Source organism: Panicum virgatum, chromosome 8K (genome assembly GCF_016808335.1).
Source record: "Panicum virgatum strain AP13 chromosome 8K, P.virgatum_v5, whole genome shotgun sequence".
Lineage (NCBI taxonomy): Eukaryota > Viridiplantae > Streptophyta > Magnoliopsida > Poales > Poaceae > Panicum > Panicum virgatum.
Genome location: NC_053143.1, coordinates 37,811,787 through 37,883,875, shown reverse-complemented (window position 1 = coordinate 37,883,875; position 72,089 = coordinate 37,811,787). Strand labels below are relative to the sequence as shown.

Sequence of the window (72,089 nt, the reverse complement as noted above, 5' to 3'; positions counted from 1 at the left end):
CTCCACGGGCTCCTGCCCGATGGCTTCTTGGAGAGGACCAGCGGCCGTGGCATCGTCGTCAAGCTCTGTGTTGTCACTTGTAATCCTGTACTTGTTTCATTTTTTTTACCGTTGCTTTCTTAGGTGAATAACAGCTGGCCAGTTTGTTTGGCTGAGCGAGTCAATAGGGAACCTGGTACCTGCGCGTTCATGCAGAGCGTTGTCCAGGTATTCAGGGTAGTGCACGGTATGTTCGCGACCATGGGATGGCGTGGCCGGCAAGGCGTTCGCGCCGTGCATATAGGAAGCGATTAGCGCCATGATTAGTTTGTTGTTTTCCCTTAGGATCGCAGACTTTGAAGATGACGCCTGAGTCGACCCTCTACTAGAGTTTAGGTCAAGTCAGTGGTGAGTGTGGCATCGCCTTGAACAACAGCCTCCGTTAGATAGTTCATAACCCCTGAGTCATGTATATGCATATCTTAGCTGACGCAAAACTATGTTCTAGATATGTATATATGTAAGTGACCCACAGGTCACATGTAGGAAAACCTTGTTTGTATTTGTGCTTGCTATGTAATGAAGTGCTGTGTGTGTATGTTTGCCTTGTGTGCTATGCTTATTTTTCCCTTAGTGAACACCCCCCCCCCCCCCCCAATAGAACCTCTTTTCTTACCCATAACTATCGTCGGGCACAGATGCCGCGTGCTCCTTCTGCCCGCATCCAGGCACGCCGCGAGCGCGCCGCTAGGGCAACGGGAATGTAGCAGGAAGATAGGTGGCACGACCGAATCGTGCCAGGCTGGACAACCAAAGGGACCCGTTACATGCCCCCGCACGCGCAAACCGTCGCCAAGAAGAAGAAGAAGTCCAGCAAGAGTTGGTCGACGACGAAGGAGCCAACTATGACGATGAGGAAATGGATGAAGATTACATGGTTGAAGAAGAAGAGGAAAGTGAGGAAGTTGAGTTGGAACCGGAGGATGAAGAGCAAGAACTGCCTGAGCCTCCGATGAATGATCTGATTGCCGTCATGGCTCAACAGACTTGGTTGCTGGAAGCCATCGTCTAGGACCAACAGGGACGCCGCGAGAACGCCCGCGGACCAGAAGCCAGACATTCGGAGTTCATGAAGTTAAGGCCCCCTACCTTCGACAGCTCCGAAGACCCTCTCGAGGCAGACGATTGGCTTCGAGAGATCATTAAGAAGTTGGATATCATCCATGCCAGAGGAAGGGACCGAGGTCTTCTGGCAGCCCACCAACTCATTGGAACAGCAGGAGAGTGGTGGGATAACTACAGCAATGCCTCAGAGAACCCCAAGAACATCACCTGGGAGGAATTTCAGGAGGCCTTCCGTGAGTACCATATCCCTGAAGGGATAATGGAAATGAAGGAGGAAGAGTTCCGTAACTTGAAGCAGGGAGCCATGACTGTCGTCCAATACATCCGGAAATTCATGAAGTTGTTCCATTATGCCATAGACGATATCGACACGGACAAGAAGAAGCAGGACCGCTTCAGGAAAGGGTTGAATCTAGCACTGAGGACGCAACTGGTCACTCATATCTACCCGAATTTCAACACCCTTTTGAACCGGGCCATCCTCTTGGAAAATGCCCGATCGGAGCTGGAGAATGATCACAAGCGCAAATTCAATGTGCAGAAACAGAAACAGCAGGAGAGGATGTAGAGGCCCCGCTTCGGCTACAATCCGCAGAAGCCAAGATTCCAGCCCACTCTATAGTTTAAGGCTTCCGGATCTCAGCCTTCCCAGCCAGCCCCAACTTTTCGAAGTCAGGGCTCCGTGAATCAGCAGAGGGGCAATAACAGTGGAGCAAGTAGAGTAGTGAGCAATGATCGGACATGCTTCAACTGCCGAGAACTTGGCCACTATGCCGCCAACTGCCCCTACAAGCAGAACCACAACCAGACACCAACCCAAGGGAACTCCAGTGGGAGCGCAAGGACCGCCACATCTGGAGCAGGATGTGGTGGACCACAAGTCTCAGGATCACAGAAGAAACCGGGACAATCTTTTGGACGAGGCCGCGTCAATCACATCGATGCTCAGGAAGTGCAAGAGGCACCGGATGTGGTACTCGGTGAGTTTCTCGTGAACTCCATCCTTGCAACAGTTTTGTTCGACTCCGGAGCTTCCCACTCCTTCATTGCATCAAGATTTGTTGCCCAGCACAAGATTCCAATTGTTTATTTAAAAAACCCTTCTAGTTACCCACTCACCTAGGGCAAGTATCAAATGCTTATTAGGATGTCCCCGGGTTAGAATTATGATAAAGGGGATAGAGTTCCTAGCGAACCTAGTAGTCCTCCAGTCAGAAGGAATCGACGTGATCCTTGGAATGGACTGGTTAGGCAAGCATAAAGGGACCATATCATGTGGTGACCGAACCATAACCCTGGTTAACCACAAAGGGAAACGAGTGACGTGCTAGCCACAGGGACCAAAACCCAAGCCCATGGTATGCAATTTGGAGGCCAAAACCCTAGAAGATGTGCCCGTAGTTTGTGAATACCCCGATATTCCCAGAAGAGCTACCGGGAATGCCACCTGATAGGGACATAGAGTTTATTATCGACCTCTTACCGGGTACCGGACCTATAGCAAAAAGGCCCTATAGGATGGCGACCGATGAGTTGAAGGAATTGAAAGAACAATTGCGGGAACTACAGGAGAAAGGATATATAAGACCAAGTTCAACACCCTGGGGATCACCACTTTGTTCGTACGGAAGAAGGATGGTAGCCTCAGGATGTGTATAGACTACAGATCACTGAATGAATTCACCATCAAGAATAAGTACCCGTTGCCCAGAATAGATGACCTGTTTGACCAGCTGCAAGGAGCAAAATATTTTTCAAAGATTGACCTAAGGTCTGGGTACTATCAGCTGAAAATAAGACCAAGTGATGTGCCAAAAATGGCGTTCGTGACTCGTTATGGTCATTAAAAGTTCACCGTGATGCCGTTTGGGTTAACTAATTGTCGGACCCCGTTTCCGGAATCCACTATGCTTACCATATCGGTCCCTGGATCAGTAGCCGATACGCACAGACAACAGGATATGGTACAGAAAACCGAGTCTCGCTTTCATTACAAACACATAGTCTTATACAAAACATTTAGAAAGGTTCTTACATAACGGCTCACAGGCCGCACACTCAACACACACAACAGAAGCATAGCGCAAAAACCCAATCCACAGGCATGGTTTGGGCGCAGGCGAAACCCTAACTACTCGTAATCTCCTACGCCGTATTCGCCTTCGGCATCTTCTGCTGAAAAAACCACAACGATGTATAGGGGTGAGTACATACATACTCAGCAAGTCCCATCTTTACAAAGTTTGTTTAGGATGCATAGGCTAAGGCAAGGGAAGACTTTGGTTCGTTTTGCAAAAATGCCGAGTTTTAATGCAAGGTGTTATCTGCCATGTTTCTCCTTTTTGAAAAGAGAAGAGAGAGAGAGACCAGAGGATCTTAACGAATAATAATGGGTTGGCCCAAGGGGAGATACTTCAATCCAGCCAGTTCCCGTGCTCACGCACGTGATACAACCTCTGGTATTTCTCCACACAGTACCACACAGTTTTATAATCAATTGTTTTTCCACACTTCACTACCCACGACTGGGTCACCGAAAATCTTTTCCAAAAACACTCACACCAAAGAACTCACACCAAAACCTAATCACTGTGACTCCACCATAGCTTGCCTGAGACCGCAGGCATGGCAATCTGGATAGATTCAATCTCTGCAGAGTTTGTACACTTTACCCACACGATATACTTGAGTTGCGTCAAGTACAACTCAATCCCGTACTCATAGTACTTATGGCCAGCAACCACCACAGAACCACCCAGGGGCCCAATAGCACACGGCTAGTCAGGGATACTGTATTTCTCAGAATTCACGACATGGTACATCACACAGTTCCCATGCCGGGGCCAGACCTCGGTACCTCACATAGTTTCCGGGTCCGCTTCTGGTGTCCGTTGCACCCTGCCTCCAGGTGAATTGCGGCTCTAAGCCTATGGGTATGAGATTAAGTCCGTCTTAAGATAGACGTGTGGTTGCACTTAAAGTATGATAGGGGAGACTCACAACGAACCGGTCCTTATACGGCTAGGGCAAACTCTCCTTAGCACGTGTACAAAGTAGGCACACGGCCATGTCCACCCCGGCTCAAAAACAGTTTTTAACTTACTCACCCGGAGTTCCACACTTTATGAACCACACAGAAAATCCTTTGCCTTTGCATAGCTTCTAGCCTAAGTAGTTGTAATGCATGAAATCATCATTTTTAATATTGATGATTTGGTCCTAGGGTTATCAAGGGATTATGGCCTTCAAAGGTCAAGGATAGGCTCTAATATCAAATTAAGTATTCACTAACCTAGAGAAAAACATTTATTTTATTTTCAAAATAATACACCATGCATATAATAAAAGTCAGATTTAATTGTTGGTCAAATTTTAGTTTTTAAAACTGGATTCAATATGATCAAGGAGGAGGCGATGGAACTTGCCTTCAAGCACATCGAGGAGATCTTCTTCGTAGTCTGGATCCTCGGGGTCGTCGTTCGCGTCGTCGTTCAACCCTACCGTACGAACATCGTAAACGTTACTAATGTTGATCACGAAAACAAGCAACCAAACAAACCATACATGGAAATAAAATTCAATTTGGGTAAACTTTGGTATAATTGGATAGGTCTTGATTTTCGATAAATTTAGGAACAAGAATCATTGAATTTGGTTAAGAAATGGAAAAGTTATGGCTTAGGGAAGTTTGTTTTGCTAGAAAACATGATCTAGGGGCTTATTTGTGAGAAAAAGTTCTCTGGAAGGGTCTTTCTGCAAAATCCAAGGACTTGAATGTAATTATCTTAAATTTCCTGAGGGTTGAAGAAGAAAAACACGCATGAGAACGGCGGGTTCGATTTTTCAAAAGTTCAAGGTTTAAAATGTAAAAACAGGAGTCGGTTTGTAATTATTTTTGAACTGGGCTGGACTGCGGGTTGAATTCTAAATAGTCCAAGGGCTCTTTAGCAAGATTACTGGGCGAACTAGTATCTTGGGATCAGATCCGTCGGATCTGGATCGGACGGCTCGGGTTTGATAGGCTCAGGATCTAATTGTGGGCGTCGGCTTCGGATCGGGCGGTCTAGGGAAGTCGCGAGTGCCGGCGCCAGCGGAGCTCATTGGCATGCACGCGCTGGCGCTGCTCTGGGCTCGGGTGCGCGTGCTGTGGGTTCAGTAAACATGTGCGGTGCGAGGGCAAGTCAAAATGGGGCTGGCGCGGGGCCGTGTCGCGCTGCAGGGGGCTCGCCACAGCGAGACTACGACACGATCAGCAACGGGGTGCCGGTCAGGCCGTGTTCCGGCCGATGGGGTGACCTACGGGTCCTAGCATCTAGCGCAGAGGGTAAAAGGGGTCGCGGCGCGGCTCACCGGAGCCTTAATTTGGGCGTGGCGGCGTCTGCGGCGGCCAATTGCTCGGTGGGGCGGCGGTGGCCGGAGTGGGGAGCTCGGGGTGCGCGGTGCTGGGGCAGTATGGGTGCTTGGGCGGTGCAAAAATGGGCACAGGGACGATAGAGCACCTCTTATAGGCAGCCGAGGTCGGTGCGGGGCGCGACCTTGAGCTCGAGAAGCTTCACCGCGGTAATGGCGGTCGGGTAGGGGCCGGCGCGGACGCGGTGCAGGGTGGGGGGCGCGGTGCAGGTTTGAGGCGTAGGGGGTAGGGGCTGGGTAGCAGGGCGCGGGGCCGAGCAAGAGGAAGGGCGAGCTCGGGAGCGGTGCTAGAGAAGAAGGCGGTGAGCGGTGGAGGTGCTCGGGAGCGGGAGCGGGAGCGCGAGTGGGAGAAGGAAGTCGGACGCGCGAGCAGCAGAGGCGAAAAGCGGCCGAGCGGGCCGTGCACGCGCGCCTGCGCGTGAACGGGCCGGGATGCGGGGCGCTGGGCCGGAGGCGGGGGCGGAGAGACGGTCCAGGGAGGGAGGGGCGGAGCGGGCCAGGGCGGGGCGTGAGCTGGGCTACGCGGGAAGAACGAGGAAGGGGCGACCTATTTTGAGTTTAAACCTTTAAACATTTTTCAATTGAGTTTGGGTTTGAATTCGGGTTGAGTTCAAAAGGTTTTAAAGCACAAAAGGGCTCAACCGCTTCATTAAAAACCAAACAACTCAAAGATGCATTCAAAAGTTTTGAAAAATTTTCAAAACCATTTATTTTGAAAAGGGTTTAAATTCTATCTTTCCAAACAAAACGAGTTCGTTTTAAATTTTCAAAAAGTCAAAAAAAATTTGTTTCATGGTTTTTAAAAGGGTTTCGAAAATAGGGTGTTACAAAACCTACCCCCCTTAAAAGAATCTCGTCCTCGAGATTCCGGTTAACTCTCGAATAGATAGGGGAACTCTTTCTTCAGAAAGAATCTCGTCCTCGAGATTCCGGCTAACTCTCGAATAGATAGGGGAACTCTTTCTTCAGATCGTCTTCTCGTTCCCTAGTGGCCTCAGCTTCTGTGTGATTGCTCCATTGCACTCGACAAAACCTTACAGCGGTTCTCCTCGTTTGTCGAGTAGCTACGTCTAAGATTTTTATGCGTCTTTCCTGATACTGCAAGTCAGGTTGTAGGTCCATGACTTCCATCGGGATTTGTTCCTCAGGCACTCTCAGACACTTTTGTCAGTTGAGAGACATGGAAAATGTTGTGTATGTCTGACATTTCCTCCAGTAGCTCCAGACGGTACGCTACAGCTCCTACTTTCTTTAAAATCTCATAGGGTCCACTGTATCTTGGTGCCAGCTTTCCTCGGACTTGAAATCTTTGAGTTCCTCTTATAGGTGACACCTTCAGGTACACGTAGTCACCCTCTTCGAAGCTCAACTCGCGACGAGTGTCAGCATAGCTCTTTTGTCTACTCTGGGCAGCTTTCAAATTCTCCCGAATCTTAGCCACTTGCTCTTCAGCTTCTTGAATGTAGTTGGGTCCAAAATACGATCTTTCTCCTACTTCCGACCACATGAGCGGTGTTCGGCATTTTCTCCCGTAAAGTGCTTCAAAAGGTGACATTTTCAGGCTGGCTTGATAGCTATTGTTGTAGGAAAACTCCGCGAAGGATAAGCTTTTCTCCCAGTTGCTTCCATAGGTGAGTACGCATGCTCTTAGTATGTCTTCCAATATTTGATTTACCCTTTCTGTTTGACCATATGTCTGAGGGTGATAAGCGGAGCTAAAATCCAACTTATTTCCTAAAGCTTCATGCAGTTTCTTTCAAAATCTCGAAGTGAACTTAGCATCACGATCGGATACGATTCTGCTGGGCACTCCATGTAGCTTGACTATCCGATCTATATATAGCTGGGCTAGCTTATCTCCCGTGTAGATAGTGTTCACGGGTATGAAATGTGCCACTTTGGTGAGTCTATCTACGATCACCCATATGGCGTTGTGACCGCTGGGGATCCTGGGTAGCCCAACTATAAAGTCCATTCCTACCTCGTCAAATTTCCATACGGGGATATGCAGAGGTTGCAAGAGTCCCAGCAGGTCTCTAGTGCTCTGCCTTAACTCTTCTGCATATGTCACACTTGGCGACGAACTCTGCGATGTCTCTTTTCATTCCACGCCACCAGTATTTACTCTTTAAATCCATAAACATTTTCGTGGCTCCAGGGTGGATGGAATATGCAGAGTAATGTACCTCGTCCATGATTACTTGGCGTAGATCGCCTTTCTTTGGCACGCAAATACGGTCCTTGTACCATAGGGTCCCTTTTTCATCAACTCGGAATCCTGGGGCTTTTCCACTTCCCGTATTTTTCTTTATAACATTGAGGTATCTTTCCTCCTTTTGAGCTTGAGATATTTGCTCCACAAGGTTGGATTGTATCCTCAATGTATTCACTGTCCCATAACGGACGATTCGTAGATTCAATTGTTTAAGCTCCTTGGCTAGCTCCATTTTCAGTGGCTGCAACTTCATCGTTTTGCAATGAGCCTTACGGCTTAATGCATCCGCTACTACGTTGGCTTTGCCCGGATGGTATTGCGAGTCCAAATTATAATCCTTTATCAACTCCAACCATCTCCTTTGTCGTAGGTTCAGATCCGATTGGGTGAAGATGTATTTCAGGCTCTTATGGTCCGTATATACCTCGCACTTATTTCCGATCAGGTAGTGTCTCCAAATCTTAAGTGCATGTACCACGGCTGCTAATTCCCAAGTCATGCGTGGGGTAATTCTTTTCATGCACCTTCAGTTGCCTCGATGCGTACGCTACTACTTTTCCATTCTGCATCAGTACGCATCCGAGACCTTGCCGAGAGGCATCACAAAATACCGCGAAATCCTTGTGGATGTCCGGCAATGTCAGAACTAGGGCCGATGTTAGCCTTTTCTTTAATATTTGAAAACTCTTCTCACAAGCTTCTATCCATTCAAACTTCTTGTCCTTCTTTGTCAGCTCTATCATGGGTCTTGCTATCTTTGAAAATCCCTCGATGAATCTGCGGTAATATCCCGCTAGACCCAAGAAACTTCGGACTTCTGTGATCGTCGTCGGTTGCTTCCAATTGATGACGGCTTCTACTTTTGCCGGGTCCACGGCTACTCCATCCTCGGATAATATATGGCCGAGGAAGGAAATCTTCGTAAGCCAAAATTCACACTTACTGAATTTGGCATATAGCTCATGGGCTCTTAATTTTTCCAATACTATCCTCAAGTGTTGCTCGTGCTCTTCGGCACTCTTAGAGTAGATAAGTATGTCGTCGATGAATACTACGACAAACTTATCTAGCTCTTCCATGAACACTTTGTTCATTAGGTTCATGAAATATGCCGGGGCATTGGTTAACCGAAACGGCATCACGGTGAACTCGTACTGACCGTGACGAGTGATGAAAGCCATTTTTCGGCACATCGCTTGGTCTTATCTTCAGCTGATAGTATCCCAATCTTAAATCAATCTTGGAGAAGTACTTGGCTCCTTGCAGTTGATGGAACAAATCATCTATTCTGGCAACGGGTACTTGTTTTTGATGGTGACTTCATTCAGCGATCTGTAGTCGATGCACATCCTGAGGCTACCATCCTTCTTCCATACAAATAGAACAGGTGATCCCCATGGCAATGAACTCGGTCTTATATATCCTTTCGCTTGTAGTTCCCGTAACTGTTCCTTCAGTTCCTTCAACTCTTTAGTCGCCATCCTATAGGGCCTTTTTGCTATAGGACCAGTACCGGGTAACAGGTCGATGATAAACTCTATGTCTCGGTCAGGTGGCATTCCCGGTAGTTCTTCTGGGAATACATCGGGGTATTCACATACTACAGGCACTTCCTCTAGGGTTTTGGCCTCCATATTGCATACCATAGGTTTGGGTTTCGGTCCTTGTGGCTGGCATGCCACTTGCTTTCCTTGGTGGTTAACCAATGTTATAATTTGGTCACCACAGGATATGGTGCCTTTATGCTTGCTTAACCAATCCATTCCAAGTATCACATCGATTCCTTCTGACTGGAGGACTACTAGGTCCGCTAGGAACTCTATCCCCTTTATTATAATTCTAACCCAGGGGCATCCCAAAAAGCACTTAATTCTTGCCCCTGGCGAGTGGGTGACTAGGGGAGTTTTTAATAAAACCATTGAAATCTTGTGCTGAGTAACGAATCTTGATGCAACGAAAGAGTGGGAAGCTCCAGAGTCGAACAAAACCGTTGCAAGGGTGGAGTTTACGAGAAACTCATCGTGTACCACGTCTGGTGCTTCTTGTGCTTCCTGCGTGTTGATGTGATTCACGCGGCCTCGTCCAAATGATTGTGTTGGCTTTTTCTACGATCCCGAGGCTTGTGGTCCACCTCGTCCTGCTCCAGAGGCGGCGGTCCTTGCACTCACATTGGAGTTTCCTTGGGTCGGTGCCTGGTTCTGGTTCTGGTTGTAGGGACAGTTGGCGGCAAAATGGCCATGTTCTTGGCAGTTGTAGCAAGTCCGGGCATTGTTCACTACTCTATCTGCTCCAATATTGTTGCCTCTCTACTGATTGACGGAGCTCTGACTCCGAAAAGTCAGAGTTGGCTGGATCTGCTGTGATCCAGAGGGTCTAAATTGCAGGGTGGGCTGGAATCTCGGCGTTTGTGAGTTATAGCCGAAGCGGAGCCTCTGCATCCTTTCTTGCTGCTTTTGCTTCTACGCATTGAATTTGCACTTACGGTCGTTCTCCAATTCCGATCGGGCATTCTCCAAGAGAATGGCTCGATTCATAAGGGTGTTGAAATCTGGATAGATATGTGTGACCAGTTGTGTTCTCAATGCCAGATTCAACCCTTTTCAGAAGCGATCCTGCTTCTTCTTATCTATGTCAATGTCGTCCATGGCGTATCGGGATAGCTTCATGAACTTTCGGATATATTGCACGACTGTCATGGCTCCTTGCTTCAGGTTGCGAAACTCTTCCGCTTTCATCTCCATAATTCCTTCCGGAATGTGGTATTCGCGGAAGGCTTCCTGGAATTCCTGCCAGGTGATATTCTCGGGATTTTCCGAGGCCTAGTTGGTGGGCTGCCAAGAGGACTCGGTCCCTTCCCCTGGCATTGATGATATCCAACTTCTTAGTAATTTCATCGGCCTCGAGAGGGTCCTCGGAGTTGTCAAAGGTAGGGGGCTTGAATTTCATAAACTCCGAGAGTCTGACATCGGGTCCGCGGGCGTTCTCGCGGCGTCCTTGTCGGTCCTGGACAAGGGCTTGCAGTAGCCGAGTTTTTTGTGCCATGACGGCAACCAAATTATTCATCGGAGGTTCGGGTAATTCTTGTTCCTCTTCCTCCGGTTCTAGCTCAACTTCTTCACTTTCTTCTTCTTCGTCAACCTCATATTCTGCATCCATATCCTCATCGTCGTAGTTGGCTCCTTCTTCGTGAACCAACTCTAGCTGAACTTCCTCTTCTTCCTGATGATGATTTGCGCGTGCGGGGGCACGTAGCGGGTTCCTTTAGTTGACTAACCTGGCACGATTTGGTCATGCCACCTGCCTTTTCGCTACGACCTCATTGCCTTGAGCAACTCGCTCGCGGCAGGCTTGAATGTGGGCGGAGGGAGCACGCGGCATCTGTGTTTGATGATAGCAGGTGGTAAGAAGAGAGGTTCTACCGGGGGGTTTCTATCTAAGAGAAATTTTTTTTAAAACAGACAAGGCACACACAAGGCAAGCATTCACACAAACACAAACATTTCATTACAACAAGCACAAACACATACATAGTTTTTCCTACACGTGACCCATGGGTCACTTACACATATATACATAACTAGAACATAGTTTACGTTAACTACGGATACGCATATACATGTGGCTCAGGGGTTATTACTAACTAACGGAGGCATTTGTTCAAGGCAATGCCACACTCACCACTAACTAACCTATCACTAGTAGAGGGCTGACTTAGGCGTCCTCAAGGTCAGTAACTCTAAGGGCTGGGGTGTGCTCTCTGAAGGACTCTGCGGCGGTGTCGCTGTCGTAGGAAATCTGCATCTCCGGGTCCTCCTCCTCCTCCTCAATAGCTGGCTGAGGAGGTGGAACTCTGGCGTCGACTGCTCTAGGGGCGTAGTCGGTTTTCTTCACCTTACCGTCCCATGGATAGGAGTAGACTCTCTTGCGGGCGATGTAGCAACGACGTGGTCCTCCATGAGCTTGGTGGCAACTTTGGTAGACCTGGTCAAGAATCTTGCCGAGGCTCTCCTCAGATTTCTCCCATGCCTTCATGATGGCGTGATAACGGACATCTGCTGCTGCGAGCTGGGCCCTGGTCAGCTCCAACTCGAACCGAAGGGCTCGCTCTCGGTCCTCAGCGTCTGCTGCCCTCTTAACAGCCTCTGACAATAGCGCAGAAAGGTGTCCTAGGCTAGGAAAGGGTGATGTCATCTCGTCCTCGTATCCTGCCATCTGCGAAAATTTTGAAAAGGTGAGTAAGTAGAGAAATAATTTTTATGCAAAAGAAGACAAGGGGAGACTATAGAAATTTTTCGGAAATAGTTTTTAGTAAATTAGATCCTTAATCTAGCGGCCAATTCTAGGGTCTCGTCCTACGGCCAAACCTCGGCTCTGATACCACCTCTGTCGGACCCCATTTCCGGAATCCACTGTGCTTACCGTATCGGTCCCTGGATCAGTAGCCGATACGCACAGACAACAGAATATGGTACAGAAAACCGAGTCTTGCTTTTATTACAAACACAGAGTCTTATACAAAACCTTTAGAAAGGTTCTTACATAATAGCTCGCAGGCCGCACACTCAACACACACAACGAAAGCATAGCGTAGCAACCCAATCCTCAGGCATGGTTTGGGCATAGGTGAAACCCTAACTACTCGTCATCTCCTACGCCGTATTCGCCTTCGGCGCCTTCTGCTGAAAAAAACACAACGATGTATAGGGGTGAGTACATACGTACTCAGCAAGTCCCATCTTTACAAAGTTTGTTTAGGATGCATAGGCTAAGGCAAGGGATGGCTTTGGTTCGTTTTGCGAAAATGCCGAGTTTTAATGCAAGGTGTTATCTGCTATGTTTCTCCTTTTTGAAAAGAGAAGAGAGAGAGAGAGAGAGAGAGAGAGAGAGAGAGAGAGAGAGAGAGAGAGAGAGAGAGAGAGAGACCAGAGGAGCCTAACGAATAATAATGGGTTGGCCCTGGGGGATATACTTCAATCCCGCCAGTTCCCGTGCTCACGCACGTGATACCACCTCTAGTATTTCTCCACACAGTACCACACAGTTTTATAATCAATTGTTTTTCCACACTTCACTACCCAGGACTGGGTCACCAAAATTCTTTTCCAAAAACACGCACACCAAAGAACTCACACCAAAACCTAATCACTGTGACTCCACCATAGCATGCCTGAGACCGCAGGCACGGCTATCCAGATAGATTCAATCTCTGCAGAGTTTGTACACTTTACCCACACGATATACTTGAGTTGCGTCAAGTATAACTCAATCCCGTATTCATAGTACTTATGGCCAGCAACCACCACGGAACCACCCAGGGGCCCAATAGCACACGGCTAGTCAGGGATACTGTATTTCTCAGAGTTCACGACATTGTACATCACATAGTTCCCATGCCGGGGCCAGACCTCGGTACGTCACACAGTTTCCGGGTCCGCTCTTGGTGTCCATTGCACCCTGCCTCTAGGTGAATTGCGACTCTAAGCCTATGGGTATGAGATTAAGTCCGTCTTAAGCCGGACGTGTGGTTGCACTTAAAGTATGCCAGGGGAGACTCACAACGAACCAGTCCTTATACGGCAAGGGCATACTCTCCTTAACACGTGTACAAAGTAGGCACACGGCCATGTCCACCCCGGCTCAAAAATAGTTTTTAACTTACTCACTCGGAGTTCCACACTTTATGAACCACACAGAAAAGCCTTTGCCTTTGCATAGCTTCTAGCCTAAGCAGTTGTAATGCTTGAAATCATCATTTTTAATAATGATAATTTGGTCCTAGGGTTGTCAAGGCATTAGGGCCTTCAAAGGTCAAGGATAGGCTCTAATATCAAATTAGATATTCACTAACCAGAGAAAAACATTTATTTTATTTTCAAAATAACACACCATGCATATAATAAAAGTCAGATTTAATTATTGATCAAATTTTATTTTGGAAAACTGGGTCCAATATGATCAAGGAAGGGGGCGATGGAACTTGCCTTCAAGCTTGTCGAGGAGTTCTTCTTCGTAGTCTAGATCCTTGGAGTCGTCGTTCGCGTCGTCGTTCAACCCTAACGTACGAACATCGAAAACATTACTAACGTCGCTCACGAAAACAAGCAACCAAACAAGCACACATGGAAATAAAATTCAATTTGGGTAAACTTTGGTATAATTGGTTAGGTCTTGATTTTAGATAAATTTAGAACAAGAATCGTCGAATTTTGTTGAGAAATGGAAAAGTTATGGCTTAGGGAAGTTTGTTTTGCTAGAAAAGATGATCTAGGGGCTTATTTGTGAGAAAAAGTTCTCTGGAGAGGTCTTTCTGCAAAAACTAGGGATTTGAACATAATTATCTTAAATTTCCCGAGGGCCAAGGAAGAAAAACGAACCCAAGGATGGCGGGTTCTTTTTTTCAAAACTTCAGGGTCTAAAACATAAAATCAGGGGTCGATTTGTAATTATTTTTGAACTGGGCTAGACTGCGTGTTGAATTCTAAATAGTCCAGGGGCTCTTTAGCAAGATTACTGGGTGAACCGGTATCTTGGGATCAGATCTGTCGGATCTGGATCGGACGGCTCGGGTTTGATCGGCTCAGGATCTAATCGTGGGCGTCGGCTTCGGATTAGGCGGTCCAGGGAAGTCGCGAGCGCCGGCGGCGACGGAGCTCACCGTGGAAACGTTTCCCGCGGCGGCGCGTGGTCAAACCTCACAGGAGTTCGTTGAAAACGATGCTCCGGGGGTCAAATTGACCGGGGCTTGGGTCAAGGATCGACTACGCGATAGGGGTAATCCACTTGGGGCCTTGGCTGGGCTCGAAGTGGCTCGGGGCATCAAGAGCGGCGGCGGGGGCGGGTCTGCGCGGTGGCGTTCGCCGGCATGCACGCGCTGGCGCTGCTCTTGGCTCGGGTGCGCGTGCTGTGGGTTCAGTGAGCATGTGCTGTGCGAGGGCAAGTGAAAATGGGGCTGGCGCGGGGCCGTGTCGCGCTGCAGGGGGCTCGCCACGGCGAGACTGCGGCACGAGCGGCGACGGGGTGCCGGTCAGGCCGTGTTCCGGCCGATGGTGTGACCTATGGGTCCTAGCATCCAGCGCAGAGGGTAAATGGGGTCGCGGCGTGGCTCACCGGAGCCTCAATTTGGGCGTGGCGGCGTCTGCGGCGGCCAATTACTCGGTGGGGCGGCGGTGGCCGGAGTGGGGAGCTCGGGGTGCGCGGTGCTGGGGCGGTGTGGGTGCTTGGGCGGTGCAAAAATGGGCACAGGGACGGCAGAGCTCCTCTTATAGGCAGTCGAGGTCGGTGCGGGGCGCGCCTTGAGCTCGAGAAGCTTCACCACGTTAATGGCGGTCGGGTAGGGGCCGGCGCAGACGCGGAGCAGGGAGGGGGGTTGCGCGGGTTTGAGGAGTAGGGGGTAGGGGCCGGGTAGCAGGGCGCGGGGCCGAGCAAGGGGAAGGGTGAGCTCGGGCGAAGACACATGGCATGGGCGGGTGTAGGGGCCAGCGTCGCAGAAGAAGGTGGTGAGAGGTGGAGGCACTCGGGAGCGGAGGCGCAAGCGGGTGAAGGAAGGCGGACGCGCGAGCGGCGGAGGCGGAAAGCGGCCGAGCGGGCCGTGCGCGCGCACCAGCGCGTGAACGGGCCTGGGTGCGGGGCGCTGGGTCGGAGGCGGGGCGGAGAGGCGGCCCAGGGAGGGAGGGCGCGGAGCGGGCCAGGCCGGGGTGTGAGCTGGGCTACGCGGGAAGAAAGGGGAAGGGGCGGCCTGTTTTGAGTTTAAAGCTTTAAACATTTTTCAATTGATTTTGGATTTGAATTCGGGTTGAGTTCAAAAGGTTTTAAAGCACAAAAGGGCTCAACCCCTTCCTTAAAAACCAAACAACTCAAAGATGCATTCAAAATTTTTGAAAATTTTGGAAAAGCATTTATTTTGAAAAGGGTTTAAATTCTATCTTTCCAAACAAAACGAGTTCGTTTTAAATTTTTCAAAACTCAAAAAAAATTGTTTCATAGTTTTTAAAAGGGTTTCCAAAATAGGGTGTTACACTAATGCCCCTGCATATTTCATGAATCTAATGAACAAAGTGTTCATGGAAGAGTTAGATAAGTTCGTTACAGTATTCATTGACGACATACTTATCTACTCTAAGAGTGTCGAAGAGCACGAACAACATCTGGGGATAGTATTGGAAAAATTGAGAGCCCATGAGCTATATGCCAAATTCAGCAGATGTGAATTTTGGCTTACAGAGATTTCCTTCCTCGGCCATATATTATCCAAGGATGGAGTAGCCGTAGATCCGGCAAAAGTAGAAGCTGTCACCAATTGGAAGCAACCGACGACGGTAACGGAAGTCCGTAGTTTCTTGGGTCTAGCTGGCTATTACCGCAGATTTATCGAAGGATTCTCGAATATAGCAAGACCTATGACAGAGTTGACAAAGAAAGATAAGAAGTTTGTGTGGACGGAAGCATGTGAGAAGAGTTTCCAGGAGTTGAAGAGAAGACTAACTTCAGCCCCAGTGCTGCCAGTGCCGGACATCCACAAGGATTTCGTGGTATTTTGTGATGCCTCTCGGGAAGGTCTCGGATGCGTACTTATGCAAGATGGAAGAGTAGCAGCATACGCATCAAGGCAACTCAAGGTTCATGAGAAAAACTACCCTACACACAACTTGGAGTTAGCAGCAGTAGTACATGCACTTAGGATATGGAGATATTATTTAATTGGAAACAAGTGCGAGATATATATGGACCATAGGAGCCTGAAATATATTTTCACTTAGCCCGACCTAAACCTAAGGCAAAGAAGATGGTTGGAATTCATAAAGGATTATAACTTAGACTTGCAATACCATCCAGAGAAGGCCAATGTAGTGGCAGATGCATTAAGCCGTAAGGCTCATTGCAACACTATGAAGTTGCAGCCACTAAAACCAGAGCTAGCCAAAGAACTTAAACAACTGAATTTGCGAATCGTCTGTCTCGGGACAGTGAATACATTGAGAATACAATCCACCCTAGAGGAACAAATTTCTCGAGCTCAAAAGGAGGATAGGTACCTCAATGTTATGAAGAGAAATACAGGAAGTGGAAAAGCTCCAGGATTCCGAGTTGATGAAAAAGGGACCATATGGTATAAGGATCGCATTTGTGTGCCAAAGAAAGGCGACCTATGCTAAGTTATCATGGATGAGGCACATAACTCTGCATATTCCATCCACCCTTGAGCCACAAAGATGTTTATGGACTTAAGGAGTAAGTACTGGTGGCGCGGAATGAAAAGAGACATCACAGAGTTTGTTGCCAAGTGTGACATATGCAGGATAGTAAAGGCGGAACACCAGAGACCTGCTAGGTTACTACAGCCACTGCATATCCCTGTATGGAAGTTTGACGAAGTAGGGATGGACTTTGTAGTTGGGCTGCCCCGAACCCCCAGTGGTCACAATGCCATATGGGTGATCGTAGATAGACTCACCAAAGTGGCACATTTCATACCCGTGAACACAACCTACACGGGAGATAAATTGGCCCAGCTATACATAGATCGGATTGTCAAGTTACATGGAGTGCCCAGTAGAATCGTATTCAATCGTGACGCCAAGTTCACATCAAGATTTTGGAAGAAGTTGCATGAAGCCTTAGGGACTAAACTAGATTTTAGCTCTGCTTATCACCCTCAAACATATGGACAAACAGAAAGGGTGAATCAGATACTGGAGGATATGTTAAGAGCTTGTGTGCTCACCTATGGAAACAACTGGGAGAAGAGCCTGTCTTTCGCAGAGTTCTCCTACAACAATAACTACCAAGCCAGTTTAAAGATGGCACCTATTGAAGCCCTTTACGGGTGAAAATGCAGAACACCACTCATGTGGTCGAAAGTATGTGAAAGGTCGTACTTTGGACCTGAATGCATTCGAGAAGCTGAAGAGCAAGTGGCTAAGATTCGGGAAAATTTGAAAGCTGCCCAGAGCAGGAAAAAGAGCTATGCTGACACCTGTAGACGCGAGCTGAACTTCGAAGAAGGAGACTACGTGTACCTGAAGGTGTCACCTTGTTGACGCTTCTTAAAGCGCCAATTTACGTACCGCAAGCGCACGGATCATGTAGCTTTTCCCTTAGAGTATTCCCCCAAGGTTTATCAATCCACGGAACAAGTGTATTACGATGCTTAACAAAGCACTAATGATGTTGGTAAAAGATCCATATTGAGTGTATGAGTATGAAATAGATCTAATCTAACCAATCTAATCTAATCTAGACTAGTGAGCAAAGATAGATGTGTGCACAAGATATGAAGAGCATTTGTCCATAGGGTCTAGGATCACTAGAGATGTAATTGCCAAGCAACGAAGAACGGATCTAATCTACCAAAGGTGTGTTCCAAGATCAAAACCTTTCCCTCCCGCATACTGTCACTACACGAGGATAATCGGTAACGAATCAACAAGAACACGATAGTTGATGTAATCTATGTAAACCATGCAAGAGCAAGGCAAACCCAAAGCCAAGTCGTGAACTATTAGGCATCAAAGCATCATCAACAAGAATCGTGATAGATCAATCTCATAAAGGATTCGGCAATTACAACTCAAGATCTCCTTACAACCCCATGAACAAACGAGGACTTTACCCCGTGAAGCTAAGCGAAGCGTAGTCGATCATGGTGGTGAAATCTCCGGCAAGGGATGGATCCCTTGCTGTCATCCAACTTGCAGTGGCGCCGAGGGATGATGAGGCCTCCGGTGTCGCCTTTCTCTTGTGTCCAACTCGAATGGATCTCTGAAACTCGTCTCTGGATGCTCTCCCCCTGCGATCTCTAGATGCCCTCCTCTTTGACGACGGCTTCGGGGTATTTATAGGCAGATATCGTCGGTGGTTTTGGTAAAACATAGATTAGGGTTGACACATACTTCGTGCTGAAAAAAACTGAGACCGATTGGGCTCCGAAATGGGCTAGGCCGGCCGGCCCAAGGGCTCCAGGCCGGCTGGCCTAGGCCCTTTCTGGCCCATTTCGGTCCCATCTTTCGCGTGTGGCCTCTTCCTCTTATTTCTTATCTTTGCCCAGTTGTAACCATGCGTCAAAACATCTCCAAAAATGTCCAATTTCCTGTCAAAATGCAACATGCTCCAAAATCCAGGACAAAATCGAAAACGGTCAAGTTCGGGTGCCAAGTGGCGGGTTAGTACATGAATTATCCCGAAGAAATTACCAACACTTCTCCTAATTGTATAATAAAATGGGTACTTAAGGAGCGCCAACATTCCCCCCATGCTTAGCTTTTGCTCATCCTCGAGCAAATCAAATCATCAAGTCCTTCCATTGGTTGCTCGAGAGTTCTCAAACTGCAAAATTTACTTATGCAAACAAGTCTAACAATATTTCTTCAAATAAAGGTCAGAGGAGCAGCAAGGATAATCATATCATGGGCGTTCCAAAACTCATCCAATATTACTCCACAACTCTTACCTTTAGCCGGCAACTCGAATATCGACAACACTTGCTTTTCTTGCCATCCTTGGAGGGTTTTTTGTTTTTTTTGTTTTTAGAAGCAAAATAACCTGCACCAAAGGTTAGACCAAAAATTCTTGCACAAGTCCTTTCATGTCTCTCAATATAAGTGGCTATCCTATTTTTATTTGCAAGCTCTCATCTCCCGAAATTCTCTCAAGTATAAAGTGGGGCTATAGGTGAGGCTTAGCAAAGTATATACATATATTGTCAAATTAAGAAAACCTTCTAATGGTTGCTTACCTTCCGAGCCAATGATCATGAGAGTTTCTCCATAATGTAAAGGGTTCAAGGGTAAGAAGATTTAGAATGGTGGATATGTGCAAAGGCATACAAAAAGATTGACTTCAAAGCACAAGCATCGTCCTCGTTGTCGGATTGCACATGGTTGGAATTGAGGATATTGTTCAAACAACAAGGTGATATCTCTTTGCACTTCTCTAACCATAGAATCCCTTCATTTATTCTTTTTTTTCTCATTATTATTTTTTTCTTTTCCTTCTTTCTCCCGAATTTTTCTTCTCTTTTCCGAACCTTTTCATAGGACCCTTTCTATAAAACATAGATAGGAAAATCTCCAAAGTGTCTCCCTAAACTTTTAGAGCCCGAACCGAGACCAGAGGGGCCTAGGCCGGCCGGCTCAAGAGGTGTAGGCCGGCCGGCCTGGGGCTTTCCCAGGTCGGATTCGGTCCATCTTTCGAATACTCCTTCCTTTCTTCATCCCAAAATTATGTTTTATACAAATCATGCGCAGAAACAGAACATATCCTCATAATTGGGTTGTGGTCAAGGAAGACGATAACACTACAAAAAATCTGTTGATCCATGACGTTTGGATTTCGTCACAGATCACTGAAAAACCGTCATAAAACAGTATCTATGACGATCTCAAATAACGTCATGTATTGAGCGTCACAGATCACATCTCGTGACGTTCCTTAAATTTTCGTCATAAATTGCTCGATCCATGACGTTTTGAAATCGTCATGGTATGTCTCCGAGCCCCCGGAAACCCAGCCCAAGCCCGTTTTCTATGACGAAAATTAACGTCACGAACAGTATAATTTTCATCACAGATTCAATTGCCATATCACACATTGATGACATGGAGGATGACGTGGCTGCTGACATGGCGATGACGTGGATAGCAATGATGATGTATAATTTGACATGATCGATGACGTAGCAGTGACGTGGAAAGTGGTGATGACATGGCCCCACATAGATGCTGACATAGACAGTGATGTGGCAGTAGGCATGTGAGCCAATTTGGGCCTCATTTACACAGCCCATTTGGGCCTCGTTTACACATTTCGAATAGTACTGGAAAAAATTCAGCTTTCACACAACCCATTTACCAAAACAACAATTCCAGCCCAGAAGTCACAATAATCAATTGCAGCCCAAATTATAACCTCATATCAATAGCATCCCAGCATCACCACACCAGAATAATGGATCACATACAATTTTTTCCATGTATCAGAACTAGCAGTATAACATTGCAGGATCAAAGACAACAAAATGGACCAGAAACAACAAAAGATAGGTTTCATCAAGAGTATGAACCAGCAGCAGCAACTAAGGAAGCAAATAATTCTTTTTCACCACCTCTCAGTTTTGATGAGTGTTGTGGCAGCACATTTGGCTAGCCATGATTATTTCTTCTCTGCGAGGCTTCTCTTCTCTTCTAACTGCCACTTCACCCTTTAAATCACCTGCAGAAATTAATGTCACTGCATAGTTAGATTTTGAGAATTTCAGGGAATCAAAAAGATTGGCTGCTTAAAAGAAAGATGGTAGTTACAGACATACATGTCTCTTCAAAGTAAATTGAAGACAAACATTTTTTATTTCAACATTCATGAATGTCAAGTGTTCTTTGCAAATATTTTTTTCAGGAATAGAAAGGAGCAATAAAAAACAAAACATGCAGGCGAGGAGAGCAATTACCTAACCTAGCCTATAGAAGGCGTTGCTTCCCTTTGTCGGTAACAGCAAACCCAGAACAGCACTTCCCTCCTCCAAAACCATTTGTACATTAGTCCATTCCCTCACTGCAATCCGTGAATAGGAATAAGACATTGTTACCCAAAAATGCAATTATCAGTCAGAGAAAACGTTATTGCTCTAAGATCTGACTTACTAATTTAAATGAAGTAAACCAATATGAAACATTTTAACTGGAATCACAATTTTAGTAGCTCTAAGTATTCTCCAGTTAAACACCAGCAAGCTTAAGGTGAAGTTATATACACAGCAACCTTGTTTCAGTTTACGATCTCAGACTTAAGATTTCATCTCTTTGCTTATTGGTCATCAGTACTAGCAGAGCATTCTACAAATAATTTAGGTAATGATTTTTGCTAAGAAGTAATAATTGTGCTAGTAGTCGCATACAGCATTAGCTAGTATCCTGCTATCAGATGCAAATACACATACTAATCCTTTGGCCAACGAGTAGCTTTCACATGCCCTTACCTTGGCGCTAGAAAAGCTAGCCACACACATCGGCGCTCCCTAGGTCTGAAACCAAATCAATTTGGAGGACATCAGTAAACAAATCGGAGAGAGATATGGAGAGAGAGAGAGCTTTACCCATATGACGAATCAAGAGTTCGACGGCTCCATATGTCCCATTTCTGAATCTTACGGAAGGGAGGCAGATCTCACCTGCGCACAACACTCGACGCAGCGGCCGGCGGCCAGGGCTGCTGTTGTACAGAGGGACCGCCCCATAGGACGCAGATGCCTGGCACGCGTGCCTGTGTCCGGCGCCCGTTGCCCACGCGCGAGCGGCCGGCGCCCACGGGGTATGCGGCTGCGGCGGCGGCCAGGGACCATGCGCCAGCGCCTCACGTGGCCAGTGGCCGTGGCCCCGAGTCGGCGCGTAGAGCAGTCGGGTTGGCGCAGACCATGAGGATGGAGCGCGACGCAAGCTCGTTGCAGCGGCGGACGCGGCCGGGCCTCGAGCCGCGGTGCTGCAGCACATGAAGGGCGGCGGCTCGGACCGAGAGAAGAAAGTGAGTGAAGGGATTAGGTCGCCCCCTCCGATAGCGCTCTTCGGTTTTATATGAAGCCAGGACAATTCGTGGTCATCCGATCTGATCGGACGGCTCACGATGCGCTTGCATTAGGGTTTGCGGGGCAGGTCGGGTTGGGCCGCGCACGCGCTGCAGGGCTATTTGGGCCATGTAGGCTGAAACAGTCCTTGTACACACTTTTTGTACTTAAAATTTTTTTATCATTTTATCGCACCATTATGAAGTAACACATAAAAATAATTATCTAATATGCACTAATATATTTTTTAAATATAATAGACAACATATAAGTTGTCGTGTAAAATTTTTGATAATTTTATAAGTCATTTACTATTTTCAATGGTTTAAATGATTTTTTTGCAAGTTTATTTGAAGTAATACAATTTGAACTACAAGCATCTCAAATAGTATCTATAAAAATACAAAAGTATATTTTAAGGGTCTCTATTCTATTATAGCTCATATTCTGAAAATGGAAGAAAATTTTAAATGTTTGTTAGGAATAATTCAAACTTCTACTTGCAACTTTAATATAAAATAATGATAATAATATCTCAAACTTCTCAAAAAATTCTAGAAATTGCCATAGAATCCTTTTATGGATGTGTTAAGCTTGAGATAAAAGTTTCATTTGATTTTGCAAAAAATAAAATATACATTGTTCACAAAATGGATGTATCTCTTATATTGTTTCACACAACTCAACTTGAACTTTGAAATTTAAACATCCTAAAGTCTTTACTTGTTCATATATACCTCAATTTTGGACAAAATCTTACCTTTACTCTCTTATTAGTATTTGTTGATACACATTGCCACTTGTTGTGCGAAAAAGTTAGTTTTCTATTTTCAAATATCAAATTAAGATAATCTTGTGAAGTGAATTGTAAAACCATCTATCTTATAGATCCCAATACAGTTTTTACATGTAATAAATGACATTTGCGTTGCCATGTAGGAGTTTTAAGAATTTTTGAACAGATTTGGTATTTTCTACCATTTAAATGAATTTCTGCATGTTTATTGAAAGTAATTACTATTTGAACTACAAGTATCTCTAATAATATCTAAAAAATCTAAAAAAAATATTTTAAGCATCTCAGTTCTATTATAGCGCATATTATGAAAATGAAAGAAAATTTTAAATGTTTGATAGGAATAATTCCAACTTCTACTTGCAACCTTAATATAAAATAATGATAATAATATCTAAAAACTTCTAGAAAAATTCTAGAAATTGCTATAGAATCCTGTTACGTATGTTCAATCTTGAAATAAAATTTTGGTACGATTTTCAAAAAGAGAAAGATGAACAATAAATATGTTTATCAAGTAAATCGAGTTTGTTGCAGATGTTTATATATTTTTGTCACCTAGAATCCACAAATACATGTGCAGCCCAGTGGTACATGGAGCCGTTGATGAGCAGATGGTCGCAGGTTCGAACCCCCGTTCCTTCTGTTTTTTTTAGCTCAGCCAGAAATAAAAAACCGGCAAAAATATGATGCCCGAATGTATTTCGAACCCGCACCCAGCATTATCTAAACAAATACTTTTTACAAATTTTAATTCCGAATTAAAAGAAAAAGACAAACTACACATGTTTTCTTCACGTATGTGCCCGCACAAGTAAATAAATGAGAAAGTAAATATATAGGCTAATACCAAACTCCAGCACAAATGGACGCGCAGCATGGTGGAAGGGCGCTTGATTCTTACCTAGAAGACCCTAGTTCGATTCTTCTTCCTTCCTTTCAGCGTGTTTTTTCCCCTCCGCTGGTACTTTCATGTTAAACTATAACGTATTTTCTTTATCACCATTATGGTTTGAGCACCATATCAAATCCGTGACGATTTCTATTTTCATTCTATGACGTTTTCAGAGGTTTGTCATGGAAACTAAGCCCAAATTAGAGCCCATATGGGCTTTTTACAAATCTGTGACGAAAATTCATAAATCATCATAGATCCTACCTGTTTATGACGGTGTTCATAAACGTCACAAAAAATTCGTCATGGATCAATGGATTTCTTGTAGTGTAATAAACAAGAAAATCTCGGGTTCGGGTTTTGGAATCCGGTAGATCTCATGAGTTGTTCCAATGAGGAATTCTCATTACCGAATATTGACGGGGCTAGCAATTCAGAGATGAAAAATACGGACATGATCATTGCTCGAAATTAAAACTCCCAAGAGAAAGAAATCCTAACTCAACTCAATGCACACCCAATGCTTATGGTGGAGCGAATATAGCTTGTGGGTGATGGGATTTTACTCTTGACTTGTCAGGAACTTGATCAACCTTATGTTTGTAGGGGTTTTATTATTTTAAGGAAATTAAAGTCCTCCAAATCATGCCTTACTCGCAAGCATAATCAAAACCAAGCGCTAGATCAAAGCTCAAGTGTGGGTATTATCATGGACGAATAATTTACTAAGCTCCACAAATAAGATTTAAATTTCATGACAACGCTCGTGAACAATTGCTTTAAAGAAAATAAAGTAAAACTGAATGCATAAATAAAATTGCACGATCCAACAAAAACAAAGACTCTTTTTATTTTGTTTTCATGACTCAACACTAATTTAAGACTCACTCTCACACATGCGAAAAATAAAGCACACAACACTAGACTATGACTCTCACACATGCGAAATTAAAGACACGTACATGACGAACTTTCGAGTAAACAAAGACCAAAATTCAATCTACGAGTCGTCACACCTTCCCCCCATGCTTAGATTATGCGGTGTCCTCGTCGCAATGATATAAAAGACGGGTGTGACGCTCGTCGGCGTTCTCAACGGCACCTAGGGCAATTGCATCTAGGGCGCCCTCCTCCTTGCTTTTGTAGATCACCAACCATCCCGAATAACTTCCTTATGTTGCGGACAAGGAAGTTGTAGTCTCTCTCGGCCAAGCTCTCGATGTCGTCCATCCTTCGATCCATTGCCACGATTCGATCGTGGCACCTATCAATGGTGGCGCGGAGATCCGCGATTTCATTGCGGCACTTGACACAGCACCCGAAGTGATGGCTGCCGCGGTTGGGGCTATCGTCTTCGGGTTCGTCGTCGTCCTTCTTCTTCTTGCCGCTATCACCTCCGGAGGGGTCGTCTTCCTCTTTTCTCTCCTCTTCGGCCACCCGGCCAATCATCATCGTAGTCACGACCGGTGGCGCCCCATGAACTAGGGCTCATGATGCTCTCCCAATCGCTGTCCCCCGCATAATCCTTCGGCTCCGGGGTGTGCTCGATGTAGTTCTTTCTTTTGACTCCGAGGAGGCGCAAGGAACGCCTAGGCGCGGGTGGTTTTTTGTCTTGTCGCCTCTCGCCTTCGTCTTCGTCGCTGCTGATGACGACGACCATCCTTTGGGCTTGAGCTAGCTTCTTGTTGCACCATTGAAGGCTCTTCCCTCCGACGCTCATCCGTGCTTGGGTATTGAATTTCTTCGGAGAAGCCTTCGCTTCACATCGCTTTGCTTCAACAAGGAGGGGTGTCACACCGGTTGCCAAGATGGGGCTAGGTGTCTTTGGCGTGGGGGTGTCGGGCGTCAAGCCCCTCTCCTCAATCTCCATTGCTGCAATCATGGCTCTTGCACTCGCTGGACCGGCCATTGTCGAAGTCTCTCACGAGGTGGTGGTGTAGATTGAAAAGTATGAGAGAATAGATCTAACCCGCACCTCTATTTAAGTACCGAAAAGACTTGGACGAGAAGTCCAATATCTCTTCGGTTTTGGCATGCGAAATCTATAAGGCACATGTTTGAAATTTCCTTATCTCGTATCTACCAAAAATCGAGACCGAATCGCACACGAGGAGCCTCAAGCCGGCCGGCCTAGGGGTGTTGGGCCGGCCGGCCCAGGGGGTTTTTCGGCCCCCTGGACTCCAGCTTTTTCCGAGGTGCTCACCAATAAATTAGAAGCCTATGTTTTACTCAAAGTTCCCCCAGAATAAAAATAAAACTACGAAAATAAAATCTAAAAGAGAGTATGTACAAACTTACCTTGCTTAACGTCGTTAGGCTTGACGTTCCGGTTCCTCCTCCATGGCGTATATGTCGATGTAATGAAGGGGCACGATGTCGGGCTCCAAGAATACCTTTAGTCGCTGTCCGTTCACCACATATTGATCACCTTTCACATCCATGATTGTCACCGCTCCCGTGGGTGAAACCGAGTGTACGACGTATGGTCCATCCCATTTGCTTTGTAATTTTCTTTTGCCAAAAAGTTTGAATCTTGAATTGTAGAGTAGGTCCTTGTCTCCTTTGAATTCCTTGTTTCGTAATCGCTTGTCGTACCACCTCTTCATCCTTTCTTTGTAAATTGATGCACTATTTTACGCTTTCAATCTTAAATCATCCAATTCGCTTATTTGGATTCTCCTTTTAATTCCAGCGGCTTCCGTATCAAAGTTCATCTCCTTCATCGCCCAACACGCCTTATGTTCTTGCTCAACCGGCAAGTGGCATATTTTTCCATAAACAAATTGATAAGGAGTCATACCAATCGGGGTTTTGTGTGCCGTACGATATGCCCATAGTGCATCATCTAGTCTCTTGGACCAATCTTTTCCTCCTTTTACTACGGTCTTCTTTAAGATATCCTTCAATTGCTTGTTCGAAGTTTCCGCTTGTCCGTTTGTTTGGGGGTGATAAGCCGTGGACACTCTATGTTCAATTCCCAATTTCTTCAAGCATTTACCAAAGTCTTTGCTCGTGAAGTGTGTTCCTCCGTCGCTTATCAAGATTCTCGGGATGCCATATCGAGGGAAGATTACCGATTTAATCATGTGAGTGGACTCCTCCGTTGATGCCTTCCGACATGGCATAGCTTCAACCCACTTTGAAACATAGTCCATCATCACCAATATATGCTCAAATCCATGTGAGTTCACAAATGGTCACATGAAATTGTTTCCCCAGACATCAAATAGGTCTATTTGCAAGTTGTAGTTCAACGGCATGGCATTCCTTTACGAGATATTCCCCGTCCTTTGGCATTCCGGACAAGTCAAAACAAATCTTTTCGCACCTTCATGCATCTCGGGCCAATAGAATCCACTAGCCCATACCATAGCTTGAGTTCTAAAGTGCCCATAATGTCCTCCATATCCCGACGAGTGACACTTTCTTAGAACTTCTTCACGTTCCTCCCTCGGTATGCATCTTCTTAGGACTCCATCTTCTCCATATCTATATAAGTATGGTGGATCCCAATAGTATTTTCTTCTCTCCGCGATCACTCTTTTCCTTGCATTCTTGTCCAAGTGATCCAAGGGCATCCCTTTTATTGCCCTTATTATTTCGTTCATCCAACTATCTTTGTCGAGAATTCTATATAGGTGATCATCTCTCATTTGATCCTCGATAGGTTCTTTTCCATCATCTCCATGGTTCATCCTTGATAGGTGATCGGCCACAACATTTTCTGCCCCTTTCTTGTCCCTTATCTCCACATCGAATTCTTGTAGGAATAGGATCCATCGAATCAAGCGTGGTTTAGCATCTTTCTTGGACAAGAGATACCTGATTGCCGCATGGTCGGTATAAACTATCACCTTTGAATTTACTATGTATGATCTGAATTTTTCGAAGGCGAATCCCACGGCAAGCAATTCTTTCTCTGTTGTTGCATAATTAAATTGGGCTTCATTGAGAGTCTTTCTTGCGTAGTAGATAGCATTTATCTTCCCCTCTTTCCTTTGTCCAAGAACGGCTCCTACGGCGTAGTCGCTTGCATCACACATGATTTCAAAAGGTACATTCCAATCCGGAGGTTGCATGATAGGAGCACTTATGAGAGATTGCTTGAGTGTTCGAAATGCGTGAAGACAATCACTATCGAAAATGAACTCCACATCTTTTTGGAGAAGTTGTGTCAATGGCTTGGTGATTTTTGAAAAATCCTTTATGAACCTCCTATAGAATCCGGCATGACCGAGGAAGCTCCTCAAAGATTTGATGTCCGTAGGCGGTGGCAATTTCTCCATGGTTTCTATCTTTGCTCTGTCCACTTCTATCCCTCTCTCGGAGATAACATGATCGAGGACAATTCCTTCTTTCACCATGAAACGACACTTCTCCCAATTAAGCACAAGATCAACCTCTCCAAATCTTTTAAGAACTTTCTCCAAATTTGCCAAGCAATTTTCAAAGCTAGTACCATGCACCGAGAAATCATCCATGAATACCTCCATAATCTCTTCTATGAAATCTAAAAATATAGCCATCATGCACGTTTGAAAAGAAGCGGGCGCATTGCACAATCCAAAAGGCATCCTCCGATATGCAAAAGTTCCATACGGGCATGTAAATGTGGTCTTATGTTGATCATCCAGATGAATAGGTATTTGGAAGAATCCCGAGTATCCATCAAGATAACAAAAGTGTGAATGCTTTGCCAACCTTTCTAGCATCTTGTCAATGAATGGTAGTGGAAAATGATCCTTCCTCGTTGCCTTCTTCAATTTTCTATAATCGATGCACATCCTCCATCCCGTGATGGTTCTTTGCGGTATCAATTGCTCCTTCTCATTTTTCACAACCGTGAGTCCTCCTTTCTTTGGAACGCAATGAACGGGGCTTACCCATTCACTATGTGGCACGGGGTATATTATTCCGGCATTCAACAATTTGATAACCTCCTTCACCACACCACGCATAGCATGGCTCAACCTTCTTTGATGCTCTACCACCGGCTTGTATTGCTCCTCGAGTTGTATACGATGTGTGCAAAAAGCGGGGCTAATACCTTTCAAGTCGTTAATCGAGTAGCCGATCACCTTTTTGTGCTTCTTCAATAAATTCAGCAACTTCTCCGTCTCTTCCGGGCTCAATTCGTCACTAATAATCACTGGAAAAGTCTTGCCATCTCCCAAAAATTCATATTTCAATCCCTTGGGGAGTGGCTTCATCTCAACATCGGGCGCACCATCCTCTTCTTAATCTAACTCTCCAATGTCTTCAAATTTTTCTTCCTCCAAATTCCCGTGTTGCGGTTTCAACTCTTCCATTGTTTCGACTAGTTCTCCATCTTGATCATCTTGAGTGTCCCCATTCTCCAAAGCGCGTTGGAGAGGATCCCTGAAAGAATCAATGGAACAAATGCTCTCTACCTCTTCGTTATCAATAGGTAGAGGTGAAGCAAAAGATGGTTTCGAATGAAATTCGAATGTGCGCTTCTCTCCATCTAGATCGAAAGTGACAATCCCTTTTCCAACATCTAGAACAGCATTTACTAATTTGAGAAAGGGTTTTCCAAGGATTATGCCTTCATGCTCATCATCATTAGCATTAATCACAAAAAAGTCGGTAGGAATTTTTTTACCCGCTATAGCAACATTTAGATTTCTAAGCATTCCTAGCAGTTTGATTAATCTACCATCTCGCATGATCAATTTAATGATTGTGGCATTTAGGTTTGATGTTTCGTTAAAAAGCTCAACATAAACCTTGGAACTCATCACACTAACATGGGCGCCAACGTCACATAAAACATTGCAACATTTTGTTCCGTCTATCATGCAATCAACACGAGGTGTGGGTGATGGATTACCTTCGCCTTGATCGCTTCAAATCGCATATACTTGGGCTATGTGCACGTAGGGTGATGATTCCGATTTTACTCCCATGATCTTTTTGACCTCCAGCACTTCGTCCAAGTCGACCTCTTCCTCTTTTTCTTCAAAAAGTTTCCGAATAACATCACCGGCCGATTCCTTGCCAAATGTATATCCTGTGTGATTATCCGGTGGAAAATCTTCCGCTATCACCTTCGCCATTCCACGCTGATTTGGATGCGGTCTTGCTTTGTCGAACAATCTTCCGAAGTCAATTGGTATCCAATCCATTTGCTCGAATTCCCTTAGTGATTTGGCGGTGCCCATGGTTCTTCCTTTCTTTTCCGGGTCATCTTTCGTTGTACTCTGGATCGATGCTTCTTCATCGTGGTTTGTCTCTATGACTTTCCCATGCTTCGGTTGTTCTTCCCTCACTTCCGATGTCTCTTTTCTGAAAATTCCAGCAAGCACCCGCACTTGAGATTCTTCCTCGGAGCTTGCCGAACATCGTTTTTCCCAATCTCTTCGCATGGCCGCACCCTTGCTGATTTTTTGTAGGAGTTGGGCGGCTTCCGTGAGTGTTTTCTCCATGAGATCTCCTCCTACACACATTTGAACAAATTGCAGGCACTCGGGGGTTAGGGAAAAGTAAAAGGTATGCAAGAGTATTTCACCGGAAAACCCGAGTTTCGGTCCTTGTTCAATCAATCCATTGAATCTATCCCATGCTTGATGTAACACCCTGGGTGTCTGCACAGTAATTAAAAAGGAGTCTGCACAGTAATTGTGTATATTTGCTATGCATCATGTGCTTGAATTACTTAAAAAGGATCTTTTTGTAATTATGAAAGGTTATATGTGTAATTATGATTTTATGCAAGGTCCTTTATATAGTTATTCCTGATTATAGCTTTTGTGGAGGGTGTTTTTGTAAAATATCAGTGCATTTAATGCATGGCAGCCAATTTTGTTTTTAAGTCTAATTTTGAAGTGAATTTGCATTGAAAAAAACAAAATTTCTAGAATTTAAAATCCCTCTTGTGTTTTCAAATTTAGCTCTCTATCCTTTGGTCAAAATAAATTTTTGCACAACGTCAAAGTTGTAGCTCTTGAAAAATTGAACAACTTTCATGTTGGGCACTTTTCCATATGAGTTTTAGTTTAAAAGTTATTGCTTGTTTACAGTTTAGTCCCTGGAAGTTTTGGAAATTTCAAATCGACCCTTATCTCCTTCTCCCACCTCCCTGCTCTGTTCCGCGCCGCCGCCCACCGACGGCACCGACGCCGGCGTCGTGGAGAGGCTTCCCGGCCGCCTTTTTCCGTCGCGCTGGCGCCCACGCGTCGCCCCAGAGCCTCCTCCACCGCTCCTTGGCTTCGCGCTGGCCCTCTCCCTCCCGTGCCACGCGCCCCGCCGCTTCCAGAGCCGCCCCGCCGGCTGCCACCTCGCCGCCGCCGTGGAGAGCCCAAACCAGAGGCCTAGCTCTCGATCTTTCGCGCGCCTGAGCACTACAAGAAGCCTCGTGCGCTATTCCTCTCTTCTTTTCGCCAGTTCCCTAACCCCACGCCCCAGAACACCGCAGCCGCTCACCCCGAACCCCGGCGAGCTCCACCCCGCCGCGGAGCCGCCACCCCAGACCCGCTCCACCCCTACAGCCCCCACCATTAGCCGCGCCTCGTCCTAGCGCAGCTCCCAGGCCACTTTCCCTCGCCCAAACCTCACCGGAGCTACCACCGCCGCCGTGCTCCGAGCCCGCAAGCCGCCGCTCGCCGTCGACACTCCATCCCCGACCACCCTAGCCTCGATTCCAAGCACCCAGAGGTGCGCCTTGGACTCCTTTAGCCCCCACTCCTGTTTCCCCTTGCCGCCGGCGACCCCCTCGCCGGGAAGTGGCCGGTCAACCGCCGCCTCCCCTCTCTGACCCGGCCAAGGGTGTCGGTGTTTGAATTTGAAAAACTCCAGGGGGTTATCTGCGTAGACAGTGACTCATAGGAAAAGTGCCCGCAGGGACTTGTTTGTAATAGTTTGCTGTGATCTTTGAAATTCAATAACAATTCGTACAAAATTCGTAAAATAGCAAATCTTGATGTTTTGGAATCCTCTTGAAGATCTCTATGCAGTAGAACCATAATATGTTAGGCTTTAGTTGCAAGTTTTTGCTGTAGAATTTAATTTGTGTTACTAGTGCTTAAATATTAGTTGTTTTCATCTTTTTCTTATCTACTTCATAAAGCCATGTCTTGCAGTTAAACTTTTATGGTAGTTTACTTATGTAACACTAGCTTTGCTGTAAAAATTTCATGATTAGTTCTCTTGTGTAGCTATTTATTTGATTTAATCATTGTTTAGTAGACTTTAATTATGGTAAATAGTTTCTGTTCATAATAAATCATGAATTTATTTCTTCATGCTCTTTCTGAGTAGTTTAGTTTTTCCAGGAAGTTTAAGATTCAGTTCATGGTTAGAACAGGATCTAAAAATGAATCTTGCTAATCCGTTGTTCTGTTTTATTTATTTTATCATAATTATTTCTGTGTAGATAAAACCTTGAAAAATTCACTGTAGTTATATCATTTCTGTGTCAATCTTCTGTTAAATTTTGAGCTTCTTCTTTCCTATATTTTGACCTGTATAATTCAAGATTGATCTATGTGTGGTCTGAGTAAATGAATTGTTGTCATTAAATGGCTACATGTATTGGCATGATTTTTACAGGGTAGCTTAATGTACTCATGTTCTGTTTATTGTAATTTTGGTAGAATTTATTACTATTTGTACTCTGAGTTGTTGATTTATTAGCAATCCATGGCTTGCTTGTTATAAGAAAACCCCACTTGTTAATGAAGTTAGTATAACTTGCTTGTGCTGTTGATCATGATGCCTTGTGTAGTTAAATTTGATATTTAACTACTCTATAAACGATTGCCCATGTGTGTTTATAATACTGTTCTTGCATTACATGTAGACACGACTGCCTTATCGGACGGGACGTACGAGCTGATTCCGGAGTCTGACGGAGGTGATCCAGAAGTCCAGGTGAACGCCGCTGAACTAACTGAAGCCCCGGACCAAAGTTCGGAAGAGCCTAGAGCTGAAATAGTTAGCAACTACCGAGAAGGCAAGCCCCGGACATAACCTATATTTCAAATTATTATCATTTACTGTTATTACTTACTTGTGCATTTACAGTTCTTAGGATTTGAATTGAAACCCTAGATGCATGATCCTAGGAACCTATGTACTGAACACTAGACTTGAGTTCGACTACTTGCTAAGCTTATAGGACTGGTAAAAGTCGAGTGATTGCCTGTCACTCGCGAGCTTTATAGGAATTGCCTGTTTACTTTCTGTTAACAATATAAGGACGACGGACGGGGTTGTGATCGATATCATAACTTCATGTGAGACCCCGTCTGTGTTAATGAACTTGCTAAGGTCGCGGTGTGTGGTAGCGTTGGTTAAGTCTTTGAAAGTACTAGCCACATGCCGTCAATATGGTACGCGGCAAGCCTAGTAGCCGATTGGACCGGGGAGTGGATATACCTGACACTCTCTCTTAGGGATAGGTTTTATTTTTATGTTGCGCAACACTGCGACTTCAAGGGACAAGGGTGGACCTCGTAGAAGGGTGGACCTTGGAGCCCTGTAGTCGGGGAGAGTGTTCCTATCCACAAGCCGGAAAGAAAGGTCAACGGTTGTTTGGGAATGACCCGACGGTGTTCCAGACGTGTGTGTTAGGTTATCCTTGCAAGGTTGAATTTCGATTCAGAATCGTCCGCCTCTCACGATGAAATGAGACTGCTTGATCTCTTTGCCACACAGAGTAAGAAGAGCAACAATACTTTAATCAATCTTGATGTTTGCTTAGATTTCTACCATGATTGGATAGTAGTTGCTTACATAGAATGGTTAATCAATTAGAATCTTGAAAGCTAAAACTTGAAAGTAAGGACATACTCTTTATTGCTTTTCAGCAAAAGGAAAACCAGAGCCTCACAAAACCTTGCATAGTCTAGTTAAAGTGGGCTACTTATACCCGTTGGCGGTTGAGTCTTGCTGAGTATTAGAATACTCAGCCTTGCTGTTGAAACCCTTTTTCAGGTATGAGTTTTGAGGATCAGATCGCTAGCTTGACCTATCCTTGCTCGTTGCCTCCTGGCTGGTCCGTAGAGTGGGATACGTCTTCGACCGGCAATGACTATGTCGAGTGATACCATGCTTGGGCTAGCCTGGTATCCTTTTTGCGACATGTTGTAGCCGTCGTGTTTTATCTTCCGCTGTTTAAACCCTGAAGCTTTACACTTTTGGCTTGAATAACTGTTTTACTTAAGTTGGTTTTGTAATAATCGTTTGAACTGGTTTGTAATCTTTACTATGCATGTGTTCTAAAATTGTGGTTGTAATATCTCTGAACCCGCCTTCGTGCGGGGTATGCTTGTTCGATCCGAGAATCTGTGGTTGTATCGGGACGTTACCCGACAGACCAAAAATTGTTCCGTTTGAAGTGCGTTTAAGCTAATGTTGCCTTTATGGTGATGGCCTGCACACTTGAGCCGGGATAATTTAGGCGGTTCTGCCACACTTGATCTATCCCTTCTTTTTCTCCTTGCGCGAAGTTGATCACTTGCTTCCGAATATGTTGAACCTTGCTTAACGAAAAGAACCGCTCGCAAAATTTCATCATCAAGTCATCCCAATTTCCTTTTACCTCGAAGGATGCAAGTGCAAACCATCTTCTCGCTTCTTCCGCAAGTGAGTATGGGAAAAAATTCCATCTAAACCAAGCTAGCGGAACTCCGTCTTGTTGTACCGTGTTGCATAGCATTGTGAACCACTTGATATGCCTATATGGGTTGTCCGTCTCATCTCCTATAAAGGTGTTTGCCGCCACCATCTTGATGATTTGAGGCATGATCTCGTACTCGGTGGCTCGCAACACCGAATCTGATTTTTGCATGTCGAAGTCCTCCGATCGCGGGCTTGCATAATCCCTTAGTGATTTTTCTCCTTCCTCCACGTGTTGAATGAGATGGGCCATCTAGACAATCAAAACAAAAACAAAAACAAAAATTTTTCTAGAGAAAAGGTTAGGTGTTAGTAACATACAAAATTAATACAAAGTTAAACGTAGCAAAATCGCTTGCTCCCCGGCAACGGCGCCAGAAAAGCTTGTTGACGCTTCTTAAAGCGCCAATTTACGTACCGCAAGCACACGGATCATGTAGCTTTTCCCTTAGAGTATTCCCCCAAGGTTTATCAATCCACGGAACAAGTGTATTACGATGCTTAACAAAGCACTAATGATGTTGGTAAAAGATCCATATTGAGTGTATGAGTATGAAATAGATCTAATCTAACCAATCTAATCTAATCTAGACTAGTGAGCAAAGATAGATGTGTGCACAAGATATGAAGAGCATTTGTCCATAGGGTCTAGGATCACTAGAGATGTAATTGCCAAGCAACGAAGAACGGATCTAATCTACCAAAGGTGTGTTCCAAGATCAAAACCTTTCCCTCCCGCATACTGTCACTACACGAGGATAATCGGTAACGAATCAACAAGAACACGATAGTTGATGTAATCTATGTAAACCATGCAAGAGCAAGGCAAACCCAAAGCCAAGTCGTGAACTATTAGGCATCAAAGCATCATCAACAAGAATCGTGATAGATCAATCTCATAAAGGATTCGGCAATTACAACTCAAGATCTCCTTACAACCCCATGAACAAACGAGGACTTTACCCCGTGAAGCTAAGCGAAGCGTAGTCGATCATGGTGGTGAAATCTCCGGCAAGGGATGGATCCCTTGCTGTCATCCAACTTGCAGTGGCGCCGAGGGATGATGAGGCCTCCGGTGTCGCCTTTCTCTTGTGTCCAACTCGAATGGATCTCTGAAACTCGTCTCTGGATGCTCTCCCCCTGCGATCTCTAGATGCCCTCCTCTTTGACGACGGCTTCTGGGTATTTATAGGCAGATATCGTCGGTGGTTTTGGTAAAACATAGATTAGGGTTGACGCATACTTCGTGCTGAAGAAAACTGAGATCGATTGGGCTCCGAAATGGGCTAGGCCGGCCGGCCCAAGGGCTCCAGGCCGGCCGGCCTAGGCCCTTTCTGGCCCCTTTCGGTCCCATCTTTCGCGTGTGGCCTCTTCCTCTTATTTCTCATCTTAGCCCAGTTGTAACCATGCGTCAAAACATCTCCAAAAATGTCCAATTTCCTGTCAAAATGCAACATGCTCCAAAATCCAGGACAAAATCGAAAACGGTCAAGTTCGGGTGCCAAGTGGCGGGTTAGTACATGAATTATCCCGAAGAAATTACCAACACTTCTCCTAATTGTATTATAAAATGGGTACTTAAGGAGCGCCAACATTCCCCCCATGCTTAGCTTTTGCTCGTCCTCGAGCAAATCAAATCATCAAGTCCTACCATGGGTTGCTCGAGAGTTCTCAAACTGCAAAATTTACTTATGCAAACAAGTCTAACAATATTTCTTCAAACAAAGGTCAGAGGAGCAGAAAGGATAATCATATCATGGGCGTTCCAAAACTCATCCAATATTACTCCACAACTCTTACCTTTAGCCGGCAACTCGAATATCGACAACACTTGCTTTTCTCGCCATCCTTGGAGGGTTTTTTGTTTTTTTTGTTTTTAGAAGCAAAATAACCTGCAACAAAGGTTAGACCAAAAATTCTTGCACAAGTCCTTTCATGTCTCTCAATATAAGTGGTTATCCTATTTTTATTTGCAAGCTCTCATCTCCCGAAATTCTCTCAAGTATAAAGTGGGGCTATAGGTGAGGCTTAGCAAAGTATATACATATATTGTCAAATTAAGAAAACCTTCTAATGGTTGCTTACCTTCCGAGCCAATGATCATGAGAGTTTCTCCATAATGTAAAGGGTTCAAGGGTAAGAAGATTTAGAATGGTGGATATGTGCAAAGGCATACAAAAAGATTGACTTCAAAGCACAAGCATCGTCCTCGTTATCGGATTGCACATGGTTGGAATTGAGGATATTGTTCAACCAACAAGGTGATATCTCTTTGCACTTCTCTAACCATAGAATCCCTTCATTTATTCTTTTTTTTCTCGTTATTATTTTTTTTCTTTTCCTTCTTTCTCCCGAATTTTTCTTCTCTTTTCCGAACCTTTTCATAGGACCCTTTCTATAAAACATAGATAGGAAAATCTCCAAAGTGTCTCCCTAAACTTTTAGAGCCCGAACCGAGACCAGAGGGGCCTAGGCCGGCCGGCTCAAGAGGTGTAGGCCGGCCGGCCTGGGGCTTTCCCAGGTCGGATTCGGTCCATCTTTCGAATACTCCTTCCTTTTTTCATCCCAAAATTATGTTTTATACAAATCATGCGCAGAAACAGAACATTTCCTCATAATTGGGTTGTGGTCAAGGAAGATGATAATAAACAAGAAAATCTCGGGTTCGGGTTTTGGAATCCGGTAGATCTCATGAGTTGTTCCAATGAGGAATTCTCATTACCGAATATTGACGGGGCTAGCAATTCAGAGATGAAAAATACGGACATGATCATTGCTCGAAATTAAAACTCCCAAGAGAAAGAAATCCTAACTCAACTCAATGCACACCCAATGCTTATGGTGGAACGAATATAGCTTGTGGGTGATAGGATTTTACTCTCGACTTGTCAGGAACTTGATCAATATTATGTTTGTAGGGGTTTTATTATTTTTATGAAATTCAAGTCCTCCAAATCATGAGATCAACCGCGCGAACGCGTCCCCGCGGCCGGGCGCCACCGCCGTCGCCGTCTTCCTCCACCCGCCGCCGGCCCCTACCCACGCCCGAGCCACGTGGCCGACGACCGCGAGCTCGCCATTACTCCTCCTTGCCCCGCTCCCCGCTCCCCGCACCCGGCCCCAACCCTACAAAGCCCGCGCAGCACCCCCTTTCCCCCCCTCCCCCGCCATGCGCGCCCGGCCCCTACCGCACTGCCATTAGAGCTTGGGAAGCCTCCCGAGCTGCTCCCCCTCACCGCACCGACCTAGCCGCCTATAAAAGGGACTCCTGCGCCTCGGTGATCGGTTTCACGACACCCAAGCTCCACCTCCGCCACAAATCGAGCCCAAACGCCCAGAACCGCCACTCCCGCACCTCCGGCCATCTCCGCCCTGCCGCAAAATTGCTACCACAGACCGCCACTCCGCCAGAATTGACGCTAGGTGAGCACCACCCCGATCCCCCTCTATCCTCTACGCTGGATTTTAGGACCCATAGGTCACCCCAGCGGCCGGAACACGGCATGACCGATGCTCCGCCGCCGCCCGCACGGCAGCCCCGCCGTGGCAAGCCCCCTGCAGAGCAGCACGAACCCCGCCTAGGTATGCTTTGGCCTTGCGCACGCACGCAGAACCCCCAATGCCCAAACCGGAGCCCAGAACGGCCTGAACACGCGCACGCCGGCGAGCGCCACCATGCAAAACCGCCCCCGCCACCACACACGTCGACCCAGACCTCCCCGAGCCCCGCTAGGGCCACAGGTGGATCACGCATGACACGTAGACCATCCCAGACCCAAGCCCAGGTCGATTTGACGCCTGGAGCACCGTTTACGGTGAACTCCGGCGAGCCCGCGTCGCGCGCCGCCGCGGGAAAGAGTTCCCCAGTGAGCTCCGCCGGCGCTGGCGCCCGCGAACCCCCTGGACCGCCCGATCCGAATCGACGCTCCAGATTAGATCCCGAATCAATCAAACCCGAGCCGTCAGATCCCGATCCGACGGATCAAATCCTAAGATACCAGTTCGCCAGGTAACTTTGTAAAAGAGCCCCTGAGTTTAATAGAAATCAACCCGCGGTCCAGCCTAGTTCAAAAGTAATTACGAAACAGCCCCTGTTTTTACGCTTTAGCCCTTGTAGTTTTGTAATTTGGGGTCCGCCGTCCCTGGGCGTGATTTTCTCATGCAGCCCCTAAAATTTTAAGATAATTACATTTAAGCCCCTAGAATTTGCAAATAAACCTCTCCAAAGATCAGACTTTCACAGTTAGACCCCTGGTTCACCATTTCTAGTGTTTCAAACTTCTACAAGCCATAACTTCTTCATTTTTCATCCAAATCCGATGATTCTTGTTCCTAAATTTTTCTAAATTCAAGATCTATCCAACCATACCAATTTTGCCCAAATTAATTTTATTACGATGTATTGTTTGTTTGTTTGCTTGTGATCGTGCTTGCCATTAGTGACGTATTCGATGTTCGTACGCTAGATTTAAACGACGACGCGTACGACGACAACCCCGAGGACCCGGACTATGAGGGAAAACCCGTCGATGAGCCTGAAGGCAAGTTCTATCGCCCCCTCCTTGATCATGTTGACCCCAGTGTTTTCCAAAAATAAAACCTGACCAACAATTAAACCTGACTTTTAGTAAATGCATAGTGTGATGTTTCGAAAAATAAAACAAATGTTTTCTCCTGGATAGTTAATACCCAAATTTGATATTAAAGCCGATCCTCGAACTTTGAATACCCTGATTCCTTGATAACCCTAGGATAAAATCATCATTTATATAAAATGATGATTCTTGCATTACAAAATGCTTAGGCTAGAAGCTTTGCAAATGCAAAAATTTTATGTGTGTTACTCCGGGTGAATGGGTTAAAAACTATTTTGAGCCGGGGTAGACATGGCTATGCACCTACTTTGTGCATACTCTAAGGAGAGTCTGCCCTAGCATATAAGGACTGTCATTGTGGTTATCACCCAGCATATTTAAGTGCAACCACACGTCCGACCTAGGACGGACTTGGTCGCATACCCATAGGCTTAGAGCCGCAATTCACCTGGAGGCAGGGTGCGACAGACACCAGGAGCGGACCCGGGACCTATGTGGCGTATCGGAGTCTGGCCCCAGCACGGGACCTGTGTGGCGTACCGTGTCATTGAACCCTATGGGATAAAGTATCCTCAACTAGTTGTGTGCTATTCGGGCCCCTGGATGTTCTGTGGTGGTTGTTGGCTGTATGCCCTATGTGTACGAGATCAAGTTGTGCTTGACGCAACTCAAGTACATCATGTGGGTAAAGTGTACAAACTCTGCAGAGGTTGAATCTATCTGGATAGCCGTGCCTGCGGTCTCAGGCATGCTATGGTGGAGTCACAGTGTTTAGTGTTTTGGCGTGAGTTCTTTCGTGTGTGTGTGGATTTGGGAAAAACCGTGTGGAACCTTTGTGTTGTGAAAACATCAAGGGAACCCAATGGTTTGGGAATTTCCCGTGTTTTATTAAGAAGAGAGTCTGTGTGAGTCTGACCTAAGTAACGGGGAACTAGCGGGATTGAAGTGTCTTCCCCAGGGCCAAACAATTATAACTCATTAAACTCCTCTTGCCTCTCTTCTCTTTTCAAAGAGAAACATAACAGATCACACTCTCGCATTAAACTCAGCATTTCCGCAAAAATAAACCCAAAGCCCCTCCTTGCCTTACCCCTATGCATCTAAGTGAACTTGTTTTTAAAGATAGGGCTTGTTGAGTACTTTATGTACTCACCCCTCTGTCATTGTGGTTTTCAGCAGAAGATGTGGAAGACGACATTGATGTAGATGCGGATATGTAGCTAGGGTTTCGCCTGCACCCAAACCATGCCTGTGGACTTGGGTAGCTGCACAATGTATCCGCTGTGTAATAAAGTTTGCGGCCTGTGAGCCGTTGTGTAAGAACCTAATGAAGGTTATGTACAAGACTCTGTGCCTTGTAATGTATGTGACGTTCGGTTTTCTGTACCATTTCTGTTCTCTGTGCGTATCAGCTACTGATCCAAGGACTGATATGGTAAGCACAGTGGATCTCGGAAACAGGGTCCGACAGTGACGCCCTGACACCGGGGCTGGCCACTCGCATCCTGGATGGTGGTGAGCTTATGTTCACCACTGCGGAGGAGCCGGCAACATTCAAGGAGGCAGAGCAGGACCCAAGCTGGAGGTGCACAATGATCACTGAGATGAAGTCAATTGAGGAGAATGGTACATGGCAGCTCACTGATCTCCCTGCTGGGCACAAGGCGATTGGCTTGAAGTGGGTCTTCAAGGTGAAGCGGGACGAGCATGGCAATGTCACCAAACATAAGGCACGCCTGGTGGCAAAGGGGTACGTCCAACACCAAGGTATTGATTTTGATGAAGTGTTTGCTCCTGTGGCGAGGATGGAGTTAGTTCGCTTGCTGCTAGCCTTGGCAGCATGTGAGGGCTGGGAGGTCCATCATATGGACGTGAAGAGCGCGTTCTTGAATGGAGATCTGGTGGAGGAAGTGTATGTGTCTCAGCCAGCAGGTTTTGTTGTCGATGGGGCAGAGCACAAGGTGCTGCGGCTGAAGAAGGCATTGTACGGTCTACGTCAAGCGCCCAGGGCCTGGAATGCCAAGCTCAATGACAATCTGCTGTCACTTGGTTTCCAGAAGAGCACGGGGGAGCACAGTGTGTCCGTGAGAGGGTCAGGAAATGATAGACTCATTGTGGGGGTCTACGTGGATGATCTGGTGATCACTGGGCACAGCGGCATTGTCCAGTTCAAGGCAGAGATGATGAAGCTATTCAAGATGAGCGATCTGGGGCTTCTCTCCTACTACTTCGGTCTGGAGGTGAGACAGACCTCGAGTGGAATCAGTATTGGGCAGGCAGCCTATGCAGCCAAGCTGTTGGCTCGGAGTGGCATGGAGGGATGCAACGCCTGTGCCGTGCCAATGGAAAGGAAGCTCAAACTCTCCAAGGACAGCGAATGCCCCCCGGTAAATGCAACAGAGTATCGGAGTATTGTCGGAGGACTCCGGTACTTGCCAGACCTTGCCTATTCAGTGGGGTTCGTGAGCCATTTCTTGGAGGAGCCGAAGGAAGATCACTATGCAGCAGTGAAGCATCTACTGAGATATGTTGCTGGAACGCTGGATCATGGGGTCTTCTATGGCAGGGGAAGGTGCCGGCGGCTGGTTGGTTTCAGCGATAGTGACCACGCCGGCGACCTCGATGATAGACGGAACGCCAGCGACCGGAGGAGCACGCGGTGAAGCCGACGCAGCGGCGCGATGGCGGCGTTCGATTTCGACAGTATGCGGTGGAAGCGGTGCATGGCAGAGGCGGTGTCCTTCTGAGGGAGCTCGAGGAGGCTACGCTCGACAGCGTGAGCTCGCAACGGAGGCGTCATGTGGCGGATGGATTGCGTGATGGGAGCTTAGATGACGCACGACAGAGGGAATGCGTGCCCGGAGCTCGGGTGGTGGCGAGAGGTTGCGACGGAGGGTGCGCGTGGCGGCACGGAGGCGGCGCCCGACGGCCCAGAGGCGGTGAGTAGCCAAGGGAGCTACGACGGCATGGAGGCCGACTCCCAAGCGGGTGCATCAGCGCCTACGTCGAGGCCACATGGCAGCAGGCGACGTAATGGCTCCCGATGGTGGGAGATCCTCTTACCAATATGGAATTGTATACGAAGCTCGAATGGTCTATATTAAACAATATATCAAATACAACTAAAAAAAGCTACACTAACGATGTCACATTTATGGTAATGACTACAAAACAATCGGCCGTATTCTTGTCCAGTCGAACGGCCGGTTCAATCCAGCGCCCATCGCTGATCCAACAAGACTAGCGCGCGCCAACCATGTGCACTGACAAGCATGCCCCACCTTCTAGAAAGCGGGAGGGTCGCACACAAGTTCATTTCATCTACTCATCCACTCTCTCTAGGGTTCCTCTTTCTTCTCCAGCCGCTCTAGCGCTCTCCTGTCCACCGGCGAAGGAGGTCATCGAGGCAAGCAACTGGAATCCGGAGGGGGAAGGAGTGCTAGAAGAGAAGATCACATAGGAGAGCTCACATCCCATGCATCTAAGTCTCCCTGCAACTTGTATCTGATTTGGGTGCTTTTTTTGTGCGGGGAAGAATAAGCACCTCTCCCTTCCGCGGGGTGCCCCCGCACACTTGAAATCTCTCTCCCCTCATCTTTGATTTGGGGTGCCTTTTACTTTCAGTTTCATTTCCATGGCCCAGCGAAAGCATGGAGGGCACAGGCGGTGGAGATCGAGCTGGCATTGATTCCGGTGATTTTTGTTCCTCTCGTCACCAGATCAAGGGAACTATGAGGTGCGCGGGACATCGAATCGATTCCCCCACTGTGCTCCTCGTCAGCGGCCGCAACACCGTGGATTCAGCATTTCAGAGGTAAATCCCATGCCCATCGAGCCAACTAGATGCGATTTCCCCTAGGTCTTTCTCCTATGTGGGTGTTGTCTAGTCCTCCTGCACGCGTTGAAGCCGATTTGGCTTGTCTTGGTGTTTTTCCGTTTTAGGGTTTCATTTCTATCTTGCTGCATGTATTTTAGCCCCCTCCCACTGGCTGCAATAGCAATTTGGTAGAGATTGGTTGCTGGAAATTTTGGCTATAGGTGAGAGATTGGGGGAAGACAAATTTTGGTGGGAGTGTGTAGTGCTGGTAGAGATTGGTACTTATCTTGTTGTTCTGTAGGGAGTCAAATCAATGCAAGCAATTATTGATTTCTGGCCTTCTACAACAGCTGCTCCAGATCGATACAAATATTACTGTGCCAAGTTCTTGTAATTTTACCTCTATATGTGTCAGATTTAATCAGTTTAGATCAAACCCAGTGGTTCTATAACTTTTTTCTCCTTCGGACAGCAAGTGCTCATGTGCTTTTACTTAATGATGCGAAGCTGTAGCACATCTCCTAGCTTTTGCATTGTTTCTCATGTAGGAAAATTAATTTGAGATAGCTGATTTTTTCCATATTTGTTACCTGGGCCTTTTTCTATATTTTTTTGTGTGGTTAGCAGCAGCACTTCTGTTTTGTCCGTGTGCTTCTGATGGGGAGGGAGGCCAGAGATATCATATTTTTTATGATAGTGCTGATGAAATAAATCACAGATTCCATTGATATTGTATTTGTTTTCTAATATAGTTTATTGGATTTATCGCGACTCACACTGTACATTTTTTTGTTCAGCTGATTAACAAATCATATGTAGTAAGCTACACATTTGCTTTACTAATTTTTTTACGGCTATGTATATCTCCTGTTGATATATAATTGAATAATTATTTTAAGCCTACTCATTTGCTTTAAGTTGCTCCTGAGTTTATTATAATATGCCTACAACTCCTAGCAAGAATGCCTACAACTCCTAGCTACACCTGTAAGTCTCTACCGAGAGGCTGACCAGTAGGGCCCACTGACCTGCGGACCCCACTGACCCGGTTGATTAGTCAACGGTCAACGTTGACTTGGTAAACGCTAATGTCAGCAGGGCCCACCGCTGACGTCAGCAGAGCTGACCCTAGGTGACGTCATGATGACGTCGTGCTGACATCATCATGGTGCTGCCACGTGTCACCTCTGTGTTTTTCCTTTTTCGATAATCATTTATTAATTTTAGAAAATGCTTTAATATTAGAAAAATCACAGTAATTCAATCGGAGCTCCGAAAAATATAAAACTAGTTTCATAATTATTCTAAAATCATGATCTATGTGTTAGAATAGGTTTTCTTGTGAGTTGGATCTATTTTGAGCCTATTTTGTGCACTCTTGCACTTTGGCCCCTGTATTTATACGTAATTACGATTAGGTCCTGATGTGGAGGAGTTGACCGACGTCCCGGACGACCAGAAGATCCAGAAGGACTACCTCGACACCCGGAGGACCCAGAAGGATGTACCGGGAGACTAGAAGACGTCAGAGATCAAGGAAGACTACGAAGACCTATCAGGTTCACGCCCGTCCACGATTGAATACCTATTAGGCACTGCTTGCTAGATACGCTACGCTCCCAAATTGAGTGTGATGAGATGCTTGCATGGCCATTTATTTACCGTATTTCCTTGATTCCCATATTTAGACATGAATTGTGATATGCTATTGCTACTATGAGTGAGATTTGGGGTATGGAAATAAATATATGATAGTCCTTGCTTGCTGGAAGTTGCCTCCACATATATGGGAGTTGGTGATTAGGTTATAGCGGGGGCGAGCGGACCCTTTTCCCTGATCTTCGGATCGGGAGCCGGGGATTGTGTGTTGGGCACGATCCTGTGAGCACCTGTAATGGGTGACGGGCACCTGTGGCGGGTGCTAGACCGTTCTTGTGGGAACATAGTAGAGGTGTAGTTATGGAGGAGATACCTGTAATGGGTATCGATTGCAGACCGTGTTGACGGGATGCTAACTTTGGACGAAGACGCTGGCCTCAGCTGGACGAAGGACTTGACTTTGTGGCCCTAGTGATGGAACTATGTCAAACGTGCACACCACTTATCCTTTATGAGGGGGACCCATCCCGAGTTAGCTATGTGCGGCACCATTACTGTAGGAGGATAGTGTTTTAGTGTCAGGGGGAGAGGGCAGGACCCTATCGCCCCCGATCGCAGGATCCATGGAGATTCCATTCTAGATAGCTTCACAGCCCCGGGCGACCTACTGCGGGAGGACGCACCCCAGACCGGGAGTAGGATGGTGCCGTAGCCGTTAGTTTCGTTGACTGGTGCCTCGGAGAAAGTCGGCTGATCCCTGGCTGGATTCGGGGCGAGTGGGTACAGGTGTACAACCCCTGCAGGGTGAAAACTATACGTATAGTCGCGTACTTGGTCATGTACAACTCTGGATCTGGCACCACACTGTAGGTAGATCCACTTATACTTTTCTACCTCCCTCTAGTCTACTTTTCCTGCTCGGATAGCAGCTGAGGTGCGGGGAGACGGAGTTCCCGCACTGAAACAGGGTTGAGACAGTTGTAGTGGAAGATAGGAGACCGGGAGTCCGGGTTGCCGGAGTTGCCCGTGTTGAAAGGTGTTTTGGATGACTTATACATATATTGCTTGCATAGAAAATCCTAGCCTATCCTTGGCATTACTTTTATACCGTCTGCATCCACATAAAGCTTGCATACGGATGGTGACGTGAACCTATCCCATCCTTGGGGATAGCCTGGTAGATGCAGGATCCAAGAGAAGGAGTCCACAGGACGACAAACGTGGAAGGAGTTAAGGATGGCCCGAGCTACACTCCGAGCTGCCTGTGGAGAAGGATCGAGAAGATTCGTGAAGACGAAGTTTGCCCAGAAGACTAGATATTGTTTCCGCTTTCTGTTTGTTTTCTTTTAGCCCAAGGGGCTTGTACTCTGAGATTCGTATTACAATCCTTTGGATTATGTAATAAATAAATCCATGTGATGTTGTAAACCTGAGTTATGTCTGTGATATTCAATTGAAATGAGTTCTATATGTAATAGCTACTGATCCAGGGATTATGTAATAAATAAATCCGGAGGGGGATGGAGTGCTGGAAGAGAAGATCACATAGGTGAGCTCACATCCCATGCATCTGAGTCTCCCTGCAACTTGTATCTGATTTGTGTGCTTTTTTTGTGCGGGGAAGAATAAGCACCTCTCCCTTCCGCGGGGTGCCCCCACACACTTGAAATCTCTCTCCCCTCATCTTTGATTTGGGGTGCCTTTTACTTTCAGTTTCATTTCCATGGCCCAGCGAAAGCATGGAGGGCACAGGCGGTGGAGATCGAGCTGGCATTGATTCCGGTGATTTTTGTTCCTCTCGTCACCAGATCAAGGGAACTATGAGGTGCGCGGGACATCGAATCGATTCCCCCCCCTGTGCTCCTCGTCAGCGGCCGCAACACCGTGGATTCAGCATTTCAGAGGTAAATCCCATGCCCATCGAGCCAACTAGATGCGATTTCCCCTAGGTCTTTCTCCTATGTGGGTGTTGTCTAGTCCTCCTGCACGCGTTGAAGCCGATTTGGCTTGTCTTGGTGTTTTTTCCGTTTTAGGGTTTCATTTCTATCTTGCTGCATGTATTTTAGCCCCCTCCCACTGGCTGCAATAGCAATTTGGTAGAGATTGGTTGCTGGAAATTTTGGCTATAGGTGAGAGATTGGGGGAAGACAAATTTTGGTGGGAGTGTGTAGTGCTGGTAGAGATTGGTACTTATCTTGTTGTTCTGTAGGGAGTCAAATCAATGCAAGCAATTATTGATTTCTGGCCTTCTACAACAGCTGCTCCAGATCGATACAAATATTACTGTGCCAAGCTCTTGTAATTTTACCTCTATATGTTTCAGATTTAATCAGTTTAGATCAAACCCAGTGGTTCTATAACTTTTTTCTCCTTCGGGCAGCAAGTGCTCATGTGCTTTTACTTAATGATGCGAAGCTGTAGCACATCTCCTAGCTTTTGCATTGTTTCTCATGTAGGAAAATTAATTTGAGATAGCTGATTTTTTCCATATTTGTTACCTGGGCCTTTTTCTATATTTTTTGTGTGGTTAGCAGCAGCACTTCTGTTTTGTCCGTGTGCTTCTGATGGGGAGGGAGGCCAGAGATATCATATTTTTTATGATAGTGCTGATGAAATAAATCACAGATTCCATTGATATTGTATTTGTTGTCTAATATAGTTTATTGGATTTATCGCGACTCACACTGTACATTTTTTTGTTCAGCTGATTAACAAATCATATGTAGTAAGCTACACATTTGCTTTACTAATTTTTTTTACAGCTATGTATATCTCCTATTGATATATAATTGAATAATTATTTTACGCCTACTCATTTGCTTTAAGTTGCTCCTGAGTTTATTATAATATGTCTACAACTCCTAGCAAGAATGCTTATTATTGTATGATTAAAGTATCATCAAAATTTATAGTTGAGCAAAATGTTCCGTTCATTCATCATGGGAGTTATCTATGTAAAGTAGCAAAATGTTCTGTTCATTCATCATGAGAGTGATGCAAAAATGTTCTGTTCAGTTAAACATTAGGTTGAAGTCGCGGTGGGTTTCCTAGAACAAGCTAACTTTTACTAAGTTAAATGTGTTTCACTAGGATCATTCTCGTCCTAATTACCCAAGTTCCTTAAGGGAAGTTCTGATGACTATCCAGGTTGCTCATCAATGAATGAAGAAGTAAGGATTGTACTAATTGCTGCATTGGAGCATCATTTTCCTCACCTTTTGATCTGGCATTGTGCTAATAGTCCATTAAAGTGCTTGTTTGTAGAATAAATATACTGCATTACCAAACTGATCAAATTACTGAGATAATCCAAAGCTAATAGATGCATGCGTTCTCCTTGCAGTAAATCAGTTCATCCACGCATCCTCTGGATGGCACTGGATCCAATGCCAAAAAGACAACCTCTGCATTATGTCTGAAATTCAGATGATTCAGAACTGAAAACTCAAGAACTATGCCTGATAAATCTTATACAGAGCAATGTGGAAAGGTGAGTGGAGAGGTATGCTCGTGAGTAAGTTGAAACCTTATGCTCCTACCTAAATAAAACTGTATGCAGCCCATCTAAGATTTGGTACCCACCAAGGATACCTCTACATCTATTTCTTCCAAAGCTCTCTGCCTCAAGACTGCCTAGCTTCCTTCCTATTCTAGCTTCCAAATTCCACGGCCCACTGTACAGGCATGAATATATGAGCCATTAGCCATAATGCATTTGATGAGTAATGAGTGACCAATCTCTGAATCTTTGATTGCTTATGTCACAGGTCAGTACTGCGGCACCGTGCTAGGATGGAAAGCAACAGTGATACGGTTTCATCACAGAAGGGGAAAAAAGAAATGGTAAGTGAAGTTGATCCATCCAATTATGAATTTGTTTCTCTTTGCTGTTGCCATTCTTTGGATGTTAGTTGCAGACCGAGAATGAACTTTCCATGCCCTCCGTGACAAAGTTAGTGTTCAGTTTTTGAATTAGATTATTAGAATCATCCAATGTTTGATGGAATTATTCAGTGATGTTTATAATCAGTTATTAATGAGAAGTTCATATCTACTAATAAGAACACTATTTTATGATGTGAGATTGTGACATGATCTATGGAATTGGATATCATGTGGTTCTTAATTAGGCAATAATATGGTCTTAAAAAGGCAAAATAGTGTACTTTATTAGGCAATGTTACATAACATCTAATTTTCAGTATGTCGTTGTGAAACAGCAGTATTGCTACTAGACCTCAAACCAGTATTCTGATTGTAGGAATTAGATTGCGTATTTTTTACCAGAGGGAATAGGTGAATGGCTATATTTCTTGAATCCGTGAAGGTGCATATACATTGCATTAGTATGGCATGAATAAGTATGGCGGATCCTTTTTTGCTGGAGGCAATTCAGGTTATGTCCATTCTGGCTGATCATCATGGATGGTGAGTGTTTGTTTTTTTGCAGCCTCAGCTCCCTGGTATTTTTGGAGTTCTTTGTGGACAGGGGTGGGGGATTTCATTTTCTTCTTCCTTTTTTAAATCTGCTTCTAATTGTACAACTGTATCTACTACGCACCTATTAAACAGTTCACATTTTGAAATATATGTTGTATAGTTGAGCCTCTAATTGTTCTTTTCTGACTTAGGTATTTTATCTTTTAAGTTAGGCAAAAATGCTATTTAAGTTAGGAAAAAGTACTATTACTAATTAAGAAAATTACTTCTTTTTCTAGCTTTGAATTAGCCTCACACACCAGCACGAAAAGCACACGAGGTGAGTCAACCTAACCCCCCTGCCCCCTCGGCTCAAAGTTGTTTGTGCTCTGTGGATTTCCCGGATTTTTGTTAGGCTGACATAGCTCGTGGATCATATTTCAGGTTGAACGAATAGGCTGTATTGTTATGTTTGGTATAGCAGTTGAACGAATAGGCTTAAATTATAGCTTGAAATGTACAGCTCTGTAAAATATATCTCCTAATTGATTGTGTCATGTTTTTTATTTGAAGAATTTGATTGGTGAAATGCCCTATCCAAGATGATAATCAAAACTAGTATTATTGTATCTTTTCCAGGTGGGTTCATGGGGTGGAAATGGGTTGGTGTGCCACATAAATGCCAAAGTATTATGAACATGTCTAGTTACTCTGAACATGTCTAGTTATTAGCTTTTCCTTTTTAGATTGGAGTTCCAAAACAGGGGACCAAACAAGCAAAAATTGTGTGTTCATTTTTTAATGCAGTCAGATGGAGTTTTTCCCCCCCTAAACACAGGACATACACTTAATTTTTGGTTGTTTTCCACATGCAGTCAGCCAGTCATGATTGTGGGTTCCACAAGCTGATGCATGCTCAACATTGGGGGCGGGCGTTCAGTGTGCAACATTCAAGAAAAGAGGATATTTGCAACATTCAGATCATCCTGATGCACACGTGGCTTAATTTTGAAGAAAATGACAGTGGGAAAGCATCCTGAATTTGGCATAGGTATGATTCCTTCACCGCACGCCCATCTCTAGCAAATCAATATAGTGCTTTAGGCATCTCAAGTATATTAAAGAAGAATTTTTCTATTTTTCAAGAAGCATTTTTCAGTGACCAGAATAGCATATTGTACCAAAACCTAAATTCAAAAAGCATTTTCTTTGTGAAGCATGCAAATCAACATAGTGCATTAAGCATCTCAACTGAATTTATGAAGCATTTTTTCCATGAGCGGACTAGCATTTTCTGTATTTCCCATGCTCAGCAACGGCGTTTTTTTTTTTGTGAACTTCGCTGTCACAAGATAGAATATGTATACCATCACATGACTAAGTTAAGAATAGTGCCACCCCCCAGACCCCCTCATATCCTTGAGTTTGAAACTCTCTCTCCCGCCTTCTCCGGACTCCTTGGTGCTTTAGATAAGTGGACTTACAAATATTGCACTTGTTCTTCCTCTTCGTCTTGGCATTCATCCCTTTTTCAGTCTTTTTTTTTTCCTTTTTATGCCCTTTTCACCTTTGACCTTGGTGGGTTGCCCACAGGGGTCTGATAATGCACCAGCAGTAGGGTTGTTAGTAGGTCCACCACCACCACCTAAGCAAATGTTTTGAATATATTTATAACATTTTTTCATACTTTTTGACATGTTTGTTTTCATACCTAGTTGGATAGTTGGCAAAACATCTGTAGTTGGAACAACACCTTTGTTAGATGGAGCAGAATGCACATCTGTAGCAGGAGCTAAAACAACCACCGTATCTGCTGCGCTTTCAGTTGTAACACTAGACATATTGATTGTATGCCAACTTATCCTTGTTCGTTTAGTATCACAATCTATCTAACCAAGCATTTTTTTGTACACAAAAGCATTTAAACGTGTTTCATCAGGCAATAATGTACTGCTGAACAGGCAGAACAATTAATTTTTTCAGATATTTCCTGTATGCAAACTTCCCCCTAGTTTGATTAGCATTACAATCAATCTAACACAACATTTTGTATCTACATTTAAACAGGCTTTTACAGCAGTGGACTCAAATCAGGTTTTACATCAGTGGATTCTACATCAGCACATCTGTCCGGATTCTCACGTACACAATTTAGTTTTTGTAATTGAAGATCTGCTATTTATGTATCTGGGGGGATATGTTTTTCCCAAATCTTGTTGCTAGAACCTTGAAATAAAGTTGCGCAGGATTGCTGCATAAAAGATTGAGATCCGATCAGTGTGTCACACCTTTTTCTGGTTGTGTTTTCTACTTTTTTTTCTTCATGGATGCGACTGTCTTTCGTTGATCTGTGTGCCACAGATGTTTGGTCAAACGCTGTCCTGTTTTTCTTTTTTTACTGCACGTAGGGGTGTCGGGGGAACAGGAGACATGGTTGCCAGAATTGGATAGCAACAAAATAGTATATTTCTAAATTGGGATCGGCCGTAGGGGGGAGCTAATTTACGGCCGGCTGTAAATTAGACTGGTCCCACATTTATTGTTATGATTATCTAACGGTCTAAGTTAATTCAAATATTAATATTTATCAAAAGTATGTATGCCACCCCTAAGCTCATACGAGCACCTCCTGCCGCTAAGCTCCTGCCGTTGTGAAGCCTGTCACTACTAAACTCTCTTAATGCTCGCGCGCCTAGATCTGCATGGCCCTTCTGCTATCGATAAGATCCCACACGACCATGTCCTTGAACTCGTCGCCTCTAAGGCACTGACCTAGCATGCCCGCAACAAGGCCCTATCTCCGAGCTCCCCCACGCACTCGATATTATCGAGCCTTCCACCGCTAAACTTTCTCTAACCACCGTGCGTCTAGAGAAGTATGGCCATGTCGCTGCCGTTAAGCTCCCATACGCCCCTGCTATTGAGCCAATCATAGCTAAGCCCTTTGATCCTCAATGTGTGTGCCTGCAATAACTCGACCGGCTGCCTAGCTCCCACCCGCCCGCCGATGCCGAGTCCGCCGGCGATAATGTTCCTGCTGAGTCCACTACAGGTGCACACCCTGTTGGTACCACCAATTTCTCGCAACACGTGACTGCAACGGCTTCGTTTGTTGTCATCCTGCCTCCCAGCCCACCGTTGTCAAGCCTATCACCATAAAAACTAATCACTTACATTGGGTTGTTGTCATCCTGCCTCCCAACCCACCGCTATTAAGCCCATTACCATAAAAACCAATCACTTATGCTAAGAGAGCCTAAAAAATATCACATTAATCAAAACAAAGAAAATATCTCCACCATTGTGGGGGATAAATATCCCCTAGGTCCTCATACCCCGGATTCGTCCTATGGGCCACAGCAGGGCCTGGCTGGGCTGAGCGACCTAATTGCTTGGCTAGGCTGACCGGCCAGTGGCGGAGCCAGGAATGGCTCAAAGGAGGGGCTGGTCTGGGCGAGGGGCGAGGGAGCGAGGCGTTGCTAGTTGTTGGCTTGGCCGTCTGGGGACTGCACATGGAGCCGCCGTGGGGCTGGAGCCAGACCGGGAGAGAAGTTTCGCCTGTGAGATATGAGGAGGGTGTTAAGAAATGTATTGTACTGGTGTAAGTTTGTGCTCGCTTATTCGTTGCATGTGTTCAGGTAGCAGCTAGCTTCTAGTCTAAGTTATTAGTTAGCTATGACCGATCGATTCTGTACGCATGTTTAGGAGCTAGAGTGGTTAGCAACGGATAGGTTAGTTTCTCACGTTCTCCTCACTACTCGGATCTCGACCAAGTGACTGATCGGTGTTGCTTGCAAATCATCTCCATAACACATTTACGGAGGGAGTTGCTGGACCAGGACCGGGGCTGCAGCGCTCCCAGCCCCGGGCGTGGCTCCGCCCCTGCGACCGGCCGACCCAGGCCCAAGGAAGGAGCCTGTAACACCCTATTTTTAATTTCCTTCCAGAAACCGCGAAATTAAATTTTGGAAACTCCAAAATAAAAACTTTTCAAAATTTTCCAAAACCCGTGAGTGCATCTTTAGGTTGCTTGGTTTTAATGAGATATTTTTGCTCCTATTGTGCCCTTGAACTCAAACTCATTTGAAAAATATTTGAAGCTTTAAACCCTAAACGGGCCGCCCTTCCCTTTTTCCTTCCGTGCGCCCCGGCTCAGCCCACTCCTTTCTCGCGCTCTTGGGCCGCTAAGCCCGCACGCCGAAAGCCGCCTCCGCCGCTCGCCTACCCGCCTTCACCTCGCGTCCGCGCCCTGCGCCCAGTCGCCGCCGCCGCGGTCGTCTTCCTCCTCCCGACCGGCCACTACACGCGCCCGTGCCACGTGGCCGATGAGCACGAGCTCGCCCCCTCCCCGCTCGCTCTGCCCCGCTCCCCTCTCCCGGCCCCTACCCTGCAGGGCCCCGAGCGATGCCCTTCCCCTTTCACCGCGCGCCCAGCCCCTACCGCCCCGCCATTAGAGCTCGGAGAAGATTCCCGAGCTTCTCCCCTCCCCGAACAGGCCTAGCTCGCCTATAAAAGGAACCCCCGCTGCCTCGCGCTTCTGTTGCCGCCTCTGCGACACCCGAGCATCTGCTCCATCTCAACCCGAGCACAAATGCCGCTCCGCCCGTTTTCCCTCACCCCAGGCCACCGCCGCCCCACCGCTCGATTAGCCACCACCGACCGCCATTCGCCCAAATTAACACCTCGGTAGGTTGCACCTCAGTCCCCTCTTACTCCTAGGCTAGACCTAGTGGCCTTTAGGCCGTTCCTAGGACCGGAACACCGGCTCCGGCGCCTCGCCGCCGTAGCTCCGCCGTGGCGGATGCCTGCAGCACTTCACAGGCCCTCACAAGCCTAGTTTCCCCTTGAGTTAGCCTCACGCACACACACCGCCTCCTTTTGCGCTCGGATTGGAACCCAGAACAGCACGGAACACCGCACGGCGACCAGCTCCGCCGCGCAGAGCCGCCGCCGCCGTCGCTCTCGCCACCCAGAGCCTCCTCGAGCCCAGCCAAGGCCCTAGGAGGATTATGCATGCCGTGTAGTCGATCCCAGACCCAAGCCCGGGTTGATTTGACCCCCGGAGCACCGATTTCGGCGAACTCCGGCGAGTTCCCGGGCAGCGCCACCGCGGGATTTGGTCGCCGGCGAGTAACGCCGCCGCCCCCGCGCGCCGACGCACCCTGGCCGCCCGATCCAAAGCTGACGCCCGAGATTAGATCAAGATTCAATCAAACCCGAGCCACCCGATCAAGATCCAACGGTCCAGATTAGAAGATACCGGTTCACCGGGCACTTTTGTTAAAGAGCCCCTGGGTTTAGTCGAAATCAACCCGCAGTCCAGCGTAGTTCAAAAGTACTTATGTTTAAGCCCCTGGAATTTTACAAGAAACCCCTCCAAAGAATCAGACTTTCATAGATATACCCTTGGCCCGAGAATATTCCCCAGGATATTCCCTGGTTTCACCATTTCCAGGATTTCAAACTTCTACAAGCCTTAACTTCCTCATTTTTCATCCAAATCAGATGATTCTTGTTCCTAAAATTTTCTAAATTCAAGATCTATCCAACCATACCAAATTTTCCCAATTCAAATTTTATTTTCAAAGTATTGTTTGTTTGTTTGCTTTGCTTAATTACGATCATGCATGCTGTTAGTAACGTATTCAACGTCCGTACGTAGGATTAAATGACGACGCATACGACGAGGACCCCGAGGACCCGGACTACGAGGCAGAACCCGTTGACGAGTTTGGAGGCAAGTCCTATCGCCCCTCCTTGATCATGTTGAACCCAGAGTTTTACAAACATAAAACCTGACCAACAATTAAAACCTGACTTTTTACAAAATGCATGGCGTGATATTTTGATAAATAAAATAAGTATTTTATCTTGAATAGTTAATATCTAATTTTGATATTAAAGCCGATCCTTGAGCTTTGAACACCCTGATTCCTTGATAACCCTAGGATAAAGTCATCATTCGTACATAATGATGATACAATTCTTGCATTACACAATGCTTAGGCTAGAAGCTTTGCAAACGTAAAAGCCTTATTATACAATATTTTTCTTCATGTGTGACTCGTGAGTTAGTCACTTGATGGTTTGTTAAGAGTATAATCTGGTGAATGGTTTAAAAACTATTTTGAGCCGGGGTAGACATGCTATGTACCTACTTTTGTACATACGCTAAGGAGAGTCTGCCCTAGCACATAAGGACTGTCGTTGTGGTTATCACCTAGCATATTTAAGTGCAACCACACGTCCAACATAGGACGGACTTGCTCACGATCTCATAGGCTTAGAGCCGCAATTCACCTGGAGGCAGGGTGCAACGGACACCAAGAGCGGACCCGGGATCTGTGTGGCGTACCAAAGTCTGGCGAGTTGTGCTTGACGCAACTCAAGTACATCATGTGGGGAAAGTGTACAAACTCTACAAAGATAAAATCTATCCGGATCGCCGTGCCTGTGGTCTCAGCCATGCTATGGTGTGGTCACAATGATTAGGTTTTTAGTGTGAGTTCCTTTGGCGTGCGTGTCTTTGGAAAAGATTCTCAAACTCTGTGTGGAGCTATGTGAAGAGATTCAGTGTGCTTAGTCCTCTAAGCACGGGAACTGGCGGGATTGAAGTATCTCCCCTAGGGCCAAACCATTACAACTCAATAAACACTTCTTCGCCTCTTTTCTTCTTTCAAAAAGAAACATAACAGATCACACCCTTGCATTAAGCTCAGCATTTCCTCAAAAATAAACCCAAAGCCCTTCCTTGCTTTACCCCTATGCATCTAAGTAAACTTTGTAATAAAGATAGGGCTTGCTGAGTACTTTATGTACTCACCCCTCCGTCATTGTGGTTTTTCAGCAGAAGATGCGGAAGGCGACTTTGACATAGATGAGGATGCGTAGCTAGGGTTTCGCCTGCACCCAAACCATGCCTGTGGACTTGGGTAGCCGCGTAGTGAATCTGCTGTGTAATAAAGTTTGCGGCCTGTGAGCCATTATGTAAGAACCATATGTAAGTTATGTATAAGACTCTGTTCTATGTAATGTATGCGACGTTCGGCTTTTGTACCATTTCTGTTCTCTGTGCGTATCAGCTACTGATCCAAGGACTGATACGGTAAGCACAGTGGATCTCAAAAATGGGGTCCGATAGAGCCGGTGGCTTGCTTGCCATTGAAAGAGATGATGGCACGAAGGAAGGAACAAGAGCCGAGATAGGCTGCATGATCCTCGCTGGATAGAGTGATCTGCTAGGGTTTGTTTCTATCTGAGCGACCTCCCTAGATAGAAGCAAACCGACTTGTAACCCTAGAGCCTGTCGTCTATATAAGGCATGTTCAGGGAACCCTCCTTTTCAGATCCATTCGCCCACACACTCCCTTGTAGCTCTTGAGCGCTCTGCTCATCATTGTAATCTCATACCCTCAATACAATCAGCAGCACACAAGATGTAGGGTTTTACGCACTCCAGCGGCCCGAACCTGTATAAACCCTCGTCTCTGTGTGGCCATCGAGCCGTGCCCGGACTAGCCCGCTGTCCCAAAAGCACCCCGTGGTATACCCCGTGGTGTACTGCCGGTACCAAACACCGACAGTTGGCGCGCCAGGTAGGGGAGGCTACATCGACATCGTCGGCTCCATGGCAGTCATCCTCATCAGCATCAACAAGTTCGAGATCTACTCAGAAGAAATCTGAATTGAACCCGCCGAGGCACATCGAGATCAATCTCTTACGTCTAGCATACGGATTCAATCTCAAGTCAAGATGAAGCCTCAGGCAGTCGTTGATTTTGCGGCACCGGGATCAAGGCATACAATGACTCCACGAGATGGACAAGATCTAAAGGCAATCAGTTTCCGATATTCCGGTGGTTAATCTGCCAGATACGTGCATCGACGAAGTGAAGCCAGCGTTCTGTCTGTACTCATGGCGACGAGCCTAAGTAGTGGCAGTCTCAAAAGCAGGATCGTCAGCATCCATAGAAAGCTTCCGAGTTAAGTCGTCAAGAATGAGCTCAGGCTTCAGCATCTTTAGCATTATGAAGCTTTCCTCAAGCGACGCTTGTACCTGCGCCTTGATGAAATTCTTCATGTTAGCCACCACGAAGTTGTGCCGAGCCTCCAGATCCCGAGACGATTGGTCGGGCACGATGGCATCCAGAGCCAAGCCTATCAATTGCATCAAAGATTTAGTCGTCTGCTTGTGCTTCATGAACGCCTCCTTGGTCGTGCTCAACTCGGCTCTAGGAGGAGTCTAGTTGTTCCAAGGCAACGCGCTCGCCTTTCACGACGCCGAGCGGTGAGGACATGGTTTTTCTCCGCTAGATCTTTGCTCTTAGCGAGATCACCCTTCAGCTGAGTAACCTGCCGCTCCAAATCAGCACAGAGTCCCATGAGTTGTTGGCATTCAGCTCTGGCTCTCTCTGCCTCGGCGGACTTCTCCTTCAGAGCGCTTGCTGTAAGCCCATGGCTGCTCTCAAGGGCGACAAAGGCAGCGTTCTTCTTTTGAAGCTCGTCATCCAAATCAGCACGGGACTGACGAAGCTGCTGAAACTCTTCCTCTAGCTGAGAGCATCGCTCCTTAACGCGGAGAGCTTCCTCCTATAGACTAACACGCAAGTCACATACCTCGGAAACAAAGGTCACGCAAGACAGACACGACCCCGACTTACCTCGTGACCCTTCTTCTCAGCTTCAAGCTTTCTTATCAGGCCTGTCCTGTCTACCTGCACGTCATCCCGTTTCTGGACTAAGTGCTCCAGGGCCACCCGGCGCCCTTCCAAGTCGGCCTCCAGCTAGGCAATCTTCTCAGCAGCAGCTGGGTGCGAAGACAATCATCAGAACTTGGGCACCCATGAAATCTAAAGCTCCAACCAATCTGAGAATCATAGCACTTACATGTTGCTTCGTCAGTACGGGCCTTCTCAAGCTCGGCGATCCGCCACTGGTACTCCTTCGGATTGACCTCGAGGAAAGGATAGATGACATCCTTCAACATTGCAGTGCGACACAGCCAATCCTGCCACAACAAACCGGGTCATCACAAAATAAACCTCAGACACCAGGTTCAAAGCCCAGACAGCGAGATACCAACCATGAAAATATCATGGGCAGGGAAAGCCCGACGATGACTCCCAAGGCCTGATGACTCAGCAGCGCCACTGGAGGGCAGCGGCATCACCCGCTTTCGCACCGGAGTGTGCAGAGATACACTCGGGGCTTCAATATGCCAAGGAACCCACTGACCAGCACCTTGGTGGGGCGGTGTATGTTCCTCCACCTCGATTGTCTCATGGAGCTCGGCTCCCTCATCTTCATGCTCCGGAGAGCGCTCCATATCCTGCGATGAGCCAGCCCCGTCACGCGCTTCGGTATCAGGGGCAGGCTCCGACCGGGCCATCTTGTTTACTCGGTCCGCCACAGGCGCCCTATCAGAGGCAGGGCTGGATTCAACCTTCCCCCCCCCCCCCCCCCCCCCCCCCCGCGCAGCGCCCGATGATGAGCCAGCTCCAGAAACGGCTCGCGGGCGCACGTTGATCCTGACCAAGAAAAGAGAAGCACTTCAGTTGCAAAAATAAAGCTACGGCAGAACACAATCTTGAGAGCAACCTCGGTGGTACCTGTTAAATCGGGGACTCAACGGAGATTGCACGACGCTGGAGACACGGCCCTCTTTTACTGTTAGAGAGAGATCTCCCAGCAAGTCGTCGAGGGTGATGGTCTTCTTCGTTCCCGAGCCACCGTTGGCACTGGAGGCCAGTGGTCAGCGCTCTGGTCGTGGCGCTTCTTGGTGCGCGGCTCACGACGAAGAGGCTCCTCCTCCTCTTCTATGTCGTCCTCTATCCAGTCCCGCAAAATTGAAGACGAGAAAGGGGGATTAACTCGAGTTGCAACAATCGGCTTACCAGCATCGAAGGGACACTAACGCTTTGCTTGGGGCTGCTCCCCAGCCAGATCGTCATCACCTTTAGGCACGGTGATAGGTCTACTTGAGCTCTCTCCCTCTCCACGTGAGGCAGCGTCACGGGCGGAGGCCTCCGTGGCCTTCTTCCTCTTCTTCAACGCCGCCCGGGTTACTAGAGCACGGACCCTAGAGTCGAGCGCCGAGTCCTCATCACTCCACACGCCGGCGGCGGCCGCGTCGATCTCGGCATCAGCCATCGGTTTGGGCGTGGGGAGGAGGCGATACGCCACCGCAGGATGGTTCCCAGGCAGCCTCGAAGCCGAGCATACAGCCTCAACTTCCGCATCCGTCAGAATGGAGTGCCTCTTCGAACTCCCCCCTCCAGCCTGAGGCGGATCAGAAATGAAGGCCGAAATGTTACTCTGCAAATCAAGATAGAAGAGCACATGTGTCGGACCCCGTTTCCGGAATCCACTGTGCTTATTGTATCGGTCCCTGGATCAGTGGCCGATACACACAGACAACAAAGTATGGTACAGAAAACTGAGTCTCGCTTTCATTACAAACACAGAGTCTTATACAAAACCTTTAGAAATGTTCTTACATAACGCCTCGCAGGCCGCACACTCAACACACACAACGGAAGCATAGCGCAGCAACCCAATCCACAAGCATGGTTTGGGCACAGGCAAAACCCTAACTACTCGTCATCTCCTACGCCGTATTCGCCTTCGGCGTCTTTTGCTGAAAAAGCACAACGATGCATAGGGGTGAGAACATACGTACTCAGCAAGTCCCATCTTTACAAAGTTTGTTTAGGATGCATAGGCTAAGGCAAGGGATGGCTTTGGTTCGTTTTGCGAAAATGCCGAGTTTTAATGCAAGGTGTTATCTGCTATGTTTCTCCTTTTTGAAAAGAGAAGAGAGAGACCAGAGGAGCTTAACGAATAATAATGGGTTGGCCTTGGGGGAGATACTTCAATCCGGCCAGTTCCCGTGCTCACGCACGTGATACCACCTCTGGTATTTCTCCACATAGTACCACATAGTTTTATAGTCAATTATTTTTCCACACTTCACTACCCACGACTGGGTCACCGAAAATCTTTTCCAAAAACACTCACACCAAAGAACTCACACCAAAACCTAATCACTGTGATTCCACCATAGCATGCCTGAGACCACAGGCACGGCTATCCGAATAGATTCAATCTCTGCAGAGTTTGTACACTTTACCCACACGATATACTTGAGTTGCGTCAAGTATAACTCAATCCCGTACTCACGAAGCATATAGCACACAACCACCCACGGAACCATCCAGGGGCCCATACTCAAGGATATTTCTTTTTAAGGCCACGACATCGGATCAAACACATAGTCTCTGTGCTGGGCCAGACACCGGTTCAAACACAAAGTCCCCAGGTCCAATGATTGTGACACAGTTCTCGTGTCGGGGCCAGACACCAGTTCAAACACAAAGTCCCCGGGTCCGTTGCAATCTTCATCTAGGTGAGTTGCGGCTCTAAGCCCGTGGGGTATGAGATTAAGTCTGTCTTAAGCCGGACATGTGGTTGCACTTAAAGAATGCCATGGGAGACTCACAATGAACCGGTCCTTATATGGCTAGGGCAAACTCTCCTTAGCACGTGTACAAAGTAGGCACACGGCCATGTCTACCCCGGCTCAAAACAGTTTTTAACTCACTCACCCAAAGTTCCACGCTTTATGAACCACATAGAAAAGCCTTTGCCTTTACATAGCTTCTAGCCTAAGCATTTGTAATACATGAAATCATCATTTTTAATAATGATGATTTGGTCCTAGGGTTGTCAAGGGATTAGGGCATTCAAAGGTCAAGGATAGGCTCTAGTATCAAATTAGGTATTCACTAACCCAGAGAAAAGTATTTATTTTATTTTTAAAATGACACACTATGCATATAATAAAAGTTAGATTTAATTTGTTGGTCAAATTTATTTTGGAAAACTGGGTTCAATATGATCAAGGAGGGGGCGATGGAACTTGCCTTCAAGCTCGTCGAGGAGTTCTTCTTCGTAATCTGGGTCACGAAAACAAGCAACCAAACAAATAATAGATGGAAATAATATTCAATTTGGGTAAACTTTGGTATAGTTGGATAGATCTTGATTTTAGAAAATCTTAGGAACAAAAATCATTGAATTTGGTTGAGAAACGAATAAGTTATGGCTTGTTGAAGTTTGAATGGCTGGAAAAGGTGGTCTAGGGGCTTGTCTATGAAAATCTAATCTCTGGAGGGGTTTTTCTGCAAAAACTAGGGGCTTAAATGTAATTATCTAAAACTTCTCGGGGGCTGAAGAAGAAAAACGCGCCCAAGGATGGCGGGTTCGATTTTTCAAAAGTTCAAGGTTTAAAACATAAAAACAGGGGTCGGTTTATAATTATTTTTGAACTGGGCTGGACTGCGGGTTGAATTCTAAATAGTCCATGGGCTCTTTAGCAAGATTACCAAGAGAACCGGTATCTTGGGATCAGATCCATCGGATTTGGATCGGACGGCTCGGGTTTGATCGGCTCAGGATCTAATCGTGGGCGTCGGCTTCGGATCGAGCGGTCCTAGGAAGTCGCGAGCGCCGGCGGCGGCGGAGGTCACCGGTGAAACCTTTCCCGCGGCGGTGCGCGGTCAAACCTCACCGGAGTTTGTTGAAAACGATGCTCCGGGGGTCAAATTGACCGGGGCTTTGTGTCCAGGATGGACTACGCGATATGTGTAATCCACCTGGGGCCTTGGCTGAGCTCGAGGTGGCTCGGGGCTTCAGGAGCGGCGGCGGGGGCGGGTCTGCACGGCGGCATTCGCCGGCATGCACGCGTTGGCGCTGCTCTGGGCTCGGGTGCGCGTGCTGTGGGTTCTGTGCATGTGTGCGGTACGAGGGCAAGTGAAAATGGGGCTGGCACAAGGCCGGGTCGCGCTGCAGGGGGCTCACCACGGCGAGAGTGCGGCACGAGCGGCGGCGGGGTGCCGGTCAGGCCATGGTCTGTCCGATGGGGTGACCTACTTGTCCTAGCATCCAGCGCAGAGTGTAAAGGGGGTCGTGGCGTGGCTCACCGGAGCCTCAATTTGGGTGCGGCCTTGAGCTCGAGATGCTTCACCACGTTAATGGCGGTCGGGTAGGGGCCGACGCGGACGCAGAGCAGGGAGGCAGCGCTGCGCGGGTTTGAGGCGTAGGGTGTAGGGGCCGGGTAGCAGGGCGCGGGGCCGAGCAAGGGGGACGGCGAGCTCGGGCGAAGACACGTGGTGCGGGCAGGTGTAGGGGCCGGCGCCGGAGAAGAAGGCGGTGAGCGGTGGAGGCGCTCAGGAGCGGGGGCTCAAGCGAGAGAAGGAAGGCGGAGGCGCGAGCGGCCGAGTGGGCCGTGCGGGCGCGTCTGCGCGCGAACGGGCCGGGGCGCGGGGCGCTGGGCCGGAGGCGGGGGCGGAGAGGCGGCCCAGGGAGGGAGGGGCGGAGCAGACCAGGCCGGGGGGTGAGCTAGGCCGCGCGGGAAGAAAGGGGAAGGGGTGGCCCGTTTTGAGTTTAAAGCTTTAAACATTTTTTAATTGAGTTTGGGTTTGAATTTGGGTTGAGTTCAAAAGATTTAAAAGCACAAAAGGGCTCAACCACTTCATTAAAAACCAAACAACTCAAAGATACTCTCAAAAGTTTTGAAAAGTTTTGAAAAGCATTTATTTTGAAAAGGATTTAGCTTCTACCTTTTTAAACCAAAACGAGTTTGATTAATTTTTGAAAATTCAAAAAAATTTATTTTGCTATTTTAAAAGGGGTTTCAAAAATAGGGTGTTACAAAACCTACCCCCCTTAAAGAATCTCGACCTCGAGATTCCGGCTAGCTCTCGAATAGATAGGGGAACTCTTTCTTCAGATCAGCTTCTCGTTCCCATGTGGCCTCAGCTTCCGTGTGATTGCTCCATTGCACTCGACAAAACCTTATAGCGGTTCTCCTTGTTTGTCGAGTAGCTATGTCCAAGATTTTTATGGGTCTTTCCTGATACTGCAAGTCAGGTTGTAGGTCCATGACTTCCGTCGGGACTTGTTCCTCAGGCACTCTCAGACACTTTTTTAGTTGAGAGACATGGAAAACATTGTGTATGTCTGACATTTCCTCCGGTAGCTCCAAACGGTACGCTACAGCTCCTACTTTCTTTATAATCTTATAGGGTCCAATGTATCTTGGTGCCAGCTTTCTGTTGGCGCTCCTTAAGTACCCCTTTTATCCTTTGTTTATCCTTGATAATGGCATGAATTCAATATCAAAATCACTAACCGTCCTAACCCCGGCCTAATTATTGGTCATTTTCACATATGCACATATATTTTGGAGGAACTTCGTTTTTGCAGGTTTTTGGCCTATTTTGGAGCATGAAATGACGAGGCCCGTGATCGAGCGCTAACACGGAGAAAGATGAAGGCCAAAGCCCAAAGGAAGGACCAAAGCCCATGTTGATTCGAAGCACATTCATGCACATCCATCCTCCAAGAGAGCCCAAAGGACCAAGCCCACGAAGATGAGATCAAGATACTTCGGGATTAAGCAAAGCAAATGAAGATTTAAGGAAAGATTCCCTATCCTATCCTTTCCTTGAAGATATCTCCAAGATAACAACGTCCAAAGGGGTGCAATCGTGAAGGACAGAAACTCTAGAAGATGCGAGGAGTCTACACGCCAAAGATGAGACTGAGGCGAGCCCGAAAAGGGGTAGGGCGGCCGGCCTAGGCTCATGGGGCCGGCCGGTCCAGCTCTTTTCTGAGGCGGTTTGGCTTCCCCTTCGACCGGTGGCTTCATTGGCTTATAAATAGCTCGCACCTTATTCAACTCGAGGCATCCATCCACCCAGAACTCGACGAAAACCTAGGGCTAAGACCGGAGGGAGACGACGGCCGCCGCAAGTCTTCGAAGTTGTCTAGGAGATGGCTTAGGCCACCCCTAGCCGCCATGGCCTCCCTGCGTGGTTGTGCCATGGTGGAGTTCATGAGCTAGTTGGAGTCGTCAATGGTATGTACTCGGTGGTGACGATCCAAATGAATCTATTATGTGAGTAATGATAATCATGTCTTCCGAATCTATTAGCGATCATGTTCTCCACTTTCGATTTCGTTCTTCTCTTTAGGTTCGCTTCATCTTAGATCTATTATCGAGATAGATCACTTAGCATGATCTTGTAGTCATGGTGGCTAGAGGTTCATGGCGGAACTATCAAAGGGGGTTCGACTTGCTACAGGGTATCCCGTTGAAAGGGGTGGCATCGTGACAGGCCGTTGCCACTTAGTAGGTTGGGTATCGAGGGATCGGATTGGAGATTTTGAGTTTAAAGATGCTTTTGATTGAGATGCATGATTTATCCGCTCGTTAGCTTGAACTACAACTAGATGACGATAGGCCTAGTCATATCTTGGGTTTTGCTATGATTTAGCCTATGATCATGGATGAGATCAACCTTTATATATCACTCATATCTATTAAAGGTTTACCCTTTATATGCAATCAATGCTTCATGTTAGGATAGATCCATTAGATTAGATGGAAAACCTTAGGTAGTTCTTTGTCGATCCACGGATTGATAGACCTCGGGGGAATACTCTAAGGGAAAAGCTACACGAACCGTGCGCTTGCGGTATACAAATCGGGGGCGCTAAGGAGCGTCAACAAGCTTTTCGGGCGCCGTTGCCGGGGATCGGCAACACGAACCCTAGGGCGATCTATCTAGTTTTTGGACTAACCCTAATTTTATTATTGCATATATCCTGTGTTTCTTGTTTGTGTCCATCAATGCAGGTGAAACCCTAGACACAAAGCGATTGAGAAGTTCTCAACGTCCGTACTTTGACAAGTCCAATCTCACTCAAGCAAGTTGATGGCTACGTGAAGACCCGCTCTTTAGTGGTAGGTGCTAACTTTTGTTAGTGGCCCAGCATCCGCTATCGAGTCCCCACTCCCCAAAGCAAAAGATGATAAATAAGGTACGCTGCCGTGTCAATTGATTTTAAAGACAAATGTTTTTGGAAAAAATTGTTTGTTCAAGCAATAGGTATGAAGCATGCCCGCAAAGAAAATCGTGTGATCGGATCATCATCATCTCCAAAGTGTTACTGTTGTAATGAGTTTTTTTTGTCCAAGATCAGAGAAGTACCATGAGAAAATAATAGATTATTTTGAAGCTCCATCAAGTCTACTTTCCAACGCATCAAGAATCGTGAATTTTGGAGATCGGTGTGAAGAGTTATGGTAAAATCTTTCAACGCTGCGCGTTCTGAAATGTCTCTGGACAGAGCGTAGTGCCGGAGTAAAACGACCATAACTTCTTCATCCGGAGTCCGTTTGGGATCAATGACCACTCGTTGAAAAGGTAATTTCATAAGTCTTTCCATGGAGTGGAATTTTGGTACATATTCTGTGCAGTATGATCAAGGAATTCAACGAAGAAGATGCAGCAACAAACAATGGAGAAAGTGATGACGATGTCGCAAGATGTTTGGAGAACCTTGTGCACAAAAGTTGATGATTTGAAGTTGACCAATGCTAGAGGCAAAAAGATTAGAGGAACCATGATGCCACCCATCTTCTCCATGGGATGCTCAAGAAGCTTCTAGTCGAGTGCAATCAAAGAAAGAGACCGCTCTGATCATCGACACAAAGCACGGGAGCCTCCTTCGATCCCGACACCTTAGGCAAAGCAAGAACCATGGAGACAGACCATTGGAGCCATGCTACTCGCTGGTGAATCAATGGTGATGACCTTGAAGCCAAGGATGCACAACAAGACGCTCCGAAGACCACAAGGTCAAGATCATCGACATTTTCGGATGAATTCACAAGAAGATACTGTTCTCATCAATATTCTGCTCGACCTCAGAAGAAAATTGCAGTATATTTTTGGATATTCAAAAGCTCCACGAAGTTCCGATTCCAACGAATGAAGAACCAAGTCAATCGAAGTTTCCCACAAGAAGTTATGGCCAAAACATCGAAAGTCGTGCACTCTGAAATTTTCTGGACAGCACGCAGCGCTAAAGTAAAACGGTCATAACTCTCTCGTTTGGACTCCGTTTAAAGCAAATGACCACTCGTTGGAAAGGTAATTTCATAAGAATTTCAATAGATCTATATTTTGGTATATGTTCTGTTGAGTATACAGGAGAGATTCCACGAAGAAGAGGCAGGAGCAACGTGATGAGAACAAGATAGAGAAGATGACGATGGCAACAATGAAGAGGAGCTTGGGCGATGCTTTCATCAAGCGTATATGATAAAATTCAGAGGCTTGGAGCAGAGGAAGAACCCCAATGACATTGGCAAATGAAGGCACAAGCGGTCGACCTTCGACAAACGAGGATGTTGCAAACAAACCACGACGGATTACAAGAGTGCAACATTCAACACATGGAGACGTGAGAAGCTAATCATAACGGACCACGAGGAGTGCATCAAGATGACACCTCGCACAAAGAACCACGACTCCAATGAGTATGAAAAAGCTCCAAGGCTAAGGTATACAATGAATTCTCAAGCTTCTATTGGTTTTGTTGATAATCGTTAAAAATCTCATGCTCGAACCAATAGTCGGAATGAAAGTTTAAATTCTGTGCCTTGTTCTTTTCATGATGATAGGCTAGAGTTTCTTGAGAAGGTTGATTTCATGCTTAAAGAACCTTTGCCTAATAATGAGCTCCATGCTATGCAAGAAACCATGTCTTGTTGATGAAGTTTAATTGAGGATGTGATTATGTTGCATATGTTTACAAATAATTGCAAATCTCGATCTTGCTTTGCGCTTGGTCAAGCTCATGACCCTAAAAGAGCACATGTCGGGAGAAGCCCCGAATTTCACTAACCATGCAGGACATGAAACTCAAATGATGAGGAGGGAAACTGTGCCCAAAATTTTGAACACCATCATTAACATCTTCAAGTTTCAAGAACGGACGTCGCTTAGCCTCATCAATTTTGTGCGCAAGTCCATAGATTTACAATGCAAGAAAGTTGAATATTCAGAATCTCCATCAAGGCCTCGGTTCAACGCATCCATGATCGATACAATTGAAGACCCACTGGAGGAGCTATGTCTCAAACATCGGAGATGCACGTGCTGAAATCAGCACGGGGCAGATTGCAGTGACGGGAAAAAGGGGCATAACTCTCTCAATTGGAATGCGTTTTGGGCAAATGAAGACTTGTTGGAAAGAAGATTTTGTGCACCTTGCATTGGATCAGTTGTTTGGAGCAATTCCCTATCTGGACAGAGAGGAAAATCCATGAAAAGAAAGGTAGCGACAAAGGACAACAAAGAAGGAGGTGACCATGATGTGAGAGACGATTGGGCAAGTTTTCCATTAAGCGTGATTGATCATGTCCAACATGGGAAGTGGAATAAGAGATGCATGGAACACTTTCACCTCTTGCATAAAGGACCATGGCTTCGCATCAAAGAGAAGGTATGTAAGAAAGTCGAGCTCTATGACTTTAAATGAAGCGCTTTGCGGGAGGCAACCCGATCTTTTATTTTATATATATTAATATGACCGTCTACATTGCACTCTTTAATCGGAATATCAAGTAACATTGTACCATTGCTCTAACAAAAACCACAACTTCATGTTGTTCATTCTATATGTTATTGAGGGAGCACTTTGTTATTTGATATTGGGAAACTTGTAGACCTTTTTGTGTGCCTATTAGTGTTTTGAGTCTTTTTCTTTGTGTCTTTTTAGAGAGATTTATGAAGCATTGCACCACCCTTTGATTCTAAACTTGTGGCTAGTTAACTTAGGCTAATTTTTTGTTTTATTTTAGACCACCTCATCATGTCATATCATTTTGTTCACCCACCCCGTGTTGCATTGCATACCATGTTGTTCGTCTCACCCTTGCATTGCATGTTGCATTTTAAAAAAAAACCTTTTCTAAAAACATTGACTAGCCTCGCTTTTGAGATCCTAAAACCCTTAGGAAAACCACTCAGAACAATCCCAAAACCATAGGGTATGTTTTTTATTAAAAAAAAAATCTAACTTTTGTTTCTCTCTAGTTTTTTTTTGAAACCACTTTAGATAGAATTTCTATACCCAACACTCTCTCTTTAAAATTTTGTTTTAAGCCAAAAATAAAGAAAACCCATAAACCTACTTCTAAAACCTTGTTAGCTCGGTTGCTTGATCCTTTTTCGATAAATAACCTTTTTCATTGACAAAAGCCTCACTTCTTATGAAGTGCCGCGAAGGCTTTTTGTCACTCTTAGCAATTGTTTTTGAATAAACTAGTTGCGGAACAACATCGAAAGGTCCTTTCGACCTTGGTAACACTTGTTTTTGCTAACTTTGCATTTGCACTTTGCATCCATTCCAATGTTCATGCACTCATTTTGCTAGCTTGGTCTCAACTTTATTGATGAAAGCTTTCATATCCATGTTAATGCTTCACGTGAGCATTTTCCTTTTTGCAATCTTGTGTAAACATAGTGTTTAGACATGATTGAAGACCATCATCATTTAGTTACCAAGCTATGAGGTTGCATTTGGTTGGTTTATAAGCTTTGCAATGCGCTTTATTTTTTCTTGTGCTATGAAGGCCTACTGATCTTGGGATAGACATGGTGTTTTGACCTTGGTTAAATAAGTCTTTGTGGCTATGGAGAAGTTCGGCAATCTAGTTGTAAACATGGTGTTTAGAACTAGGTGTAAACATTGTCTTTGTTTATATACCTTCCTCTCATTTGCATTTACACTAGCGCACACGTACACTCACTAGTTTCGCTAAGCTAACTTTGCCACAAATTGAGATCTTAGGAATGGTAGGTTTGTTGGCATTTGTTTCTACTCCCGACCGTCACCCTGGGGGTAGTGTGTGTTTAAAATATTTTGCAGGCATGAAGAAGCGCTCCCATGAGTTCAAGACCAAAAGAATTTCAATCAAGATCATTAACATCGTTGAAACCCGAGAAGGATGCAGCTGTTTTCATCAATTTGAGAACATGTTCAGAGCTCTACAAGAAGCAAAAAATTGATATTCAGAAGCTCCATCAAATTCTCATTCCAACGCATTCAAGATCAATGAATTTGAAGACCCGTACAAGGAGATATGGCAAGAACATTGGACGTTGCGCGTTCTGAAATTCGTCGGGACAGATTGCAGCGCTTGGATAAAATGGACATAACTCTCTTGTTCGGAATCAATTTTGGGCGAATAAGGACTCATTGGAAAGAAAAATTCGTGCACTTTGCAATGGAGCAATGTTTCAGTATAGGTTCTGTTCTGGAAATTGAAAGAAAAATTCGTGAAGATGAGGCAGCAATGGGACAACGAGGAATTGAAGGAGGCGACGACGATGAGAAACAATGATTGGGATCATGACTTAGTACAAGAAGAAGTTGAAGGAAATTGAGGCAACAAAGGTGAATACACATTGAAGATGATATTCATACACATGAGGGAAGGACTTCAAGAATTTCAAGATGGTCCATCTTCTCCTTCCACGCCTAGCATCATGCTAAGCATGGGGGAGAGTTTCGTGGACAAGGAAGAAAGATCTCATGGAGTAAGATAATCACGGTTGCCACAAGATGCTCATGATTCTTCTTCCATGCTTAGCACAATGCTTAAGTATGGGGGAGGCCGCGCTACACTTCATTACGAGCATCGAGAAGGACGGTAATTCTTCCTCAACTCTCTCTTTTTCTAAATCCTTGTACATATATGCCTTCAACCATAGATGCAACCTTTGTATATATCTCTCAACCTATCACATGGCTTCTAGGAGGACAACCTAGTTTTGTTTTTGTTTTCAATAAGTGTAGGATCACCATCACTTTGTGCTCACCACATTGATACATTTTGGCAATGCCTTATGCTTATGGAAAAATGATGAAAGTTGCTGCTTTGTTTTACCTACGCTATGTTGTATATGACTTGACCATTTGCTCTCAATTAAATGGAATTAAAATGATTAAATACCGGCTCTTTTATTTGTGGAGGTTAAATGACTAAATTCTAAATCCACATATTCTATGTTGCTCTTTGATTTAAGTCTACCGATGACCTTACACCTTGTGATTGTTTAATTTGAAAACTTAATTCCTATGCTATCTACATTTGTGAATCTCTTGCAAAGTTCTACCTACCAAAGCCTATACATACATATTCTTCATGATGAAACCTTTAGATTGCAAACTTATATTTTGATGTGTTGGATTAAGATTGATTTATTTGGTACGAGACTAAGAAGCTGGTCATTCCGTTTTTTTTGTGTAATCTTCTTTTTTCTAGCCTATTTATCCATGCATTGTGAGTTTCTACTTCGGGAATCTTACAGACCTCGCTGGATATCCACCCTAAACCAAAAATATCTTTTTGTGATTGCCTCCTTGACCACAACCCAATTTGAGTATGGATTATCATTTCGACGGAATCAAAAGAATTAAGGGCACCATATAAAGAAAAGTTTTGGGAGACAAGGCTCCCCGAGATTCAAGTGGTTCTACAAAGAAGAAGGTGAATTTGAGATACTTACCCTAGCTAGTTGGTTCTCCCACTATTCATACTTGAGGACGAGCATTCGTTCAAGCATGTGAGGGATGGCTGGGTAAGTATTCTATGTTATCAAAAGTTCTAAGGAGCAAAAAGAAAGAAAAAAAAGAGAAAGAAAGAGGAAAATAGAAAAATGATAGAAAAAAAGAGAAGAATAAAATGCTCCTTAGCTCTTTTTGGCTTCGTTAATTTTCTAAGTTACTTTGAAGAACTATTCCATACTTAAATCTTCCAACCATGTGCAATCCGATAATGAGAACTTCATTTGTGTCTCGGGATCATCCATTTGTCACTTGCACATGTGCACCTATCTAAATGTGTGTGTTTCATCTTTCCCCCTCTCCAACATTATTTTCCAATGACCTTTTTGACTAGTCTCGGTAATTCCATTAGATCTCTCTCTTAGTTTGATAATATTTCAGATATAATGTTTTGCTAGGATTGTTTTTACCTACCAAGCTCCACATAAGCCTTCCACTTTGACATATGAGTAGAATAGGTTGAAGACAATCTAACGTAGGCTTGAGCGACTTGATGAGATGAGTATTTCCATGATCTTTTGCAAGAGAACCTCACTTATGTTTGATATGCATTCTTTTGAAAACTCTTCATGATGAAACAAGGTAAAGGTTTGAAGTTCGCTTAAGTTTGAGAGCATTGCATTTATTTATTATTGTGGCTTGTTCTTTAATTGCTAGTCTAACTTCCATAATGAAAAAGTAGCCGGTCACAACATGAACTTAAATGCTAAATACTTGAGAGAGCAATATGTCTTGTTATGTATGACTAAGTGCAGAGAGGACATTGAGGGGCAATGCTGATTTCTTTATAAGCAAAGCTCCTGGACTTACTCGAGGACGAGCAAGGTTTAAGCATGGGGGGAATGTTGGCGCTCCTTAAGTACCCCTTTTATCCTTTGTTTATCCTTGATAATGGCATGAATTCAATATCAAAATCACTAACCGTCCTAACCCCGGCCTAATTATTGGTCATTTTCACATATGCACATATATTTTAGAGGAACTTCGTTTTTGTAGGTTTTTGGTCTATTTTGGAGCATGAAATGACGAGGCCCGTGATCGAGCGCTAACATGGAGAAAGACGAAGGCCCTTGATCGTTAGCTTGAACTACAGCTAGATGATGATAGGCCTAGTCATGTCTTTGGTTTTGCTATGATTAAGCCTATGTTCATGGATGAGATCAACCTTTACACATCACTCATATCTGTCAAAGGTTTACCCTTTATATGCAATCAATGCTTCATGTTAGGATAGATCCGTTAGATTAGATGGAAAACCTTAGGTAGTTCTTTGTCGATCCACGGATTGATAAACCTTGGGGAATACTCTAAGGGAAAAGCTACACGAACTGTGCGCTTGCGGTATACAAATCGTGGCGCTAAGGAGCATCAACAAGCTTTTCTGGCGCCGTTGCCGGGGATCGGCAACACGAACCCTAGGGCGATCTATCTAGTTTTTGGACTAACCCTAATTTTGTTATTGCATATACCCCTGTTTTCTTGTTTGTGTCCTTGAAAGCAGGTGGAAAAAGTTAGACACCAAACTTGGACTTCGAGAAGTCCATAATCCACTTCGACAAATTTC

The 72,089-nt window shown here is 45.8% G+C and overlaps 3 long non-coding RNA genes and 1 pseudogene across 15 annotated transcripts; 2 read left to right on the top strand and 2 right to left on the bottom strand.

The window, feature by feature from the left end:
- Positions 1-345, top strand: part of LOC120644554 — a 1,453-nt pseudogene extending 1,108 nt beyond the window's left edge.
- Positions 346-20,570: 20,225 nt separating this feature from the next.
- Positions 20,571-22,245, bottom strand: LOC120644553. 2 transcript variants are annotated; one of them, XR_005663820.1, is made up of 4 exons: positions 21,891-22,245; positions 21,699-21,743; positions 21,171-21,274; positions 20,571-20,935 (listed from the first exon to the last, which is right to left on the bottom strand). It is a non-coding gene; the product is annotated as an uncharacterized LOC120644553 (long non-coding RNA). The 2 variants fall into 2 exon arrangements; XR_005663819.1 differs by having other exon boundaries at positions 21,699-22,245.
- A 20,450-nt stretch (positions 22,246-42,695) lies between these two features.
- LOC120644552 lies at positions 42,696-51,324 on the top strand. 12 transcript variants are annotated; one of them, XR_005663818.1, is made up of 7 exons: positions 42,696-43,018; positions 47,711-47,790; positions 47,964-48,110; positions 48,388-48,463; positions 48,882-49,379; positions 49,915-50,090; positions 51,107-51,324. It is a non-coding gene; the product is annotated as an uncharacterized LOC120644552 (long non-coding RNA). The 12 variants fall into 12 exon arrangements; XR_005663808.1 differs by having other exon boundaries at positions 48,388-49,379; XR_005663811.1 differs by having other exon boundaries at positions 47,964-48,122; positions 48,388-49,379.
- A 5,440-nt stretch (positions 51,325-56,764) lies between these two features.
- LOC120646289 lies at positions 56,765-58,047 on the bottom strand. Its single transcript, XR_005664358.1, has 3 exons — positions 57,926-58,047; positions 57,700-57,845; positions 56,765-57,628 (listed from the first exon to the last, which is right to left on the bottom strand). It is a non-coding gene; the product is annotated as an uncharacterized LOC120646289 (long non-coding RNA).
- Positions 58,048-72,089: the final 14,042 nt, after the last annotated feature.